This window comes from Salmo salar, chromosome ssa05 (genome assembly GCF_905237065.1).
Source record: "Salmo salar chromosome ssa05, Ssal_v3.1, whole genome shotgun sequence".
Classification (NCBI taxonomy): domain Eukaryota; kingdom Metazoa; phylum Chordata; class Actinopteri; order Salmoniformes; family Salmonidae; genus Salmo; species Salmo salar.
In genome coordinates this window covers 57,808,820-57,878,203 of record NC_059446.1, presented here as the reverse complement: position 1 = coordinate 57,878,203, position 69,384 = coordinate 57,808,820, and the positions used below count along the sequence as shown (strand labels likewise).

General features: G+C 43.7%; 1 protein-coding gene across 12 annotated transcripts; it reads right to left on the bottom strand.

Annotated features, from left to right (window-relative positions):
* Positions 1 to 15,185: 15,185 nt before the first annotated feature.
* Positions 15,186 to 69,112, bottom strand: satb1b (SATB homeobox 1b). Of its 12 annotated transcripts, none has more exons than XM_014200718.2 (14): positions 68,868 to 69,111; positions 56,174 to 56,418; positions 54,134 to 54,310; positions 53,093 to 53,219; positions 48,675 to 48,798; positions 44,494 to 44,605; positions 41,899 to 41,976; positions 39,051 to 39,550; positions 37,177 to 37,404; positions 35,127 to 35,201; positions 34,496 to 34,726; positions 19,043 to 19,252; positions 18,813 to 18,854; positions 15,186 to 17,257 (listed from the first exon to the last, which is right to left on the bottom strand). In XM_014200718.2, the coding sequence occupies exons 2-14, from the start codon at positions 56,391 to 56,393 to the stop codon at positions 16,661 to 16,663; spliced, it is 2,721 nt and encodes a 906-aa protein (XP_014056193.1). In that variant the 5' UTR covers positions 56,394 to 56,418; positions 68,868 to 69,111; the 3' UTR covers positions 15,186 to 16,660. The 12 variants fall into 12 exon arrangements, with proteins under 12 accessions (XP_014056193.1, XP_014056198.1, XP_014056199.1 ...); XM_014200723.2 differs by having other exon boundaries at positions 37,192 to 37,404; XM_014200724.2 differs by having other exon boundaries at positions 35,127 to 35,198; positions 37,192 to 37,404.
* Between the last annotated feature and the right edge of the window lie 272 nt (positions 69,113 to 69,384).

Below are 69,384 nucleotides of genomic sequence, written 5' to 3'. Positions count from 1 at the left end.
TTCTAGACGCGATAACGGTGCCCTTTTGTAACCCCAAACCATATAGACATACTGTATACGATCATCTCAATGTCCTTATCTTTCCACAAATTGTGAAACGGTCGCTATGATTGACAGCTACAGACCCACTTGCACTACTGTAAGCCACAACTTGAAATGTCAGCTAAATGACCAAATTGTACCTGTTCCACGATTCCAAATGAAAGACAGGAGCACATTTACACACAAAATCACAAAAAAGTGGCGCCCTTGCAGAAGGCAGGTGCTATGCTGTATGTGTGAGTTTAAAAGGAAAATATATGCTGGTGTTTTGTGGACATGGGAAGCTGGCTGATGGGTGCATAAATAAGGCATGTTGGAACATCTGGTCTTTGTTGTGCGTTCAGCTTTTTCATGTCTTCAAAGAGCAACTCTGACGCATCGCTGACTACCACTCCTTGCTCCCGCTTCATTTTAGCACAGAATAATAAACCATCTTCAGGGAATTGCAGCGGCTCTCCCCTCTCCCTCTTCATTTGGATACGCCACTGCCATGTTCCCCCCCCCCCCATTTACGGCAACTTTCTTTTTTACTTAGTTCATTTTAAATGTTTATACCTCAGGGAACACCAGTGTGTCACTGTAGTTGGTGGCCGTGTAGCTGCGAGCACAATTAAAATTCACACACACTTCCGTCCTCATTCCCTGTATGCTCCCGTGCTGCTACAGTGGATGGCACCAAGACGGAAAGTTGTACATTTCTGATTATATGATGAATATATTTAGTCTGGAGGGGCCCTCTCAACACAATTAAGCACCCAGAACCCATAAATTAAACACATATAGGATTTCAAATCAGAATGATAAAAAATGAATCCACTTGACCAAGAGGGCCCTGTTCAACTTGTATATTCATTATGGCTGCCTGTAGGCCTAGTTAGTGCTGTGTTAAACCAGCACTGTCTTTTCTAAAGTCAAATGAAGTAGCTACGCGACACATTAGGCTGTTTTCCATCTTGCCACAGAAAAGTTGCTCCATTGTGGCAGTGGCACTCTGCGAGATGGCGACATACACGGCAATGTGTAATGTTATTATTTTAAGAATTCATTCACTTTCACACAAGGTAATTGAAAGACGACGACAGGCCTCTATTCCCTTGGAGAATGATAATTCAGTAATGGTTCAATGGTAGGAAATGTCGAAGCACAAAAGGCCTTTTTATGGCTTTACTGAAATCAGGTTGGGGAACTAAATGCTGTGTGTGTGTGTGTGTGTGTGTGTGTGTGATGAGATCAGGTCTGTATTGTTAGACCATGTCCTGTCCAGGATGATGGCAATGCTATTTTGTGTGCAGACTATACTTTTTGGTTTGGGTTCAAGCAGAGGTGTGAATTGCCAGGATATGGCATGTCTGCAAATGTTTGCCCTCATTAGTAAAAATAAATAAATGGTCTACTGTACTTTACCTTCCGCATCTAATACTCGCAGGTTAGTGTAATTAAATGTTTACTGTTGACACTATTTTGTATAAAAGAGAGATGCAGAACAACTAGATGACTTTCATTCTCTTATTTAAAAGATTGTTCTAACTATGTATTTATCTATATACCACAATGATACAAACAAGCCCCCACTCCCTTTCTCTGTGAAGAAAACAAACAAAAAGTAGGTTTCCTTTCCACTCTCTAACCTACTGCAAAGCAAATCTCCATGGCAGACCGCAAATAACAAAGTCAAATATCCTTCAGCCAACGCAATCCCCCCAAAATATGACAAAATCAACCAATAGCTCATGAATAATAGCCCTTTCTCTGATTACTGTTGATATTGATAGACTTTTACAACCAACCTCTAATGGATTAGGTGTCACAACAAAAATATATATAACACATTTGAAAAAGAGGCATTAGAAAAACATCTAAATCACCAAAACACTGTTACAACTAATAGTATGCATCCACAACGCTTTACTAAACTATACTGCAATACTTAACTGGCCACAAGAGGCTCTGCTGCTAACTTTAAGACAACTACATTCCCTCAGTTGAGTGCAATATTGTAGGTATGGTTACAAGTCACAGATTTGACACAGGAAAATGAATTAAAGTGGAAGACACTAAATAACTATGATACTGTGCTGGTGTTACCTGGTGAGCTGATTTCAAGTCCGTGGATATGATTTGACTCGCCGATGTGAAAGGGCGAGTTAATTAGCGGTGGTGCGCGCTAATAGCGTTTCAATCAGTGACGTCACTCGCTCTGAGACCTGATGTAGGGGTTTCCCCTTGCCTTACAAGGGCCACGGCATTAGTGGCGCGATGGGTAACGATGCTTCGTGGGTGTCAGTTGTTGATGTGTGCAAGGGTCCCTGGTTCGAGCCCAGGTTGGGGCGAAGAGAGGGATGGAACCTACACTGTTACACCTCACCATGATATAATACAATATACAAATAAAACAATTTGTAATTCTCAAATACTGAAAAAGTTACCATACTTGCATAGAGTTATATAGAAAATGTAAGCAACAGGCACTAGTTCTCAACTACATCCAGACCTAATGGATATTTGATTTTTTTAACCAGGTAGGCCAGCTGAGAACAAGTTCTCATTTACAACTGCGACCTGGCCAAGATAAAGCAAAGCAGTGCGACACAAACAACAACACAGTTACACATGGAATAAACAAACGTACAGTCAATAACACAAAAGAAAATAAAAATATATGTAGTGTGTGCAAATGTAACGTTAGAAGAGTAGGGAGGTAGGCAATAAATAGGCCCTAGAGGAGAAAATAATTACAATGAAGCATTAATAGCAAATCAATACAACCCGTAATGCCTAACCAATGACAATACAATTCATTTGTTTTGTTTTACCACAGGAAAAACAGTCTTGCAAAAATTCTTAACATGCTAAGCTGCATAGTTGGCGAAATACTAAAAACAAGCGCTAGCTCCTGTTCAAAATGTAGGCTACTAGTATTATGATAAACATTCCATTAAGCTCATGTACAAATAGAAGTTTCTAAACAAACAGAATTCCATCTTGATTCACAAATTACGTTCACAAGGAACATATTAGGCCCGCGCTACTTTTAAATAGCCTAGAAACAGAACAATATTTACATACTTTTAATGTCAGAAGCAGATCAGAAAAACACACCTTCTTCCAATGTGAAAGAGGCGGGAAAATAATGTTAAATGGTGACGTAACAGTTCACGGAAGACGGACTGAACCATTCTACAATTCCTGGTCGTCATATTTTCGTATACCAGCTCTGCTCAACTCAGATGACTTGCATTTATTTTAGAAATGAATGATACACCAGCATAGTCATGGTAAAATAATAAAGCAATACCACAATAGAAGATGAATTCAGAAATGCAGTAACCCAAAGTGAACTAGCTCATTGGCCCATTCCAATCTATATAAGATCACTCTGTTGAATCAAAATAAAAGGAGCAGTCTAGGTGTCATACCTGTTCCTGTTGTTCATAATAAGTAGGCCAGGGAAACAGCATTACCACACTGGAATTAATTTTTAAAATATACACTTTGGTTATTCAGTCAAAGCAAAATCATACCCAAAACGTACCAATCAATAACACAGCACAGTTCCAGGACATAGCGTAAATGTGCTTCAAGTGGGTGAATTTATACCAAATTTTCATGGTTTTCTTTACTATCTGTTTTCCTTCTTACGTCTTCCCTACTAATTGAGGCCCCCTGAGAAACACTGACATAAACATTTGTTCCTACTACTTTAAAGTGGGGATGGAGAAATAGCGGCAGTCCTTGCACAAACCATACATTCCTTGTTCGGTGTATTGTACGTTTCTCACCAATACACATTTTAAAATGGTTATTAGCAGAGTATACATGATCCCAATTTAAATTCCAAGACGCTGGCAATTTTTTCAACCGGAAAAGTAGATTGTGCTGTTTTATTGTCACATTAAACCATATCGCACACCATAGTTTTAAAACTAAGTGGATAGTGCTAAAACAATGACATCATATCTGAATTCTGCCATATTTATGCACATTCCTTTGACTAGAACTTGCCTCACAAAAGTTACCATATAAAAGTGTCAGAGCTTTTGCCTTCAACCCTTTGGAGCAGAGACCGACAACAGAAAATGGATTGCATCATTAGCATGAGTCCAAAACCCCCGGTCTCATAGAATTGCCTTGATTTAACTTTTCTGAACATCCAACCAACATATAAAGCCTTCATACCCAACTTCATTATAGGTGTAAACTACAGATTCCCGATAACAGTAATAAAGAGGGCTATACTGTACCTGCACATTACACTTTTTCCCTTGAAATCAACCATTAATTAGCTATAAACATTTCTCCTTTATTTCTAATTGGCTCGTATTTGTCAAGATACAGTTAAAGAGAATGCTTAATTAATTAAACATGAAAGTAACACCTTCCGTGAGTGTTTGAGGATACAGATGCCCCTCTGAAATCCTGCGCTTCCATCAGATTTGTTCTCTTTATCACGTTAATTAGCACCTCACTCCTGTCCCCTTTGCAAATGAGGAGTAGGTGAGGAGGTTCGGGATTTGATGACTTAAAATGCACAGAGCTAACGAGTTGTTCATCCCCTCCACAGCTGTTAAGGCTATTTAACCGCCTCTACTCCGAAGGAGAGGAGCATAGTGCTGAAGGCCTCACAACTGTTACAGCGTCTTGGGAACCTTAGGCAGCCCGCAGGTAAGGCCAGAAATGGGCACAGTATAATATCCACCTGTAAATGATATTCATCGATACCTTACAATTCTGGAATTAGATCCAAAAATGTGTGCTTTTTTATAACTTATATGTCACTCTAGGAAAATTGTGAAAAAGCAGTAGGGTGTGAAGGCGGGTGGTAAGACCACTTACAAGCATGATTATTTTCATGAGCTCTGTTAGACCGTGGGGCATGTTTCAAAGTTGTATACCGGTGCATTGCAGCATTTCCCATCTGTCTCTGTGTAAAGATGGTCAGAGAAGAGGAGTATCACACCTTCAGACCTCCTGCTATATGGGTTGCCTGGTCCAGAGAGGAGCAGGTCAGGACACCTGGAATGGCAGATCCCTGTCTCAACGTTAGCAGTAACTTATAATAGTAATACACAGTCATTAATTGAAACCTACAGTATCTCAGGTGTGTCACATCTAGGCCTACTCTGTCCCCTATACTCTGTCACATCTAGGCCTACTCTGTCCCATACACTCTGCCACATCTAGGCCTACTCTGTCCCCTATACTCTGTCACATCTAGGCCTACTCTGTCCCATACACTCTGCCACATCTAGGCCTACCCTGTCCCCTATACTCTGTCACATCTAGGCCTACTCTGTCCCATACACTCTGCCACATCTAGGCCTACTCTGTCCCCTATACTCTGTCACATCTAGGCCTACTCTGTCCCCTATACTCTGTCACATCTAGGCCTACTCTGTCCCATACACTCTGTCACATCTAGGTCTACTCTGTCACATCTAGGCATGCTCTGTCAAATCTAGGCCTACTCTGTCACCTATACTCTGCCACATCTAGGCCTACTCTGTCCCCTATACTCTGTCATATCTAGGTCTCCTCTGTCACATCTAAGCCTACTCTCTAATCGAATTAGCATAATAAAAACATCCCCATCAAAATCCATCTGTTTAAGATAGAGATATCTGTTTTTTGCATTGGCTACATCTCAATTCACCTGATCCGCCGATGTCAGTCATTTACATCTGCGGTAGAAGGTGGCAGAGCTACAGCAGTGTTTGTCAGACCACGAGACACCCCGAAAATCGGTCTCCTACCGAAAACGTCTGTAGCTTCTGAACGGTTTGGGCTACAAACTAAATTAACCCCTCTATGGAAAGACGAGACTTTCTATGACCCCCACAAGTGTCACAGGACTCGTCTGAAGTCGATACCGTCGATGTGCCAACTTCTGTCTGTAGCGTCCGAACAGTTTGGGCTGCATACTAATATGACCCCACCATTAGAAGGTGAGACTCTCACAAACATGTTTGGCTCTACAACACTAAACTTTCTTATATCGCTCAGATATAGGACAGACACTTCAAAACATATTTCCTTTTGATACATTTTTTTGCCATGTATGAATATGTTATTCAGTATGTTCCTATGGGCTAATAGCAGTAAGGACAAATTCAATTTCGTCAACTAAGTTTTACAGGGGTCCTAAAATACAAACAGATATAGCTAAATGATCCTTAGCATGACCATCTTAAAACAATTCCATATGTTAGCTTAGTAGAAACCTGTGAACTCAATGTAAAATCCCAAAACATTTATTTATGTTAATTAAAAGTTGGGCGAAAGACGAAATGCCCATACCTTGATGATTTTTGCAAATCTTATCCATTTTTACACGTTGATTCAACGTTATCACATAGATTATTTGGGTTGAAATGACATGGAAACAACGTTGATTCAAGCAGTTTTTTCCCAGTGGGTCATCACTCTTTCCCCTGAAAAATAAAGTCCCCAGTACAACACACCATGCCAATATTGGTTTACAAAATAACCTCAACTTTGAATATATTAACTGTAATTCATTGAACAAGTGGTGACACACTACAGTTAGATAATGAAGCGATGGCGGTGAATTGTGATGTGACTTTTTGTGTAGAGTCTGTTTTGGTCACTGCCTAAGTGGAGCCATCGAAACGAGTGGTTACTGTCGAGTGGTGTTGTTCATCGATGAGTTATTGCTTTAAAATGAAAGCGGGGAGGCAGGTTTAGAAAAGGAAAATGGGTTCAATGAGTACTTCAAATAACAAGAGGCCACTTGAGCTAAATTCCTAGAATATGAACAACAGGCCACAGACTCTGTAAATAGGGAGGATTTTGTTGTTCAGTGTAATGGTCTCCCTCCCCGGGTGAACAGTAAGTACTGTGAGGTTGTTTGCCTTTAGAGAGGAGAACCACGGGTAGATTGATCCTCCCATCCCATGGTTTGTGGGTACAATACCCTGCTGACCAGAGCCTATCCTCTTAAAGAGACATGTACACAATGATGAGTGTACTGTGTAGTGGGCTGCATGTTTGCAGGGTGAGGTTTACACATACAATTGTGTATCAAGTCAACTTCCTCATGTTAATAGAAAATGTGTTGTTTATAGACGTGGCTACGGGGGGTCTTTCAGCTGTGTATTTGCTGGGGAACATTTTAATATTGACTGATTGACAAGGTGCTTGGACTTAAACAGTAGGTGCTTGGAGTTATTGTATTCAATGTATACAATACAGGCTATGGCATTGTGAGAGCTGAGGTAAGTTAGTGCAGCTAAGCTCTGGGCTTCAGTGGCCATTCAGTTATTCCACATCTGGAATGGAAGGTCTACACACTAAACTGTTGATGCGTCAGGTAAGACACTTCACTTTTACAATGATTCAGCCAAGTCTTTTTTTTAAATTTTTTTTTTTACCTTTATTTAACTAGGCAAGTCAGTTAAGAACAAATTCTTATTTTCAATGACAGCCTAGGGGCAGTGGGGTAACTGCCTTGTTCAGGAGCAGAACGACAGATTTGTACCTTGTCAGTTCGGGGATTCAAACTTGCAACCTTTCGGTTACTAGTTCAACGCTCTAACCACTAGGCTACGCTGCAGTTTTTTTGATGCTCCAGACACCTATCTGTATCACACAACAAACGTGAATTGTTAACACAGAGGTGAATAGCCTCAGTGCAGAGAAAACATGGCTATGCTGTTATGACTGCTTCACTTTTCACACAAAAGTTGTTTTGGCTGGGAGCAGAGAGGGTGATAAAGAGCGAGATGTGTCTGTCTGTCCCGACGATAAACCCCAATATTGTAACAGGGATCAGTCAAAGACAATATATAACTTGCCAATGACCTACATTTTCCCAGGGCAATGGATCAAAGGACACAATGGTAAACAACGTCCAACATGTGACCTATAACCTGTTTCCTGCAAACACTATTATATCCATAAATGTGACCTTTATGTTACCTTTTTGAATGACATTTCATTAATATGTTCAGTGTATAAACTACTCACTGAATTATACGTTTCTGTTGTCCTTGAGGAAAGACCAAATTTGAGCTCATTTTATTGGGGCATTTTTTTAGCCTAGTCGTCACTGTATACCACTGAAACTAGTCCTTCAGTGGACTTCACTAAGTTATAGCAATGCCATCTGAGTGAAAACATGTTTAGTGCATACTGAAAAGAAAATTAAAACATGATAATAAAATGTATTATGATAATATGGAGCCTTGTGCCAGTTTTTCTAAGAATACCCATGCATATTCATGTAAGTGTGATGTTGCTCAAATTAATGTGTTCAGAAAGATGCTTCAATCCCCCTGAGCTGGTCCTATGTTTAATCTGCTCTGCTAAAAACTGGAGGGCAAAGGGCAAGAGCACAGCGGAGAAAAGCAACGTGGCGATTCATGTTATTAATTCTCAAACCCTAACCTTCTGTTTCCGCTCCTTCAATTCGGGAATTCAAAAACAACATCTAAAACATTTTGGCTTCGCCAAACGATTCAGCAGGAGAGGGATAACTTCCTGATTTACACTGGGCGATTCCGCAGAGATCGCTATCATTAGAATAACTTTATTAGGCTTTCTGCTGCATTTCCTGTTTGATTTACTGCGCAGTCCCAGGGGCTGTGTGGGTAGACTGCTGAGCCAAGGAGGACTCCTCTGCACGAGGCAGACCTGGCTGCCATTGTTGTGCAGCAACCTGAGTATAACGTCCCTATTAATCTGGAGTTAAACGTTGCAGAAACATTACCAAGGCCTTAGCCGATAAATCAGCACCACCGGGCCTTTAAATACAGCACATGCATGACCTGGTGTGTAAACGGTGTGTTGATAAATGATCATCCTCCACTTAGACCCTAGTGCTCTCTTCCCTGGCTTCCCCATTACTGCCTACAACAACATATCCTCTGCTGTTTTCAAGGAACAAAAGAGCATTGATGGGTTAATGAACCGCATGATGGGTTGAATATCTACATCTTAAAATAGCCTTCAGTACATCAACAAATGATCGACAGAACAGGGCAATGCCAGACCCACATTCGGTGCAAGTGACACAAATCTCCCTCGAAAACAGGTATAAATAAGGTGACTAATATCTCTGCCTCATTCCCACAATTGTAAGGCCATAGAGGGAAAGTGGAAGAAGCCATGTTGGGAATATGTGTACTCAACGTAAAGTGTTTCCTCACAGTACTTCTATAGCCCACTAACTTCTTACATAGCCAATGGCAGTAGTCAAGGCCTGAGGTAATGACACCAATGAATCATCAGAATCGCCATTGTAATTGTGAATACATTGTGTCTACGTTTTATATCTTTATGAGGTGGCAGAGTGTTATTTAGGGGCATATTTCATCAGAGAATGTGTTAAGAGGGTATAGTGATATCTGTCAATAAAAGGCTGTGTGGGGCTTACAGGTGTAGGATCTTAATTTTAGCCAGTTTGCTAGAGCAGGAAAATAATCCTGCAGAAATAGGAAATGTGAATTATTATGTGGATTATAATGAATGGACATTTTTGCAGGGTTTTATTTATTTTTTGTTAGGGCAAATCAAGTCTGACATTTCAAAGTGGAAATACACACTTTAGAAGCCTTTGTAACCCTGAAATACACTACAAGTTAGCATTTCCTGCTTTGCAGGAAAATTCTCAGCAAACAAAAGAGTGATCAAATCAAGATCCTACATCTGTAGTTGCCTCTTCTAGTTCCCCCTCCTTCAAAGACCACCCATGATGATACTCAACATCCTTCAATGTGCTGGAGACTCCTGCCCAAATCCTCCCACTGCAAGTGGAGAAGTATTGAACTATTTGGTGACCCTATGCAAGATTTGGTTTGGGGGTTCCCCACCTCGCAGGTAAAACATTTTAGTGGTCCCCCCTTGAAGGGAATGTTTTCATTTTTAAGTTAATTTAGTGCAATTCTACACATTTTGCCATGGGGTGTAGAGAAAATGTTGTTGTTTTAAAGCACATTTTCTGCAATTCTACACATTTTGCCATGGTGCGGAGAAAGGAAATGTTGCAGTCTTAAAACTAATTTCATGCAATTCATTGTGCCATGAGGCGGACAGAACATTTAGCAGTTTTAAAGCTAATTTCCTGCAATTCCCTCCCAAAAATGCTATGGGGTGGAGAGAAAATGTTTCATGCAATTCTACACATTCTGCCATGAATTATGCCATGTTCATATGATATCTGAGTAAAAGTGATTAAACAAATCTATTTGGGCCACCTGGAGGTCATGGCCATTGGTCACGTGCCCTGCGTGCCTGGTCGATAAATTGACCATGATTACAACAAGTTTAGAAGCTGGCTAGACTAATTTACCAATCTAAAAATGTTTTGCTGACATGGACTAATTGAGTGACTGTCAGTGACTAACATAACTAGGGAAAAACTTCTGATGCACAACCAAATGTTGAAATTGCACCTTGTGTATTCTAGTACTCTAACTCGTAACAATAAGTTGAAACCTCAAGTGAGTTAGGGGTCCACCTAGCGGCTGGAGGCCCGAAGCGACCGCTTATGCCACTTATGCCTGGGGCCGGCCCTGTGTATTATACTGCCACCACAATAGAAAAAATCTAACAAACTCTGAAGCAAACAACTAGAGACAAACAACTAGAGCCCTCGGTCAACACCAGTGAGAATGGAGTTGGAGAATATGTTGGAGATAGCTTGGGACTACACAGGATAGACCCGTGTTAAGGATGTGAGGATATTAAGGCTTCTCATAGGTCAGTCAAGTCAAACAACTGTCTAAACTGTGTGTACTTGAGTAAGTGTGAGATACTCCTTCTGTCTGTCTACTATATGTACCAGGGTTGGGGTCAATTCGGAATTTCTGAATTTAATTCAATTCTAACCATTTAATTGGCCACTCCCCACAGGAAGCAGAATTTGAATTAAAGGAAGTATTATTGAATTTATAGCAATTCAAACCAATTGAGACATGAAACATGAAAGTCTCATTCATTTGACAAATCTTTAATTGAAAGGATGAGCCACTTATTATTGCAAAGAACTCATCCTTGTGCAACTGGGTCCTGGACTTCCTGTCGGGCCGACCCCATGTGATGAGGGTAGAAACCTACTCCTCCCCAACACTGGTCATCAACATGGGGCCCCCCAGGGGTGTGTGCCTAGCCCCCTCCTGTTCTCTCTGTTTACCGACGACTGCGTGGCCATGCACGACTTTAGCTCAGGGAGGAGGTTAGAGCCCTGGTGGAGTTGTGCCGGGACAATAACCTCTCCCTCAACGTCAACAAAACCATGGAACTGATCATGGACTACAGGAGACAGATCAGATAGCACGCCTCTATCCACATCGACAGGGCGGCTGTGGGAAGGGTCAAAAGCTTCAAGTTCCTCGTGGTGCACTATCGCTGAGGACCGGAAATGGTCCCATCACATCGACACCGTGGTGAAGAAGGCACAACAGCGCCTCTTCAATCTCAGGCAGATGATGAAATTCAGCAAGGCCCCTAAGACCCTCAAAAACATCTATAGATGCACCATTGAGAGCATTCTGTTGTGTTGCATCACAACCTGGTATGGCAACTGCACCCTCCTCAACCACATGGCTCTTCAGTGGGTGGAGAGGTCAGCCCAACGCACCAACGGGGGCACGCTGCCTGCCTCCAGGATATTTGCAGCACTCAGTTTCAAAGGAAGGCCTAGAAGATTACTAAGCACTTCAGTCAGGCGGGACACGGACTGTTCACTCTGTTACAGTCTGGAAGATGGTACAGGTGCATCAGAGCAGTGCCCAAGAGGCTTGGAAACAGCTTTTATCACCAGGCCATCAGACTGTTGAACAGCCATCACTAGCCGTCGACCTGCACGGTACTCTGTCCTGCACTTTTTTGCACACATACTCCCACACACACACTCACTCACATAAAACACACACACACACACCTCATACACACAGAGACTCCTGCACTCATATATACTCACACACACGCACATTCACAAACACACGCAAATACACACACACAAGGTATTTCAGTGTTTTATTTTTAATATATTTGCTAACATTTGTAAAAATCTGTTTTTGCTTTGTCATTATGGGTTATTGTGTATAGATTGATGTGGGAAAAATATTTAATCCATTTTAGAATACGGCTGTAATTTGACAATATATGTAAAAGGGGAAGGAGTCGGAATACTTCCTGAATACACTGTACATGGGACAGCAGCGTTGGCTGAGTCTCGAAATTGAGCTCAAGTGCATCCTATTTCCACTGATCATCTTTGAAATGTTTCTGCAATTGATTGGAGTCCACATGTGGTAAATCCAATTGATTGGACATGATTTGGAAAGGCACACACCTGTCAATATAAGGTTCCACAGTTGACAGTGCATGTCAGAGCAAAAACCAAGCCCATGAGGTTGAAGGAAATGTCCGTAGAGCTCAGAGACAGGATTTTGTCGAGGCACAGATCTGGGGAAGGGTACCAAAACATGTCTGCAGCATTGTAGGTCCCCAAGAACATAGTGACCTCTATCATTCTTAAATGGAAGAAGTTTGGAAACACCAAGACACTTCCTAGAGCGGGCCGGCTGGCCAAACTGAGCAATCGGGGGAGAAGGCCTTGGTCAGGGAGGTGAACAAGAACCTGATGGTCAGTCTGACAGAGTTCCTCTGTGGAGATGGGAGAACCTTCCAGAAGGACAACCATCTCTGCAGCACTCCACCAATCAGGCCTTTATGCTAGAGTGGCCACTCCTCAGTAAAAGGTACATGACAGCCCTCTTGAAGTTTGCCAAAAGGCACCTAAAGGACTCTCAGACCATGAGAAACAAGATTCTCTGGTCTGATGAAACCAAGATTGAACTATTTGGCCTGAACGCCAAGCTTCACACGTGGAGGAAACCTGGCACCATCCCTAAGATGGAGCATGGTGGTAGCAGCATCATGCTGTGGGGATGTTTTTCAGCGGCAGGGACTGGGAAGCTAGTCAGGATCGAGGCAAAGATGACTGGAGCAAAGTACAAAGAGATCCTTGATGAAAACCTGCTCCAGAGCGCTCAAGACCTCAGACTAGGGCAAAGGTTCACCTTCAATCAGGACAACAATCCTAAGCACACAGCCAAGACAATGCAGGAGTGGCTTCGGGACAAGTCTCTGAATGTCCTTGAGTGGCCCAGCCAGAAACAGACTTGAACCTGATCGAACATCTCTGGAGAGACCTGAAAATAGCTGTGCAGTGAAGCTTCCCATCAAACCTGACAGAGCCTGAGAGGATCTGCAGAGAAGAATGGGAGAAACTCCCCAAATACTGGTATGCTAAGCTTATAGTGTCATACCCAAAAAGACTCAAGGCTGTAATCGCGGCCAAAGGTGCTTCAACAAAGTATTGAGTAAAGGGTCTGAAAACGTATGTAAATGTGATATTTCAGTTGACATTTTGAATACATTTGCTAAAAACCAGTCTTTGCTTTGTCATTATGGGGTATTGTGTGTAGATTGATGAGGGAAAACAACAATTTAATCAATTTTAGAATAAGACTGTAACGTTACAAAATGTGGAAAAAGTCAAGGGGTCTAAATACTTTCCGAATGCACTGTATATAGAGACACACTTCCCATTTCTTTTCTACTGAAGTATATATACTGCTGTACATATCATCTATAGTATATATTTTCAGTTTATATACGCATAGATTGCGTTTGGATGACTGATACAGTGCTTTTTGGGTTGTTAATTGGATTCATTTTGACATTTCTTGATTTCTTGTTTTTAGTTGTTTATTATTTATGTACTTGTTTGACATTTTACTGCACTGTTAGGAGCTAGTGACACAAGCAGTTCACTGCACCTGCTATAACATCTGCTAAACTGTGTACATGACCAATAAAGTTTGACTTGATAATACACATACCATTTCAGATATTAGTTTGATTATAACAGAACAGTAACAAAACAGTATTTTTCTTTGTCATGAGATATTAGATAACGTTCCCTTCCATGCTGCAGTGTTCGATCTAATGTGTTCTGGGAAATGTATTTTTAAACATATTTTTAAACATATTTTTAAGGGAATTGTCAACATGATCTTAGAATATTTCCAGACAAGTGTATTTAAAATTGTTTTACAAGAATGAGTTTTAAAAATGAAATATTTCAACCTTATGCTACATGTTATTGGTAACCATACATTATGTCAAAATAAACATTTCTATGGTGATAAAGGAGCCATTTGAATTTAATTGAATCTTTAATTGAATCTAATTAAATTAATTTATATTTCCTTTAATTCAATTCAAATTCTGCTTCATGTGGGGTGTGGCCAATTCAAATTAAATTCAAATTCAAGATTCTAATTGAAATTAGAGCCATTTGTAACACAATTCCGATTTGATCCCAACCCTGGTATGTACACTCTTAGAAAAAAGGGTTCCAAAAGGGTTCTTCGGCTGTCCTATGTAGATAGCACCTTTTCTTCTAAGTGTACAGTGTATGTTAAACTACTGTGACCATTTCCCCTTGAATTATAAATAACCTAAAGTGCTCAAGAACTCAAATCTCCGGTGATTGAACCCCTTAGAATCAATCCCCTTATGTGAATATGTGATTCAAGCATCTGTGCATTTCTCCTCCTTTGCTTCAAACACTTGCACAATGTTACACTGTCCTTTATTTTGAAAAAGGAAAAAAAGAGCAAAACCTCGAGGGAATCCAGCCCAGACTGGCTGGCTCATATCCGAGGGTGTTAACAGGTAAAGGTCATTTCTGTGTGGAGCAGACAGACACCTGAGTTCACCTGGGGTTCAGAGAGAGGTCAGGGAACCTGTGCTGTTTTGACACGTTATCTCCCTGTAGAGGGCTTCGTTAGCACAGGAATTAACACCCCACTTGTATTTATTTTTCAGGTCTCACAGCTACTTCAGATGCTCAGGAGAGTATCAAGAGCTCATGTACAGTGGGTTTTAAAGGTATTGGATATGCACATATTGTTAAAAGTGTTAACTTTTGCATAGAAAAAAAAAAGGACAATTGTAAATTGTGATTCTTACAAGTATTACACTTTTTAGGATAAAAACGAAACTAATTTGACTGAAAAGTCGTTATATGTTGATACATACTGTTGAATATGGTAAGTGAAACCTTCTATAGGTGCAAGTAGCGTGGTCACATGAATGGCAAGAATCTGGGGTACAATACAAACAGTTTAATTGTGTAATTAACAATAAAGAACCACTCCTAGTTAGACAATTTCTGCATAAAGAAACCGAGAAACACTTATAAAACAGTCAGTTGTAACAAAATAACTGATGTTCTCATTGAAATAAACTCATAAAAAAGAAAAAAAATGTATACAGGATATTTATACAGGAATAGCTTGAATTGGATTGTTAACCAAAGGAAGACACATTGCAGACATCGATATTCACACAGATTGCATATGTTTTTCTCTCTAAGGTGTTCTATAGGTTAGTAATTTACCTATGCTTATTTGCATGATAGTAAAAATTGCATACAACATTAATTGTGAAGCTTGTAGCATGAGTTGCTTGACATACAGCACTTTTATAGGCAACCTTTAAAGCACATTTTCCATTTAAAACGTTAAGACACTTTTTGTTTTTACTGCCCATCAAAATTACATTTATAAATAGAAAAGGATCAGTGAAATAAAAAAAGCGCTATGTAACAAACTTTCCAAAAAAAGTAATTACATCAGAAACACTGCATGAACTGCAAATAAATAATGTAGAAGACAACAAAAAACAGAGTTTGTGAATCACATTTTTAAACTGTGTGGCTGATTCAAAAAGTTACAGTGACAAAGGTTTTGCAAAATAATCTAATCGGCAGTGCCATATAGTACAAGGCATTTATTGGCATAGTTTCTTTAAGACTGTATTTTTTTTTTACAGTTAATATAATGTCTATATATATATTTATATTTCTTCCTAACAAATAATATGTAACGATTGAGCTATTCTCGGCGACGCACTTGGGGTGCGTTTCGGGTTCCAGAGTTTGAGTGATTCGTAATCACGGTCATGTTTTTCGCTTTTTCAAAGAATAACTAATTTGCCAGCAGGCTTCCAGACTTAGTACCTCATCATTAAGGCCCTGTCATCCACATGTTCCTCGATTTCATATGCATTTGAAAAAATCCAGTTAACACCACATACGTAAACACCTATCAAAGTCCTATCAAACTCCATGGGGGCTTTTTATTATAATATCAGTAGCTCAAAAAGAAAGGAAATCAGTGTAAAACAACAGACATTAAGTGCAGTCAGCAAATATCCACGGCAACATACTTCAAATCATTTTTTTGTGCAGGTTATTTAAATGATGCATCAGTCTTTACAGTGAATAATACAAGTTTTACAAAATCAGAAAAAGCAATACTTATTCGTATTACTGTAGTCTGTGGAAATGGAGGGGTTTCCAGTGTGAGAATGCTAGCATTGCGTAGCCTTTCAGTCTGCATTGATATATAAACGCTAATAGTACGCATAGAGTCCAGACTCTGCATTGATAAAAACACTACTCTTTTCTCTCGCAGCGGCCGCACTGCGCTAGCCAGACCATTACCCTTTAGCATTGCATTCAGTCTCTGTGTGTATAGCAACACTACTCTTTTAGCACAGTGTTCAGACTGGGCTGCTCTCTTTACTCCTTGGCCTCGTGGTCAGATTCTGAGAGGGCCTCGGCGCGGGCCAGGTGCTCCTCGATCTTGATGGAGAAGATGGTGCTGTTGGTCTGTGTGCTCTCTTCCAGCTCCTTCAGCAGCTCGGCGCTGCCCTCCCTGAATTCCGACAGTTCCTCATCGAAGGCCGGGCTGCTGCTACTGCTGTTGCTGGGTTCCTTGGGCGGCTTGGCCGGGTGGTTGACGTAGAAGCGCTGGTTCTGGAAGAACTTGATGATGGTGAGCTTGGGTAGGTCCAGCTGGGCCGATAGGGTGTGGATGGCCTCCTCGTCTGGGTACATCCCCACGTCCTGGATGAAGCTCTGCAGAATGCCTAGGGCCTCTTGGGAGATCTTGCCCCCGCCGGAGCGGGCCTTGGTGCCCCCGCCGCCGCGGCCCTCGTCCTCTGTCTCTGCCGGGGAAGCGGTGGAGGGCTGGCGAGGGGGCAGCCGGGGGCCCATGGGTGGTTGCTGCTGCTGCTGTTGCATGGGCTGCTGGGACAGTGGAGGCTGGGAGGGGTGCTGGAGGGACATGGGGGGCTGGTGCTGTTGCTGTGGCTGGGGCGGTTGATGGGTCTGAGACTGTGGTGGGAAAAGGGGGGGGGACAAAAGACAGGATGTTATCAGTGAACACTTATTGGCGACTTAATAACGCCTTTCATTCAAATCAATTGAGTTGTGTAGAAAAATGGGCCCACTGTGCACAGAACAGGCGCTCCGCTGGAGGAATTTCCATGTAATATCTTATTGAATGTAATCAGTCCTTGAGATTTTTTTTCATGTGGAAATTGTGTCTTTCATTGTGGGGTAGAGGCACCAGTACACACACACACACACACACACACACACACACACACACACACACACACACACACACACACACACACACACACACACACACACACACACACACACACACACACACACACACACACACACACACACACACACGACACACAGACACACAAACACGTACAAAGACACTGAGACGCCGAGAATTCACACGGAAACTGTCCATTCTGGTTGGTACTGTCGAGCTTATCAGACCCCATTCAAATTATATTGCCAGACCACGATAAACAAAATCAATGTGTGTACAATTCAAAACGCGATCGCCGCCGATTGCCATGGGTGTGAGAACGCTAACGATGGCTTTGCTTTGCCGTCAGTATCCCGCTAGTGTAAACACATGACACATTACTCCTAAAATGTCTCATTGTTTGCGTGGAGAGAGGGTTGAGTGGGCAACTCGTGCTCTCTATTGAACACACAACAGTTTTTTTCCCCCTGAGTCAGACCCACTCCAATTGGAGTTTGGTAATGAAGTTTAGAAAACACAGCACTTTACAGATAGCTTACCGGCCAGCTGCACATATTCACTCAAAGATCCAATTTTACACTACAACACACACATATAGCGAGCTTTAATAAGGGAAGCTTCTCTCCACGTCTGTGAATCACTGTTTTGCAACAGGTCTCTCTTGAGAACAAGCTTTTTAATAAATAGACTGGCCTGAGTTGACAGAGGTTCAACGCCAACACCAATAAGCACTATGAATTGCAAGTGTCAGTAGTTCCTCTATGCATTACAGTACTGAGACATTTTACTGGAAGCCAAATCATTTCTATTTCATTAGTGGTTAACTTTTCTGTGAAGTATCCCAAATTGGTCATTTCTTTTCACTTTTTTAATCTGATATTAGGCTCAATGAGAAAAATCTGATTATGGTATTTCTACACTGGTGCTTTTATATGGGACTGGCCATACATTTCTGGCTAACAAAATAACTGATCAGCCATTCAGCTGCCACTATGTTTAATAGAAGTATTTATGTTTATAATTCACCATTTTTAAAGTTTAAAGTGAGTCTCAGGTTTTTGTGTTTATTTGCAAGCTGCCTTTTAAAAAGAAAACTTAGATAAGTTAAAAGTAAGAGTACATTTTCAAAGTATTTCATTAAAAACACAAACTTTGACTATTACTATGTTTGTGATTAATAGAGATCATTTGTAGAAATGTCCCCTTACTGCTGGTTATTACGAACACCAGATAATTACAATGTAAAACTAAGGGATAATATTGGTTTCTTATTTGAAATCACAACATAAATGAAAGAATACAAATTCTCTCTCTCACCTGTAGTGGGTCTGTGTGGGACATATACATCAGAGTTGGGTTCTGTGGGTACAGACATCAGAGTTGGTGTCTGTGCTTGTGTGTGTATCTCCTCTCATCTTCAATGGATGTGTATGCGTGTCCACTGCACATAGGTACGTGTATGTATGTGTGCATGTACACGTCTATGTGTATTTATCTGCTTGTGTGTGTGCATGTATGTATTAATGTGCACGTCTTTGCCTCCTCACCTGCATGGGGTCAGTGGACATGTGCATCGTGTGCGGGGGCCGGTCGGCGTGGTGCTGCTGCTGGCCGGCCGTGCTCTCCTGTTCGTAGATGGCGTCACGCTCCGCCTGGGCCAAGCTCAGGAAGCGGCGGATCATGGACAGGTTCTCCCACAGCGTACGGTTCTCCGGGCTGGGGTCCTCCTTCCAGCGCAGAAGCTCACACAGCCAGCCCTTTACCGAAAGGAAACGACAGCGAGGTTTAGCCTAACCCTCCACTTTAACGGCTGTACTCACACAGAGAGAAACCCTACCCAGGGGCGGAGAGTACACCCATAGCTTTACATTTTAGCCCATTCCTGTAACATGCCAATATAATACAATTCCAAAGGCAGCAAAAGAACACATTCTGGGACCATTAGGTATGACAACATACACATGTATGTAGTATTCATAGCATGTAGCACAAAATGAAGGACCCATTTAACAGTTTACAGGAAACATTATACTCTAGCCCAGCAGAGGGCCATGAGAGATGGGACTGTGGGCCATAGAGGACTGTAGCTACACAATATTAATTTACACAGAGCATGTATCTGAGAAGCCCCAGTCAAAGGCAGCTTGTGTGTGTGACTGTGTGGGTGCAGCTGAGCGGTACAGTACGGTAGAGACGGAGCCCATCTATGGAGCTCTGTGATGAGGTCCTGTGACTCAGTTATACAGCACTGGATGTGGAGGGAACTCAACTGGGCCGTGTGAGGGCAGGGCAGGGGGGTGATCACCATGACAGAACTGAAGCAGAGGGTGAGAGAAAATAGTGTGAGATGAAGAGTAGAGAACGAGGGAGCCAGCGAGAGAGAGAGAGAGAAAGGAAGGAGAGAGAGAGAAAGGAAGAGAGACGGAGAGAGCGAGAGAGAGAGAGCGAGAGAAAGAGACACAGAGAGAAAGGAAGGAAGAGAAACAGACAGAAAAATAGGGAATTTTAAATGACCGTGGCTAAAAGAGAGCTGTAACGGGTGAGAAGACAGGAGGGAGGGAAGGAGGGAAAGCAGCTTCGTTGAGGGAGGGCGAGAATGTGAGTGTGTGTGAGAGAGAGAGAGAAAGAGAGAGAGAGGGAGGGGAGAGGGAGTTAAAGAGGAGCGAATGGGAGAGCGATGAAGCTGTTCAGCCGGTAGTCTGTCCTGGCAGCGTGACAGAGCAGTACTGTAATCTCCCAGCCAGTGTGCGGCAGCACCTTTCATTTCCACAGGATTACACTGCGCTGGTCACACACACACACACACACAAACACACACACACAGGGGCAGAGCCACGCCACCACACTGCATGCAAGAGATAACTCAGCATTTCTGTTGTCCCCTGTTCCAGCTCCTCCCCTAAGCCACATCAAACCCAGGAGGGTTTTGGAGAAAGCCGGGAGCAACGGAGGGAGAGAGAGAGAGAAAGAGAGAGGGGGACAGAACAAGGAAGAGATAGATAGAGAGAGAGAGAGAGAGAGAGCGAGAAAGACAGGGAGAGAGAGAGTATGAGAGAAAGAAGGACAGGGAGAAAAAGAGAGAGTGAAAGAGAGAGAGAGAGAGAGAGAGAGAGAGAGAGAGAGAGAGAGAGAGAGAGAGAGGGGTAGAAGGGACCTAAAGACTGCGTGCCCACCTTGTTGTTCTGCCACGTTTATTGTTGCCTTTTTTAATTTGCATGCAGAGGGATTTGGACCGCGTTACCACTTTGATGTCTGTTGGTTTCGGCTGATTCGGTATTGAGGAACACCCCTCTTTTCACCCCCACATGCCTCCCTGCCTCTTCTGAGCCAGAACTGAACCACACTACCAAGGCCGCGATGAAGTAATCCAACTCAAACACTCACCAAACCAGCAGGATTAAACCCAAAGTGCTAAAGGCCAACATGAACCCCATAGTAATTCTGGGAAGTCCTCACATAAATGAACTAGCTAGTTAAAAATAACTACAGTAAAAACAAGAGGTAAAGTCTTAATATGTTGTCACTATGCTATTCATATTTTGCTGAAAGCTCGTTGATAGAATGTTGTACGACTAAAGTAAAGGAAGTTTGACGCAGAGAAGTTTAACATTTACACAAAAACGGGTAAAATTATCACAAAAGTGTAGCTAATGTCAAAATGGCAGCTTCCCTCAGTCGTCCCCACACAAGTGGACAGTCAGCGTTTTCCCTGGTGGTTTAAAGAGCTGAAGTCGTGTTTGTGTTTGTCTAATTGCATTGCTTCCACAGGCCTTGGCAGAAGCACTGAGGGAAGAAAGAGAGGTGGGAGAGCTGGTCAAAGGAGGTGGCACTTGGCTCTCTTGCCAGCAAACTCAGGGGGGAAAAAACTTGGTTTCGATCAAAAAAACGGGATGTGAAAACTTCATTTGGAGTGAGGATTTCTGTCTAATAATCACAATGACAATGTGACATGGTGGAGAAATCCAAAATGGTGTTCCAGCTTACTATCATATCTATGACTTAACCATTGTTTCAACTTCTATTTGAAATTGTGCAGACTTTCAAAGCTTTAGATAGACTGTGCAGAAATGTATAAGCAGCATCAATTGGTGTAATAGTTATTAGGTTGGCTGCACAATGCATGTTGTGTTACTGTGTTGAGACAGGCACTTACAACAAGAACCAAACATCTCTGTTGCTCTGTGTACTACGTCCATATTGTTCATTTCCCCCCTAACAACACTGTTTGAATACGCTGTACTTACACTGCTCACCAATTCTGAACTACCTCGAACTCTCTCAGAGTTGGTGAAGAGCTCTCTATAAATAAAAATGTATTATTCATAATGATTAGCATGGAGAATGGAGAGGTGAGGAGAGTGACCACCCTGCCTGTTTTTTCGTCCAATCTGACCGTCAGCACACGGGCTGAGGGGGTGAAGAGGTGCAGAATGACAGAGTAATATACTCTTCAGCAGCAGGCCTCACACAGCCCAGCAGAGCTCCCATTGTTTAGCACAGTATAAATAGCAACCGGGCACTCTGACTTATTTCGCTCCCAACACAATGGTGAATTCATGCGCAAGATTCACACAACTACGCAGCGGCACACCGTACCCTGTTTGTGTGTGTCTGCGGCAGTCACAAGCTGCCAATGAGAGCATAGGCCTGCTCTGTCAGGGAACAGCCCGGTATTCACGCCCACCCCTCTTCCCTTCACCTCCCTCCCTTCTCCCTCCACAACATGGACGCACACTACTGCATCAATAAACAACACTCTGCTGTGAAACCCTGCATGGAAAAAAGAGAGATGGAGAGAGAGAGAGAAATAGAGACATGAGAGAGAGAGATAGAGAGAGGCCTACCTCCACAGTCACACGGCAGGGCCAACACCTATCTCTAATCTCATTTGGTCATTATGAGCCCCATCAGTCCACCACCGAAAAATAAGCCGGCAGATGTCCATCAACTGTGATTCTCTTTTTGTTAGGTGGTGGGGGGGGGGGATTATAACACAATCAAATTGAATATGGTGCTTTATACAATAATTGTCTACACTGAAACAAAAGCACATTTGACCTTGTAGATGCAAAACATCTGTTACAGGAGGGGGAAACCAACAAAAAAACGTGTGACAGTTGGGAGAAAAAGATTGCAATCCATTGTTGTGGCTGGACTTGTGGAACTTGTCAGAGGAGGGACTGAGAGCTGCAGAGAGCCAGCCAGACTTACATCTCTGTCCGAGAGGGAGAGAGAAATAAAAAGTAGGAGAGACAAAGCATTATTGTCTTTCCCTCCTTGAACCTGGCACAGGGCCCAGCTCCACTAGCAGACAATGCTATGCAGATAAATGCAGCTGATAACACGGTATGTTCAAACCGGTTTCTCCTCTGAGCGTCACCTTAGAGCGCATTCCCCCCACACAGTTACCAGCACTGGGTTGTAAATACGGCACCATGCCCATCTGTTGATGGGAAATACCGACCTGCTTGATGTTCAGCATGTGAGAATCTCCCGCAACAATAAGCAAAAATTGACTGTGAAAAATGGACCCAATGTTTGTGTGTGTGAGGAAATCTTAATATGCAAATAAGGCAGGTCCGAGCGCCTATTCAAATAGTCTTGGCGTGGAGGGGGGGAGGGGGGGGGGGGACAAGGGAGAAATGGGGTCGAGGCCCTCAATTGAACTCAACCATTCTTCCCCGGGGGAACTGGAGGTCTAGCTACCATGTGGCCATCCTGAAAAATCCTACACTCTTAGCATGCATTCACAGTGCTGACTAGAGTTGGGATTCCTTCTACCCGTCTCACTCATTCTGTAATAAAACAATGAGTAAAGATTTTGAAGCACTTAAAAGTAGAGTAAGTAGTACAAATACGTCAAATCAAATCAAATGGTATTTGTCACATGTGCCGAGTTTAAAAATAATAATAAAATAAAATAGTAACACAAGGAATAAAATAAAATACACAAGAATGGAGCAATATACAGGAAGTAGCAGTACCAGATCAATGTGCAGAGGTACTAGGCATTTGAGGTAGATATGTACATGAAGGCAGGGTAAAGTGCCTCGGCGTCAGGATAGATAATAATAAGAGTAAAATAAAGAACAGCAGCACCATATGATGAGTATAAAAGTGTGTGTGTGTGTAATGTGTATGTATGTGTGTTTGTGTTGTGTCGGTATGCGTGTATTTGTTATGTGTGTGCGTGTGTGTGTGTGTGTGTGTGTTTGTATTTAGTGTATGTTGAATGTGCGTGGGTTTTGTGTGGGAGTGTCAATGTAGGGTGTATATATCGTCTAGTGAGCGTGCGTAGGGTCAGAGCAAGATAGAGTCCGTGCAGATAGTTCAGATACCACTCATTGACTATTTAGCAGTCTTGCTATTTAGCAGTCTTTGGCTTGGGGGTAGAAGCTGTCTCAGAACCTGTTTGCCGGACGGTCTATGGCTTCGGTGGCTGGACTCTTTGGCAGTTTTTCAGGCCTTCCTCTGACACCCCCTGATACAGAGGTCATGGATTTCAGGGAGCTCGGACCCAGTGATGAACTGGGCTGTCCGCACCACCCTCTGTAGGGCTTAGCGGTCAAGGGCGGTGCATTTGCCATTTCAGGCGGTGATGCAGCCAGTCGGTGATCATGCCTTCCACCGTCGTATTGTCAGAAAACTTGATGATGGTGTTGGAGTCGTGCGTGGCCATGCAGTCATGGGTGAACAGGGAGTACAGGAGGGGACTAAGCACATACACCTGAGGGTCCCCCCTTTGAGGGTCAGCGTGGCAGAGGTGTTGTTGCCTACCCTCATCACCTGGGGCCGGCCCGTCAGGAAGTCCAAGATCCAGTTGGAGAGGGAGGGGTTCAGTCCCAGGGTCCCAAGCTGGGAGGGGAGAATGGTGTTGAACACTGAGCTCTAGTCTATGAACAGCATTCTCACATAGTTATTAACCTCTTGTTCAGGTGGGAGAGGGCAGCGTGAAGTGCAATTGAGATTACGTCCTCTGTGGACCTTTTGGGGGGTATGCGAATTGGAGTGGGTGTAGGGTATCTGGGATGATGGTGTTGATGTATGTCATGACTAGCCTTTCAAAGCATTTCATAACTACAGATGAGTGCGACAGGACGATCGTCATTTAGGCAGGTTCCCTTGGAGCTCTTGGGAAAAGGGACAATGGTGGTCAGCTTGAAACATGTTGGGATTACAGACTGGGACAAGGAGAGATTAAAAATATCAGTGAAGACACTTGCCAGCTGGTCTGCGCATGCTTTGAGAATGTGCCCTTGTGATTGTTAACCTGTTTAAACGTTTTTCTCACATCGGCCACGGAGAGCGAGATCACACAGTCATCCGGAAAAACAGTAACTTTCACGCAAGGCACAGTATTACATTCCTCGAAGTGAGCATAAAAGTAATTTAGTTTGTTTGGGAGTTCTGCATAGCTGGGCAACTCACGGCTGCGTTTCCTTTTACCAGTCCATTATCGTCTGCAAGCCCTGCCACACACAACGAGCGTCAGAGCTGGTGTAGTAGGATTCGATCTTTGTCCCCATGTGCAGTTGCAAACCGTAGTCTGGCTTTTTTATGGCGGTTTTGGAGCAGTGGCTTCTTCCTTGCTGAGCGGCCTTTCAGGTTATGTCGATATAGGACTCTTGTTACTGTGGATATAGATACTTTTGTACCTGTTTCCTCCAGCATCTTCACAAGGTCCTTTGCTGTTGTTCTGGGATTGATTTGTACTTTTCGCACCAAAGTACGTTCATCTCTAGGAGACAGAACGCGTCTCCTTCCTGAGCGGTATGATGGCTGCGTGGTCTCATGGTGTTTATACTTGCGTACTATTGTTTGTACAGATGAACGTGGTACCTTCAGGTGTTTGGAAATTGCTCCCAAGGATGAACCAGACTTGTGGATGTCTACAATTATTTTGCTGATTTATTTAGATTTTCCAATGATGTCAAGCAAAGAGCCACTGAGTTTGAAGGTAGGCCTTGAAATACATCCACAGGTACACCTCCAATTGACTCAAATTATGTCAATTAGCCTATCAGATGCTTCTAAAGCCATGACATCTTTTTTCTGGAATTTTCCAAGCTGTTTAAAGGCACAGTCAACTTAGAATATGTAAACTTCTGACCCACTGGAATTGTGATACAATGAGTAATAAGTGAAATGATCTGTCTGTAAACAATTGTTGGAAAAATTACTTGTGTCATGCACAAAATAGATGTCTTAACCGACTTGCCAAAACTATAGTTTGTTAACGAGACATTTGTGGAGTGGTTGAAAAATGAGTTTTAATGATTCCAACCTAAGTGTATGTAAACGTCTGACTTCAACTGTGCATGGTTTTGGTTTGGATATGTTCTTATAGTAACTGTGGGGATGACATCGTCTACAGTGCTAAAGTATTCAGACCCCTTGACTTTTTACACATTTTGTTACGTTACAGCCTTATTCTAAAATGGATTAAATAAAAAATATCCTCAGCAATCTACATAAAATACCCCATAATGACAAAGCAAATACAGGTTTTTAGAATGTTTGCAAATTTATAAAAAAAATGTAAAACAGAAATACCTTACTTACATTAGTATTCAGATCCTTTGCTATGAGACTCGAAATTGAGCTCAGGTGCATCCTATTTCCATTGATCATCCTTGAGATGTTTCTACAACTTGATTGGAGTCCACCTGTGTTCAATTCAATTAATTGGACATGATTTGGAAAGGCACACACCTGTCTATATAAGGTCTCACAGTTGAGTTGAGTGCATGTCAGAGCAAAAACCAAGCCATGAGGTCGAAGGAATTGTCCGTAGAGCTCCGAGATAAGATTGTGTCGAGGCACAGATCTGGGGAAGGGTACCAAAAAAATGCTGCAGCATTGAAGGTCCACAAGAACACCCTGGCCTCCATCATTCTTAAATGGAAGAAGTTTGGAACCACTAAGACTCTTACTAGAGCTGGCCACCCGGCCAAACTTAGCCATCTGGGGAGAAGGGCCTTGGTCAAGGAGGTGACCAAGAACCTGATATTCCCTCTGACCGAGCTCTAGAGTTCCTCTGTGGAGCTGGGAGAACCTTCCAGAAGGACAACCATCTCTGCAGCCCTCCAACAATCAGGCTTTTATGTTAGAGTGGCCAGATGGAAGCCACTCCTCAGTAATAGGCACATGACAGTCCGCTTGGAGTTTGCCAAAAGGCACCTAAAGATTCTCAGACAATGAGAAACAAGATTCTCTGGCCTGAATGCCAAGCTTCAGGACACCTGGCACCATCCCTATGGTGGTGGCAGCATCATGCTGTTGGGATGTTTTTCAGCAGCAGGGACTGGGAAACTAGTCATGATCGAGGGAAAGATGAATGGAGCAAAGTACAGAGAGATCCTTGATGAAAACCTGCTCCAGAGCTCTCCGGACCTCAGACTGGGCAAAGTTTCACCTTCCAACAGGACAATGATACTAAGCACACAGCCAAGACAATGCAGGAGTAGCTTCGGGACAAGTCTCTGAATGTCCTTGAGTGGCCCAGCCAGAGCCTGGACTTGAACCCAATCGAACATCTCTGAAGAGACCTGAAAATAGCTGTGCAGCAATGCTCGCTATACAACCTGACAGAACTTAAGAGGATCTGCAGAGAAGAATGGGAGAAACTCCCCAAATACAGGTGTGCCAAGCTTGTAGTGTCATACCCAAGAAGACTCGAGGCTGTAATCGCTGCCAAAGGTGGTTCAACAAAGTACTGAGTAAAGGGTCTGAATACTTATGTAAATGTGATATTTCAGTTTTTTGTCATTCTAGTCTATTGTGTGTAGATTGATGAGGAAAAAAAACAATTTCATCAATTTCAGAATAAGGCTGTAACATGACAACATGTGGAAAAGTCAAGGGATCTGAATACTTTCCGAAGGCACTGTATGCACTTATTGACGAAGCCCGTGACTCTTGTGGCGAACTCCTCAACGTAGGTATACAGCGATTGTTTTGCATGTTTTGCAATTGTTTTCAGGATTCACCTTAAGTCAATGGTAACACAAGTAGAGTGAACCGTGAAAGAGCTCATGGAGATGTCTATGTGCACCATTACATTATTTCCACCTGGTAGAGCTCATGTCCTGGGCTTTACTCACTGATCCTGCAGGGGATTGTTCTGCACATGGTAATACATGGTAATACTCTTGACTGTTCATAACTCAACCATCTGACTCCCTGCAATAGAACTCATTGGACTGGGGCCTGACTGTCCATGAGCATTTGTGCTATAGAATGAATCTATCAATTAACACTTTTTAGAAACAACGAATGAAAAGTGATGATTTATTTTGAAGGATTTGTACACAAAACAATCCAGTCAAATTGTGAATCCTTAGTAGGAAATATATTGCTCAACAGAATATAATGTCATCTGCAATTGTAATCCCTTATTTTGGACATTTATACCGAGTTTAACCTGTAGCTACATAAAAACATGCATTAATGTCTTGTCAAAGTGGAATTCTTTCAAATCGTTTGCCAGATTGGTTACCTAACCCCGTTGCAGGAGTGTCAACAGTAGAGTATGCATACATACCCACATCTGCTCAATCTGAAACAAACAAGGCAACCTGTTTCCCTGCATTCATTTTCAAATTGCAACATGGGAAGTCTTGACCGACACATTTCAGACCCGCAGTGGAAGATATATGATGTCAAAGACACCAGCTGGGAAACGTGATATCAGCGTTTTCTGAGTGAAAGGTCATGCCCTCTCGCATCACAATGCGCCAGTTGTCAACAATAGCAGACTGGAACATCTACATTGCACATATGCTGCGGAGTGAAAGCATGATTGTGCAGGAAACGTTCTCTTTCTCAGCATTTACTCTCAGAACAATGCCAATCGGTTCATCGTCACAGAATGCCACAGTTGCAGTATGAATTCCTATAACGGGAACACTTAGAACTGGGACAGAACGACCAGAGCAGGTCAATGAAATGTCAAAATCCTCAAATACAGAACATGACACATCTGTGCTCTGCTCTGCCAGGCTATAAAATGACAAAACAAATCACTGTGTTGTATGCCGGGTCTGTCTGTCAAACATTAGGAGGCATGTTCAGTTGACTGTGGAAAAAATCAATCAAGCTATTCCGGTTTTGATAATTATTAAACACAGAGAGAGAGAGAGAGTACAGTAAAATCTTTTCAACATTATAGTATCCCTCTGTTAACATCTTCTATGGAGTATACAACAGTAATTGAGGCAGCTACAGAAACAGGAGAACAAGTAAGAGAGTGAATGAATGAACAAAGGACCACTAACTCACAAAAGAGGAAGAGAGAAGAAGGAAGTTTCAGAGCTAAACAGCATCTGAATTAGGAACACACCAATCACCTACGAGGAGTGTGATTCCATCAATTATAAGCACTTGATTGAGATTTAATTCAAAGCTGGAGTTTAATTGCTAATATCAGAGCATAATTAAGATGATAAATCATGACTGATCTTCGTGAATTATGGATTAAAATAGCAGAAAAGCTGCAAATTGTGTATGTCAGCTAAAGCCGCATCTGTAATTGGTCTACATGTTTGCTGTCAGATGGAAGGGACTGTTACATTTGTTCAAATCTCCAAATAGGGTCTCAATGAATGACATGTATGAGATGGGAGGGACGTCTTAACCCTCTGTATGAAATGAGAACCGGTGTGGAAAGTCATAGCTATACAGTATGAGAAGTCTACTTTGTGGAATCATGTGCGTAGTAAGAGAGAGGAGAGAGACAGGGTCTGAAGAGAAACAAGTAGAAGGAGAGAGAGAGAGAAAGCGAGAGAGTGAAAGAGAACGAGAGGGAGAGATCGAGAAATAGAAAGCGGGAGCACACAAGCATTCGAATAGGTCCTAATGTCTCCCCATGCAATTCCCCTCTCTCCCTCTCTCTTACTCTCTCTCCTCCTCTCTCTCTCTCTCTCTCTCTCTCTCTCTCTCTCTCTCTCACACACACACAGACTAACACATCCCCACACTGCATCTGCTGGAGCTTGTGGCTGTAGTTAAATTGAAATATTTCCCGGCGTGTGTCAGAAGCATGCAGAATGGTAATTATGACAGATCTGATTAGGCGGGCCGAGTCGGGCGGCTCCGGGCTGCAGGTGCGACCTTGTGCATTCCTGCGTGTGTAAATAAAATTAATTACAAGCGTGGGGGCGCGCGGCGCGTGACATCGGTGCGCAAGGGGGGGACTCCCACAGGGGGCACCCTAATGGAATATTTTCCCCGAGTCTAATAATACAGTTGGTATTGACTTGAGGTAATTAGGGGGATCATTAAAGCGCTTTTCCCGGCGTATTTGCCTGCCTGATCAGATTAGCCAGAATGGGCCTCAGAACAAGCCCTGTGTGGTCTGTCAGAGGAGATAGTGGGAAAGGGCTGGAGCTGGAGCGAGGCTCTCCCCACACTGTTAGCCCAGCCTGGGAAGGAGAAGCAACGGGGGCGTGGAGGGTGAGAGCAGCCTCAGACTTGGGACAGCGGAGGGCAAATGTCGGGGAGTGGAATGTGGGGATGGAGGTAGGTACAGTAGGTGTGGTGGAGGGGGGCAAAAGGGCAGAGTGGAGGAGAGAAAGAGGGTGTGAGTGTGTGAATGAGAGAGAGAGAAATAGACAGTAGAGTAGTACAGTAGAAAGGTATGTGCATGATCAGTGGGGTGGGGGGGTGGGGGGGGGTGGTTGATGAAATGAGAGGCAGTGGGTTAGATGCTGGTGGGGATTATTCTGTCCATTAAACAATAAGAAAAATGCTAATTTTAGAGGGAACAGGAGGAACTGCCTTTTGCGAGATAATTCATACACTAAATTAATTATTCAGACATCTGGGCCTCCGGTTCCAAAAATTGTCTCTTTAATATTATAGAGGATCTGCCACCGTTTCCCCGACAACCTAATAACCAAGCAACCGGATAAATAAATAAATTAATTAATAAACATTCATGGCCTTTCTTTCCCTTTTGGTGATGCTCTCTCGTTTCTAATCTGCATCAGCTTCGCAGGGAGACAATCCGGAGTCTGTAAACAAACAATGGAGATATTATGTTGGCCGTTACACCACAGAAACAGAAGTGAAACTTTGGGAGGTGATTTATAACTTCACTCTGGATCAGCCCTATAACGGCACCCCAGTCATTTTATCCATGAAGGCAAAGCACTCAAGTTATTAAAACCCTCACATTTTTTATCTCTAGGTTCATGACTCATGGTGTAGGTGGTCATGCCCAGTTTCTCCCTAGGCTCTTCCTGCTTCAGAAGATCAGATATTGTTCAATTCTGTCAAAGCAGTGAGTCTACATTCCAAATGTCATCTCCTGTAACATCTACCCCTTAGACTAAGCAGAGAGAGGAACCCAGGAGGGCTCCATGAACTGAGTATTAAGGAGGTGGTTGGGCCATATGAGTGGGATGGATGTACAGCGTTCAAGCTGTCCCAGTCAAAAACAACAACACAGATTCCACTAACCCAGGATATGAATCATTTCAGAAATTATAGGCAGGGGGGGGTTCTTGTGGACCTTCAGTAATTCCACCACCCTCCTCCTCCCCTCTGTCTCTCTCCCTCTCTCCACCTTTCCACTCCAGACCAGCGAGGCACTCAGTGTCCCTCCCCCCACCCCCTAGAGAGCTGCGTGCCAGGCGGGCGCAGGGTGACAGATGGCACACACCAGCCCCCCCCCCTGCCATCCCTGCACCAACCCCCCCCTGGTGGCGCAGTGGCGGACCAGATCAGTGCCATTCTGTCTCATTAGAGCCTGGCTAATTAGCGTAGCCTCTTCCAGGGGAGAGAGAGAGAACGAGGGACAGAGAGAGAGAGAGAGGGAGAGAGAGAGAGAACGAGGGACAGAGAGAGAGAGAGAGAGAGAGAGAGAGAGAGAGAGAGAGAGAGAGAGAGAGAGAGAGAGAGAGAGAGAGAGAGAGAGAGAGAGAGAGAGAGAGAGAGAGAGAGAGAGAGAGAGAGAGAGAGAGAGAGAGAGAGAGAGAGAGAGAGAGAGAGAGAGAGAGAGGGAGAGAGAGGTAGGCACTTGGTGGTGGCGTTTCTTTTTTGTATTCCACTGGTCACTCTGTGTGTGTGTTGGGGGGTATGAGAGCTAGCCCTGTGGCGCAGGGGCTCCCGGATCGCTTTTTGTGTGACAGCAGGGACTCTGATACAGACAATCACAGCTCCCTCTCAGGATGTGTGTCAGGCAGTTTAGACACCAAAGCCATGTTAGGGGCTCCCCACGACTAGCCTCCCACCGCTAGCCACCCATCGCTAGCTTCCGCTCCTTTAGCAGCCAACAACATACAGCTAGCTAAGCACCCTCTCTGTTAGCCTAGCCAATATGGATAGCCTCCATTTCACTAGCTAAAACAGATAGCTAGCTAGCTACCACCTCTACCGGTGCAGCTTTGTTAGCACTGACAAGGGCTTTCATCAAAATCTAGCATCCATCATTTCGAACGCTATCACTAAAGGGGCGTCTCCTAATGCTAGCTGCGGATTCTGGAGGCATTGTCTCCTGTGGCTGGCTTCAAACCAATAGGCTACATCATCAACAAAGGCTACCTCAATACTATAGTTACCCTCTAACAACCTTCTCAAACTAGTGTACAGTACATCTCCCACAGCTGAATGTTGGCTCAACTTTGAATTTGATAAGAACGAAATTTGACAAAAAATGAACTATGAAGGGTTATTGGATTCTATCTTAATGTAATGTATAGCTGTACAAACAAGTCAAAATGGGCTGTAGTCTCAAGGTATACTGTAGGCTGCATGACTGAATTTGATGTCAACCAGCAGCGGAATGGAGATTTTCAATTGTACTTACTCACTGCACCCAAAATGTTGAGGTTAAAAAGATGATTGAAATGCTACTGTGAATATGAGAGAGAAACCGACCAGTTAAAGGCTGGCAGAAAGAGAGGTCTGCTGTGGTTACAAGCCCTGAGAGGGGACGGGATGGCTGTGTTCCAAACCCCATCCCCCACGCAACACACCCATGCACACAACACACACACACACACACTGGAGTGTAAGCCAATCTCTAAACTCCTGCTTAGAGCTCTCACACTCAGGGGACCACCACTGCTCCCATCCTCTCCCACTCCACAGCCCCCTGCTCCCCTTCTCAGATCTCCTCCCCTCTTCTCCCCGCTCCTCCTTTCCCCTCCTCTCCTCGCTCTATCTATCTTTCACAGGGGCAGGGCTAGACGAGGCAAACGCACACATAGGCACACACAATAGCTGCCTGAGCCAAGCTCTCCTGTCCTCCAACCCCCCAACATTCGCCAGCTCTTCCAGGGTGGTGGGCTGCATACATGTGAGCCTGCGACCACCGAGAATTCCTGCACTGTGCCGGGATGGCAGTGGGGGCACGGCACACCAATCAGACATGCATGTGCCAGCCTCCATATCGAGACTGAGCCTCCCCCGTCCCCAAACCCCCGTTCCTCCTGCCAGTCTGCACCCCCATGGATGGACCCATCCCCCAACACCATCCACCACCACCAGCTCCTCACTCCCTCACCCTCCAACCCCAGCACCAGCAGCCCCCACTGTGCTAAAGTGCAGAGCCTGGGCCTGGGTCTCTGGTTCTGAGTCTGGGCCTGGTGCAGAGTGGAGCCGCCACTGCCCCTGGTGGTGATGTGGGCCAGGAGGGGCACCAGCTGCCCGGGGAGCGCCCATTACGAGATGGAGCCAGAGATAAGTGCTCTCCCAGGCCCCCTTTCACAGGCATAATTAGCACACTTCTTATCTGCTGCTCAATTCACATTCACACCCTCCGCCTCCATCACCATGAATGGTGGAGCAGGGAGACAGGGAGGAGAGAGGGAAGAGAGAGAAGATAGAGAGAGGGAAGAGAGCGAGAGAGAGAGAGAGAGAGAGAGAGAGAGAGTGAGAAAGAGGGAGAGAAAGAGAGGGGGGAGGGAGGGAGGAAACAGTGGAAACCTGTTCACTCACAAACGATCATCTGAGAAGAGATATTTTTTCTCCCCCTCTTCTCTCTTCTCTTCCAAAAAGTCTTTGAACTCCTGAACAAAAACAATGGTTTGTGCATCAAACTGCAATTTGGTAAAACAAAGATATCTGGCCCTATAATCATGCCAATCAGCGAAAAAAATATAAAAAAATCCACAGATCATTCCAGATAATTTGGCCACTGTTTAATCTATTTTCTTTTTCTTCATCAAGTAACAATTGTGGAAACATTTTCAACTGTGCTCCACCAATATATCAAACCTTTAATAATAACGGCTTGCTCCGCATTTCTTTAATTAGTTTTAATAAAAGTTAAACTGATGGTAATTCTGCTCACACAAACCGGTATTCAACGAGTGGGTTGTTCCCTGGGCGAGATAACAGGCTCCGCTTTAGCTGAGAGTCATTCAGAGCACAGCTAATATAAACAGGTTTGTTTTGTGTTGAAACACTGTCTGCTGTTCGCTAAACCCACAATAAAGGAGACATGTCATTATGGCGATAAATCACCAGTCGGAGGAGAGAGGAGAGTTGCACAATGTGGCGCTTCAGTTTTTGAACCCCCTAACTGGTGAATGTCTCCAGATCTGGTTTTATATCGTGTTTTATTGTTTTGTTTTCTAATGTTTCATCAACCACACTGGAAAGGAGCCAAAATGTCTCCACGACAAGTTCAGGCATGAAATGAAAATATTAGCTCTAAATATTGATGTGTGCATTATATTTCAAGCTGTAAAATCCACAGAACTGTAACTAATAGTTTAATAACATACGTTCCCAGTAATATAGCCAGAGACATTCTTTTCTTCAACATTTTCTTAAAATTTTTTGTGCCAATTTCTCCCAAAATGATACCAGTTTCTTTGCTAACCCTCTTCTACTGCGTGGCAAAGCGGAAAATAATACTTATTGCGTGTGGTGTTGTTCTGCAGGTCTGTGTGTCTGTATCAAATAGTGCCTTTAGTGGTCTGTGGCCTAGAACTGTATGTTGTGTGTACAAAAACGGCAACCAGAGTCTAAGTCAACGTTTGGGTCTGTACCTGACTCTTGGAGGCGGCCACCTTGGCAAACAGAGCCTGGGACACCTTGGCTCTCTTCATCTCCTGCTGGATCTCGTCATAGATGGAGGAGTTGATGTTGAGGATGCAGCTCTCTGTCTTGCCGTTCCACTCGCTGGGGAGCGGAGAGGCCTTCACCTGGGCAGGGTAAGGAGTGTCAGCAAAAGGGTTGGAAAACAAGGTGATGCTGCCGTGTTTTCTGGATTCGGGGATCTGTCCAGATAGGTAAACGAAGGAAAGAGAACTAGGTTTAAAACATGGGAGACAATTTCACATTAAATGGTTTCATACATTTCATCATTTGTCTAATTAACTTCACTTAACAAATATAAGATAACATATTGGTAACGCTTTATAATAACTTTGACGAATAAGCATTAATAAACAATTGATGAACTATTAATAAATACATTTTTATTAATTGAATTACTTATTAAAATGTGTTTCTACTAAAATTCTAAATTCTAAAACTGTTATGAGCAAATCATGCTACAATATACATAAAATGCCATAACATACATTATTACGATAACCATTAATAACAATGTTATTGATACAGTACAGTAACGGTGAAAGTGTTACAAAGAGATGGTTCATTGTTGTGTTTGCTTACAGGAGAGATGCCCACAGGGATTCTGGGGTTCCAGTCCTCAGGTCTGACGTTGTTACAGTCTTCTCTCCTGGGCTGCTGGGGCAACAGAGACATGTTTGTTTAGTCCCACCCTCAGAAAGGGGATTTAACAACACACGAACACACATTAGCACAGACAAACGCGCACGCACACGCACACACACACAAACGCAACAAAAACTGGTTAAGCCGTATCAACACAAAGGTAGTATACTTCATGTGCAATGACAACTTTAGTACACTGCAGTCTCATTGATGAAGCTAAACTGATCAGAAATCAAAGTGCAGAGAGATACATGGAATTGAATCAACATCATTCTGGAGGAAACCATTTTAAAACTTGTGTGAATACTGCATTTTTTTAATATTTTTTTTTTTTTTACGTGTAGGCAATAATTAAATTACTCAAGTATTAATCTTATCAGTTACAAACTTGCCCGAAACAATCTGTAAAAATCACAAATAAATGTTTAATGTATATGTCTAGACACCTAACGGGCGAGCCGTTATGAAAAGATAATGGACCCCAAATTTGTGGTAAACCGGAATGTTTTAAGATTCCTGGGCATCTTTTTAACTGTTTATGACTCAGTAGGCGAGGGGTGTCAGTGTGTGTACTGACTACCAACAATTTCCTCAGTAGCTCTAATTCTTAAGCCTGGGACATGCAGAGACTGGTGAGGGCACTGAAGCCACCCATGGGCACACATGAGAAACATACCTCCGCATAATTTTTTAGGAGGCCTATAAAAGCCTCCCTGTCTGCTCAATTGCTACCCTGACTGATTTATGTGGCTAAATCTCCCAACGCATTACTTTATACTTTATAGGAGCTGTCAGTGGGAGTCTGGCATATGTCCAGGCCAAGGCATACTATGATACAGTAGGACTCAGTCATAGGTGAAGGGAAGAATAGAAAAATGCATATTAGGGCTAATGATCATATGCTTCTATGTTTCATGTTCAGCAAGAAGTAAATAACTGTATAGTAAATGGTGGGAATTTAGAAGTGGCCTATCGAGAATAAGCTGGTTCTAATGACGCGAAAAGGTCTGTGTGTCCTGTACTGCCCCATAAAATGATGCATTTAGTATACAAGCCCACCTCTATTACTATAAAAACTGAAATCCCAGCCCTGGAATTTGACTAACACAATTATTCAATCGAGAAAGGTGTGTGCACCTCCTGATCCACACGTTTGAAATGGACGACACTGAAGTAAAAGAATTAGGGCCTGAACAGAGGTACGTCTGATAGCAGAAACATGGTCGAGTCTGGTCAATGTGTCGTTGTACGAGGGACAGCTCTCTCTCGCTCACTCTCTCGCTTTCTCTCTCTCTCACTCTGTCTCCCTCTCTGTGTCTGTCTCTCTCTCTTCCTCTCTCTATTGGCTCTCTCTCCCTTTTTCCATGTCCAGCTTTCACAGCCAACTGACTGTTGAGGAAGACCTGTGAACTGCAAAGTGGCCTTTTCCTAGTTTAAAACCACTGGTTCAGAGTATGATTCTTCCCTTTACTTCCAGTTTTGTAAGGACGGCCACTGCGATCTGGCCATGCAGTCGAAGGGGCCTCCCTGTTTGGCCAATGGGTGGCACAGGGACATTCTCTCTCTCCCAAATAAAAGGCAGTCTTCAGTCCGAGGCTGAACAGAGCAGGCCTTTGTCTGGCCCTCTCCACCCCAGACACACTCGACCGCACTCAAAATGTGCTTAAGTGGAAAAGTTGCCACATACCTGTCCAATAAAGGACTTTGATTGTGGGAGAGACAGTGGAGAGCTGGTGGTCAGGCAGTTGAATGAGGAACTGACTGACTGAGAGACTGGGGGAGATTCGCTCCTCCACAGAACTTGTCATCGTTGAGTTGCTTCCTATTTTAAGAGTGGGGTGGGTAGCGGCACTTGCTGTACAATTTAAGGTCAAAATAAATGTGTTTGTGTGTGTGTGTGTGTGTGTGTGTGTGTGTGTGTGTGTGTGTGTGTGTGTGTGTGTGTGTGTGTGTGTGTGCACGCTGCTCTGTCTGTGTGCATGCTTGCCTGTTCGTTCCATACCTGCACTGGCCGGGTGGGCGGGGTGCTGATGAGTGGCGCAGGCCCCATGGCCGAGGCAGCCGTCAGGCTCCTTTCCCTCTCGTCCTGGTAGATACGGTCTCGCTCGGCCTCGGGCAGCTGCAGGAAGTTCTGCATGGCCCGCAGGTTGACCAGCAGAGACTGGCTGGCCGTCTTAGGATCCTCCTCTTTACGCAGGATCTCAGACAACAGGCCCTGGGAGGAAGAGTGGGAGAGGGAGGGAGAGAGAGAGAGGGAGGGAGAGAGAGATGCCCTATTTGTAAGCCCTGAGAAGACTCATACATTGACATCACTACAGGAACTTCATGTCCGTTGTGAACATTCTATTTCTACTCGTAAACTCTCCCAGACCCAGAGGATGATGTAACTATTACAGCACATCGACTCAGTGAGCATCAGTGTAGCAATCAGTGTATCCGCTGTTCCTTTTCAATAGCTATGAATCCTGTCATTACGGGAATCACTGTACTATCAGGACTGTGTGATCGAGGCTTTTCATCCGCCGTTGGACACACACTGAGTGATCCATTTTTAGCTTCTCTTCTTCAATAGGTGTGTGATTTGGAAATAAACAAAATGATTTTGTAATCAACAACTTGACGTCAGTTCTGTTGATAGTTAGACCAACTACCGGAGATAGAACTAGTGGCTCCGCTGTTTAACTAATGGTATGGTTGTTTAGGAAAACACACTGTGCTTGCGACTTAATGAAACACTGAAGGACATTGGAATAGATGAACGGAGCCAAGAATGTATAACTAGATACAGGTATCAACTCTGAACGGGGAGACAAGCTTTCATACTGACATTGAGTGCATGTCACGGGTATCCTGAAGATTGTGCGAGAATATGTGTGTGTGTGTGTGCGCGTGTGTGTGTGTTATGTGTTTGCGTATACGCGTGTGTGTGTGTGTGTGTGTGTGTGTGTGTGTGTGTGTGTGTGTGTGTGTGTGTGTGTGTGTGTGTGTGCAATTGTGTTTGTGTATGCTTGCATGTTTATTACGCCCGGCCATGTCCCCAGTCATTCGGCCGCTTCTACAAAAAAGGGACGGCGAGCCCCGGTGCGTCCGCCCCGCCCACCCGCCCCGCCCGCCCGCCCCGCGTCGACACCACACGCAGCCTTATTAACACCCTCGGCAGAAACAGGAAGAGAAAAACATTAACACACAATAAATAATACAAGAGGAGGCTCTCAAAAGGCACATTCCTATTTCTTCATACCGGCGAGATAAGGCTGAAAGGAGAGAGGCTTGTCAATATGCACAAAAACACCACTGTCTGCTTGCTATCCACTGAACTGTTTTTGTGGAGAGAGCGTCGGTACGCACTGATTCCAATAGATTCTTATCAAGAGGTTTCGCACACAACTTCAAAGTGGCGGAGGAGTAATGAGGTTTGCTGCCACCTCCCCCCAAAAATATGCAGAACATCTTAAGACATTATCTCTGTCAGGACCCTGCTGCGCTGCCTGCCTGTAGAGTGAAATCACATGTTTTAGCAGAGGGAGCGCAAGCCGTGACCGCGCCTGGTGCTCTGACGTTGCGGCTTGCCAGGTGTACTATAGCTTTTCAGTTGTTGTTGTTGTGGTGCTAGGTTGTTGTAAGCGGTTATAAGATGAACTGTTTGTCGACAAGAATGCAGAGTTTGACTTTGCGCCACTACAACTCAAAACAATTCTGTCCTTGTGACAGATGTGTCGGAGTGCTTTGGGGAAAGGCAAGAGTTGAGTATTTTTTAATTTCCAGTCCTATTAGCACATCATTCTATCTTGAGATGTTGCGATCTTTCCCCAAATCTCCTATTGGCATCAAAAGTCAGTGTTAAATTCTGCCCCTCCTCACCTGGGTCCTGTTGAAAGCCACGCGGGCGAACACGGCTTGGGAGATGCCGGCCCTCTTCAGCTCGTCCCTCACCCACTGGTATATCTCCATGGACACCTCGGTGTTGCTGGCTACCTGGGGCTCCAGGGGCTTGGTCAGGGCGTTTCGGTTGACCGGCGGGTGGTTGAGGTACTGCTGCGACAGCGACTGCTGTGCCAGGAGCCGGTTGACGGCATACTGCTGGTTGAGAATCTGGGCCATGACCAGCTGCTGGTTCACCAGCTGGGGGCTAATGGGGGTGGACACCAGGCCTGGGTGATGCAGGCCAGGGGGGAGCTGAGCCGGGCGGCCAGGGGTCTGGCCCCCACTGTGGGACGGAGGGGGCAGGGGGGGCACCGGGGAGGAGGGGGGCTGCTCGGCCGTGCTGCCCGGGATGGGCTGCTGGGAGAAGGTCAGATGGTTGTGGTTGTGGTTGTGGTTGGGGCCCGGAGGGGAGTGGTCAGACAGGCCGTCCATGTCTGCTAGAGGAGGGGAAAGAGAGGGGAGGGAGGGGGAGAGGAGAGGAGAGAGAGGGTCAATTTAAACACTTTGAATACTGGCTGAAGAGTACAGCAGAAAATGCCCAGACAGAATGCACCAATGCACACTGTCCAACCCACTCAGATGAGTAAAACAGACTTTGAAATTGAAAACAGTGCATCAGGCCAAATCTCTGAGCAACAAAACTTTACAGTCTCTGAACAAACCTGTGTCTCTGTGACAAGACATAGCTGTTCAGACACTTGCCTGTCTAAAAAGCCCCACCCTAGATTCAGGCCCCAGATAAAGGGCCTCAGTGTGCGACCTGCAGACAGCCCCCAGAGCCTTGGCAGCTCCCGGAATTAGTTGATAAAGTTAGTTTATATGGCCCAATCATGTGAGTAATAAAAACAAGTGTGTGTGTGTGTGTGTATGTATGTTTGTGTGTGTGTATGTCTGCGCATACTGGGAAACAGATAATCCCTGAATCGCTCTTTATGTACCTAATTCTAAAACAAGGTATGGAAGCTAGCCAATATGATATTTTTGGGGACGGCCTAAATATAACCCCAGGGATGGGACAGAGAGAGAGAGAGAGAGAGAGAGAGAGAGAGAGAGAGAGAGAGAGAGAGAGAGAGAGAGAGAGAGAGAGAGAGAGAGAGAGAGAGAGAGAGAGAGAGAGGGAGAGGATCTCTACTGTGTAAGGAGCATCCTAGACATGACCTCTTCCTCGGGCCTAAGGAAAAATGAATGTACTATTTATGGTGTCTCTCATTTTGGGAATATTTAAGTCCATAATGGCAGCTTGTGAGTATTTTTGAGCTCTGTCTAAATTACACGTCTGTGGATGAAAATAATAATTTAAAAAATCTAAGAGGATATCAAAGTGACTATGAGTAAATGTGAGGTTTCGTCAGACTGGATCTGCTTGAATCTGCTGAGGTTTTCTATCTAAAGAATTCATATAGATTGAATCATTTACATGCACTGAACAGAATAGTAGCTCTTAAATTAGCCATACCATTTACACTTAGATGTGTGCAACTGCCAGCATGGGGCCAAAAAATCATATTCAATCATAGAAATCATATTTCAGAGAAGCACAAATTGGTGTTAGGAGGAGAAAATCTTCCACAAACTCAATATTTCAGCGAGAGATAAAAGATTGAGTGCCTGGAAGAGTTCCAAAAATCCACACAATAATCACAAGTATAGCAGCATGTTTTCTTAACTGTCAGGAAACACAACAACCGGCCAAAACTGTTCTTTTCAGTATTTGTCAAAACAAATTATTAAGGAAAAAAAGGGGGTAATAATTACATCTCTCCCCTAATCCTCGGCATTCCCTGGCTGTGATGCTTCGCTCTTGTCTCTCTACTCTGTGCTCACACACATTGCTGGGGGGCATGCTCACAAATACACACACACACACACACACACACACACACACACACACACACACACACACACACACACACACACACACACACACACACACACACACACACACACACACACACACACACACACACACACACACACACAAACATACAAACATACACACACATACTGAACGCACACACACACACACACACAGCATTTCCATGAAAAAACAAAATAAAAAGGGGTGGCAGAAAAGCACGGCAGGCCCTGGAGAAAAGGCAGCCACAGACGCGGGAGTCCTTGTGTGGAATCCAGCCACAAAAGAGTCCCGGATTAAACACACAATGGGAATGGGATGTGGGTTGAGAGAGGGATGGAGAGAGAGAGAGGGAGGGGAAGAGAGAGAAAGAGAGCGAGGGAGAGAGAACGAGAGAGAGAGAGAGAGAGAGAGAGAGAGAGAGAGAGAAAGAAAGGGGGGGTCCAAACCCCATGGAACTCTTTCTCCTGCTGGATAGGGGGTCTGCCCTGAACTGCTATCACACTTCAACAGAGTAGAGACCACTTTGCCGGGTCCCATAGAGGCAGCTCTGACAGCAGAGACTGTCGACCAGGGCCCTTCAATGTGTTTAACCAGACGCATTTTCAATTACAGACAGTGTCTCGATGTAAGGCAATATAACTACACTGCCCATGGTGGTAGACTAAGTAAGTGTATGTTTATGAAACTACAGCGGCACTGAAGCACAAAGGAGAGGCTAACATGCTCCCTTTCAACAGTGCCCTCTATGCCATCGCTGCCACTCAACGGGCACGCATAGTAGGCATCCTTTCATGAATATTAAGGTTGAGAGTGTCGCCGCGGGCGACAAACAGCCACCTGAGGGGTGCCAGCTTTCGCAGGGACTGGGCAGGGACACAGTGCAGTGTGTGTGCCCACAGACGGTGTGTGTGTGGCCACGTGACGTACCTAGTGTGTTGGCACGGGGGCTGTCGTGGAGGACACACGTCCCCAGGTAGCCCTCCAGCTGCGAGGGTTGGCGCATGCCTGCACAGACGTGTGGGCAACACCGCAAACACACACACACACACATAGAGAGGACAAGACACACAGTGCACAGGTGAAGAGAGAGAAAGAGAGGGTTAACACCCCATACAATCTACATGATACATGACCAGGGGAAGAAAGGGTTAATGTGGACATAAGGGATGCCACAGCGTTGATACCTACTATGCTTCACCTCATATCCCATGTACACATTAAATATCACATTCTAAATACACACAGGACTTGTCTAAATGTGTAGTTTCAACATCGCTGCTACTTGAGATCCTACATTCTTTATGTACTCTTCCATAAACCATAAAGAATGTTAGGTAAAATGTGTGTGTACACAAGAGGATGGGTAAGGGGCCAGTGGTGTTATGTGTTCATGTTGTGGTGTTATGTATCCAGACAAATGGAGTATGATATGATCAGAACAGTGTTCACAGGAAAAACCATGAAAACATTCTGGTCTTATATCTTGACCAGTGAATATTCCTCAGGAGGAAGGGGAGGACCACACTACTCAGTGAATTTCATAAAAATGTAAATAGTGAAACATTTAAAAACTTAATAGATTAACATCACCAAATAACGGATTAAAATACACTGTTTTGTAATGAAGGTTTACAGCAGCCTCAACAGCACTCTGTAGGGTAGCACCATGGTGTAGTCGGAGGACAGCTAGCTTCCGTCTTCCTCTGGGTACATTGACTTCAATACAAAACTAAGGAGGCTCATGGTTCTCATCCCCTTCCATAGACTTACACAGTAATTATGACGACTTCCGGAGAATGTACCTATCAGAGCTCTTGCAGCATTAACTGACATGTTGTCCACCTAATCAAAGGATCAGAGATTGAATCTAGTACTGAAGCATAAGCCACAGCTCACTAGCAGTGTAGTGCATAAAATGGGGTAGTTTACTCGAGAGAAAGAAAATAGTTGAACAAATTTGAACAAATTCATTTCAAATATTTAAGAGAAGCAGAGAGAGAGAGAGAGATAGCTATATTTTGTTGTATTTTTTCCACTTTCACTTTAACTTACTTTGCTAGCTAGTGCAGCTAGCTAATTTAGCCTACTTAAACACTTGCCTCAAACAGAGGTCAGCCAGTGTAACTGCTAAATTGCTTGCTGTAAACAGTACTCCGTTATTGTAGCAGGTTCACTAACATGTTAGTTCTAGTGGATATGTTGACTATGACGTTAGATAAAATGGTGACAACGATGTAGGCTGTGTGTAGCAGCTAGCGGTTCTGGTATGAAGGTTTGGCTTGGAAAGGTTTTTATCGCCTGGTACCAGACAGCTGATGTGTTGTGCACTGAAGTCCACAAGCAAAGGGAAAAGGTGAGAGGAGGAGAGCGCGTAGATGCGAGAAGGAATTATACAACGAACAAAGTGATGATGCTGTTTGTATGTGGCTGCTATGTAAGTGAAATGTGTGTGCGGGTAGTCAGGGGTGTATTCATTCCGCCGATTCTGTTGAAAAAAACGTTTCTTAAACAGAAGCAAATGGAACAAAACGGGGACAAATCTACCTGAATTTGGAACTGTTTGAACTAATGATTACACCCTAGATCAGATAGATGCAAGCAAGAGTGTGCAAGAAGGTATTGAATGTGTCACTGTCTTTCATCTTGATTACTTCCATTTATCTCTCGACCAGTTCCCCCAAGTTATAAACGTTTATTCGTAGGCTAGGTTGTAGCAAACTCATGATGGGTACAGGGGAAATTAAAGTATCACGTAGTTGCCTAAACCTGTTGATGTTACATTGAGCTGGGTTAATGGAATATGAATGACAGTCATACAATACGCTGTAATAGAAATAATGCCACGCTCATAAAAAAAATGTATCATCCTCCTTAATCTTAAACAGCACCAACCGCCGCTAATCTTGAATGTAATCAACATGAGCACTAGCTTGTATAGGAAGGTGGATTTCTACACAGTAGGTTGAAACCAATACTCTAAATGACTGTATATTAAACTCTATTAATATGACTGGTATAGTATTTCATGACCAAAACACATCAAATAGACAGTATCTGAGTTATGTGACCTAATTTCCAAACAGGGACAAGGAGGACTAACTGAGTTATCTAAAATACAAAGCCAGCCGTGTTCTACTTTGACAAGGAAAAACAGATCGATTTCAAACCAGATGATAGCCAGGAAAATCATCCTTACTGTATATCATTTGTAGGTAACTGAAACAGTATTCATAAACAAAGGTCGCAGACCTCAATTTAGTCTGTGATTTGACAGCCATGACTGAATACTAAACTAGATCTGATAAGCAATAATAGATTAATCTGAATGGATTCAGGAAAAACAGTGAAAACATTGTGCACCTGAGCAGTGTACAGGGAAATATCGGAGAAGAGCCATCATTGATGATGTGATTAAAAGGTGTTTAATGTACCGGGCAGCGGGGGGGGGGACCATGGGGCAGACATATTGGAATGGTGATTGGGGGGTCTGATAAGACAGTGTTAGTGTAACATTTTGCTTACCCATCATATCTTTTGTCTTCTTGAAATGTTTATACCAGCGCCCAAATTCCTGACACTTTGCCGCCGACACATTTGCATAGTAAGTGCTGTTCACAATGGAGGAGATCATACTCTGAAAGAGAGAGATTGGTAAAGAGAGAGAAAACCTTCAGGATCCGCAATGTGCGGCATGAGGACATATATTAACGCTGGTGTGACATGCACTGATACTGTGTTTTCTTGTCAAAATGAATAAAACATTTCGGTGCACAAACAACAATATTCTAGCAAAGACCATTTTTTTATCAGTCATGCACAAATCTTGGTCTTGTCTTTCCAAATGTAAAACAAATCAAAATGAAATATAAGAGGTGTGTCCCTTTATAGCAAATGCCACGGAGTTTGAGAGAACCTTTCTGGGAGGAAGGCAAATAGTGAGCTTCACTGAATTAGCAGCCTTGTTGATATGCAGGGTGAAGTACTACAGTAAAGAGCAGTTTGCTTTCAGAAAGTAAAATAACAAACAGACTATTAAAAGTTAGCATCTGGAAATCAGGCAATGTAAACAGATGAATCTTTTCTTTTTTTCTCTGGCTCTCCACAATATGTTAAAAAACATCTTCAAGAGACATAAGGCTTTTATATCTGTGCCCTCTCGCCTTCTCCACAATTGACTCTACTCTTCCTTATTTATTTCTCGAACGCATTCCTCGCAAACAAGGCGCAGTCTTCTTTTCATTAAATGTTTTAACACCTTCCTGGCCTGCGGGTGAATAGCAGGAGAAATTGTTTTGATTGTTATAAATATTCAAAAGATGAAACCATCTGTTTTCAAATTACAGGTATGCCATCTTTATCATATCTTTAATATGAGCACTTGGGGACGGCAGGGAACCTTCTGGCACAACAGCACTTCAGTGAACAATGCAGCAGAGCCGCAGCCACATCTCCCACTCCTTCTCACCGGAGATGGAAGACGAGGGAGGATTGAGTCTGCTGCTGTGGATCACTATGGACCTGATGCTGAACTCCTGACCTCAACACCACTACACAACCGGCATACATTACAATCCCAGTGAATTGCGGAATGATCATTGAGGATGAGTTATTGAGGATCTGACAATTGGTATCTTCAGTAGTGTTAACAGAAAAATGGCACATACAGTACAGTAAATCAGCTGAACCAAGTCCATATGAATGCACTATTTTGGTGAGTACAGTGTAGTCAGTATTGTGGCATAATGGGAACTATTCCTTGGGCGTAGCATGCTATATTTACAGTATCTGGGCGAGGCAGAGCCAGCTATAGCAGGGCCCACCCAAGACACACTTCCTGTGTTCATCTTTGACACAGATGTTCTAATAAACAGTCCTCATTAATCAGGCATCTCTCTCCATACATCACGCCTCTCACTGGGGCTCAAACACACACACACACACACACACACACACACACACACACACACACACACACACACACACACACACACACACACACACAGGCACAGACACAGTACACACACTTGCCAAGCTGTGCAGATAACCACCGCCACCTCGTGCCCACGAAGCCTCTGCCAGCCAGCAGCCATCAACAGGTAGTGGTGGGTACTGTGTGGCACCAGGATGCTGCTGTCTGCCTGCCCTGGGCCCTTTAAGTGATAGCCATCTACAGCACAGGCGCTTATCAGTGTCCCCAGGAAGTCGCACAGGGCCGTTATCTGCTTCAACTATCTACTCCACTTTCCATCATGGGAGAGAGACGCATGAAAAAGAAAAGTTTGGTAAAAACATACAATGGCCTACAAGCATATTACACACACACACACACACACACACACACACACACACACACACACACACACACACACACACACACACACACACACACACACACACACACACACATAAACTAACTAAGACCCTACACACACCCTTTTCTTGTTCCCTAGCTCTGATTGTGGCTAATATCTTGCTTCTCCCCCTCAAACATCTAAAACTAATTACACTCAATTCCACACCAATTGGGTTAAGCGTCCCCACCCCTCCCCACACACACGCACACATGTCCGCACGCCTGCACACACACGCACACACCAATAGGGCCTACCGCTACCTCAGCCGCTGGCAGCCTCAGAGCAGAGCCCAGGCTCACAAAGATGGCATTTGATGGTTATTTGCTGCTATGCAACAGGACAGCTGCTCTGTCAGGGCCGCCCGGTGGGGGGAAAAGGGGGGGCAGAGAGGCGAGGGGGGCCTATTTTGTTGCCGTAGTTTCAGAGGAGCCTGGGGGTTAAGTTCGCTCCCAGTCACTGAGCCGGCACTCTCAGAGAGGGTGGTGATGAGGAGAAGGGGGTGGACGGGAGTCAAACTTTTTAGTGAGACCCCATCTACTTTTCCTCTACTGGGGGCATTACACTCAAACTCCATCTGAGCGCAGTCAAATGATATTCCACTGGGAACAATATCAATAGTCACAGTGGTGAATAAAGTCTCTTTTCTCTCAGGCACCCCTCCCCTCTCTTGGAGCCGGAGTCTCTTCAGGGCATTTGTAGGCCAAACACACAAAGCATGACTCCCCGCCACAAAAGAATGAACTAAATGTTTGACAAGACCCAGAACAAAGGCGCCGTTTTTTCAAGATGCCCCCCCCCCCTTCTTTCTCTCTTTGAGCCCTGTTCTGAGGTAGGGTTCATTCTCTCCCCCAAATTCTCTGTTTGTTAACCTTTCTCTCCCCAGGATTACCCTCCTGAATATCAAGGAGACACTAATCCTATAAAAGCTGCCAATCATCCCTGCCTCCGAACACGCCCTTTCCTCTCCCCGGGCGCTGTTGGCTTCCCAGAAGCCTTAGGTGCGCCTCGGCCTCTGTGGCTTCTCACCTGCCGCCCATCACATCCCCCTCAGGCACTATCATCAGAGACCCTGAGTCTGAGTTTAATACTGATAGGAAACAACAGTAGCCACGCAGGTCTAATACTGGGCTCAATGGCCCAAATGAGCGTTGAGACTTATAGAGAGACCTATGAAAAGCAACACCTCTCTGTGGGTATAGCAATGCAGAACCCACAGTGTAACAGATGTCAGATATTTTCATGTCGGGCCATCTGTGAACCCCTACAATGCAAGTAAAAGGATAGCTGCTTAGAGTATATCATATGTGATATTTGGGATTAACAATGCACATCTCAACTATCATTTCATATTTCCGGTAGCCTGTAAAACAGACCCTCTTACCGACACAGAGCGTCTTACAATGAGTAAATAACAATGGCTGAACAACGGAGTAAAATCGAGCAGCGATGCTGTCCTCTGAGCCTGCGCGGTTGGACCGCACCACAGAGAGTGGTTCACATACGGACCGTAAACAGGGTGATTACCGGGCTGAGGGAGAGAGGGAGGGAGCGGCGGCACGGCTCAGCCTGAACACCACCGGGGGACTCTTTACATCATCGCCACGCTCTGCCCGGCTAAACACAAACACACACAGACACACACACACACACCACACACACATCACCTCTGGGTGACCATACGGCAGCCTTGGTGAGGGGAGAGTCCACTCCATACCGCACACCATAACATACACACTCCATACCGTAAGCGCTCACACACACACTCTATATCGTAAGAGCACACACACACACACACACACACACACACACACACACACACACACACACACACACACACACACACACACACACACACACACACACACACACACACACACACACACACACACACACACACTAAGACGGCTCCTGTGATAGATATACTGCCGTTTCTTTCCTGCAGAACAGCTTCTGTTATGAGCTATGATATACGATGAAAGCTGTAATTCTATAGAGTCAAGCTACTTGAATACAGAGTGAGTGTATTACATAATGGTCAGAGAAAAAAACCTCCAAAAACATACATATTTCTAGCCTGACGTATAAAGAGGAAAATCAAGATTATTCTGGGTTGGTCCATTGTTTACCCAACAATAACCCTGCATTCAATCAACAGTACTGCTTCTGCAAATGAGGGAGGAAGAGAAGAAGGGGGGGCGTGCATCTATATGGACGACAATGGGTATTGATTTGGATTGTCTATGGAATTCTCCATCGTGTTCCACTCTATCAAACTCTGGGCATTTGAAAAAGGGACACTGGCAGTCTTTGGCAAATGGAATAGTGGGGGTTTGTGGACGGCTCCAGCACCTGTGATAAGGGACATTCTTTTGCCAGAGAGCTCTGGTTCATGTCTTTGAGTAACTCCTTGAGGGCATTTCTTACTGTAGAGTGGGTCCACTGCTCTGGCGGCAGGTCCTCCAGTTTAGGACAACTGTGAGACGAGATAGGAGGTAGGAAGGAGAGATAGAGGGGGAGAGAGAAAGAGAAAGGAATGAGGGTGGGGGAGAGGACGGAGAACAGGGAGATTGAGACAGGGGAGGGGGAAATAGAGAGAAGGAGAGAAAAGAGAACAGAGAACAAGGAGAGAACAGGAGGAGAAAGAGAGAGAGAGCGAGATGAGCACAGGGCCTTGCTTTCCTGCTGCAAGCGCCCCTCCAAGACAGACAGATTTCATTTGGCGCATCAAGCAGATGCATCTGGAGATTGCTCGCTCTCCCTCCCTCCCTCCCTCCCTTCTCCCTCGCTCTCTCTCTTTCCCTCTCTCTCTCCTGATTGTTCTGATTAGTTAATTACTTTATACAACACATCTGCTGTATTGATGCATGAATTATACATCAGCTGCATGTGGCAACTATTATTTCATGTTACTTCTACCTTCCTGGCTCGATGTGCTCGGCGAAACAATTTAAGGTGTTACCGGCTAGATTTCTGCAGCGGGGGGAAAGGAAATAACAACATGCCGCACGTAAAAACACACATTTTTGATAAAAAGACAAATAATGTATGGGTCTATGCGATATACCGATGAATGTACTCTATTTACAGACAAGTGGACCCCCTTTCAAACCAGATCATTTTAATGAGGGGGAATTCGAAAGTGAACAAGCAGGTCTCCAGTGAGAGAGCCCTGTTCGCTTCAGATAAGGATCTCTTCATTTGATCAAGCACGCGCCACGCAGACGTCACGTGTGTGGGACATATGGCCGTGTTCGCATTGCATGCATTCCTGAATTATGGCAACGACAAGAGAAACACGTGAACCGCACACTGTCTATTGAGTTGATGTGTGTGTGGTGGGGGAGACGGGTTGCTATTGTCTTCGAGGTTATCAAAATGTTGTAGGTACTTTGATGTTTAATGCATATATAATAAACAGAAGGTAGATAGGTAGAAGTTTGAGGATTCAAAGATAGAGGGCGAACACACACACACACACACAACACACATGGCTCTGGTTGAGGCTTTGCCAGAACACCTTAAACGGCTGTAGCAGCTAGAGCGCCTCTGGGGAAAGCAAAGGAACAGAGGGGAGGAAAAGAGAGGAGGGTGAGTGGTGGAGACAGACAGCTATCCATGCAGGCACACAAGCTTGCTGGAAATAAACACAACCTTCTGTGTCCTGGCTGGTGTGTGTGCAGAGGAGGGGAGGAAAGAGAGGGAGGGAGAGCAACCTGTGTGTGTATGTGAGTGTGTGTGCGTGTGTGAGTGTGTGTGCGTGTGTGCGCGTGCGTGTGAACAGCCCCCCAGAGGGTTGCATTAGCAGTGAACTAGTGAGGGTAGGGCTGAGTGTGTGCAGCTGGCACAGGCCTCTACACCAGCAGTACCAATCTCAGTGTGTGTGTGTGTGTGTAGTCTGTGGGTGCTATGTGGTCTGTAAACAGTATGTGTGGGCTGTGCGGCCAGACTGGTCATTAGAAATAGACGGCGATTTTGGATGTTTGAAAACGTCCTGAGAACGTCGATATATGCCTTCCTCGGCTCTCACAACAGCAACAAATATATAAATATTGCCCAGCACTGGGCGAGAACCGATGATGATCAGAGCTGGGGCATGCTGCTTAGACCACTGTGCTACTGAGGTTCACAATGCTCTAGCAAGCTTTGTGAATACTGATGATACCTGATGGTAATATTGCATGGTTTTCTATTATTTTGTTGTAGCCCTTTCCTGCAGTCAAATGAACTAGTGGCCTTATAAGTGGAATGTTATAAATATATTTCATAATTACATCATTAATAAACATACTTATTTTTTTTTACGCCGAAAATCTGTGTTTCTATGTCAAACGGTTTTGGTATATTTCCGCCTTCTGTGATGTATATAAAGTGTAATATTGGGACACAAACTCAAAGTACATTTGTTTAAGGCTACCAAGAAACACTCTGTGTGACCCTGATTTAGCCCACTGCGGTAAAAGGTTAAGCCTTCCCCAAACCATAGCCCTAACCTTAACTATTAATGCCCAAACTGTTAACCTTTGAGTGTTTTCTGTTTTAATCCTGTAACCATGTGGAATTAACCCTGTGACCACGCGTAATGAAAGCGTTCAAAATAGGCGTTCACCCATAATACGTTGAATTTTGAAGGGAAACTATGAGATGTTGTTGGTGTGGCTACTGACTGTGGTCAATGTATTTCATTTGTTGATTTATTTCACCTTTATTTAACCAGGTAGGCCAGCTGAGAACAAGTTCTCATTTACAACTGCGACCTGGCCAAGATAAAGCAAAGCAGTGCCACACAAACAACAACACAGAGTTACACATGGAATAAACAAACGTACAGTCAATAATACAATAGAAAAAGTCTATATACAGTGTGTGCAAATGAGGTAGGATGAGGGAGGTAAGGCAATAAATAGGCCGTAGTGGCGAAATAATTACAATACAGCAATTAAACACTGGAGTGATAGATGTGCAGAAGATGAGTGTGCAAGTAGAGATACTGGGGTGCAAAGGAGCAAAATAAATTAAATAAATAACAGTATGGGGGTGAGGTAGTTGGATGGGCTATTTACAGATGGGCTATGTACAGGTGCAGTGATCTGTGAGATGCTCTCACAGCTGGTGCTTAAAGCTAGTGAGGGAGATATGAGTCTCCAGCTTCAGTGATTTTTGCAGTTCGTTCCAGTCATTGGCAGCAGAGAACTGGAAGGAAAAGCGGCCGAAGGAGGAATTGGCTTTGGGGGTGACCAGCGAAATATACCTGCTGGAGCGCATGCTACGGGTGGGTGCTGCTATGGTGACCAGTGTTCTGAGATAAGGTGAGCTTTATCTAGCAAAGACTTATAGATGACCTGGAGCCAGTGGGTTTGGAGACGAATATGAAGCGAAGGGCCAGCCAACGAGAGCATACAGGTCGCAGTGGTGGGTAGTATATGGGGCTTTGGTGACAAAACGGATGGCACTGTGATAGACTGCATTTAATTTGCTGAGTAGAATGTTGGAGACTATTTTGTAAATTACATCGCTGAAGTCAAGGATCAGTAGGATAGTCAGTTTTACGAGGGTATGTTTGGCAGAATGATTGAAGGATGCTTTGTTGCGAAATAGGAAGCCGATTCTAGATTAAATTCTGGATTGGAGATGCTTAATGTGAGTCTGGAAGGAGAGTTTACAGTCTAACCAGACACCTAGGTATTTGTAGTTGTCCACATATTCTAAGTCAGAACCATCCAGAGTAGTGATGCTGGACGGGCGGGCAGGTGTGGGCAGCGATCGGTTGAAGAGCATGCATTTAGTTTTACTAGCATTTAAGAGCAGTTGGAGGCCATGGAAGGAGAGTTGTATGGCATTGAAGCTCGTGTGGAGGTTGGTTAACACAGTGTCCAAAGAAGGGCCAGAAGTATACAGAATGGTGTCGTCTGCGTAGAGGTGGATCAGAGAATCACCAGCAGCAAGAGCGACATCATTGATGTATACGGAGAAAAGAGTCGGCCCGAGGATTGAACCCTGTGGCACCCCCATAGAGACTGCCAGAGGTCTTGACAACAGGCCCTCCGATTTGACACACTGAACTCTATCTGAGAAGTAGTTGGTGAACCAGGCGAGGGAGTCATTTGAGAAACCAAGGCTGTTGAGTCTGCCGATAAGAATGCGGTGATTGACAGAGTCGAAAGCCTTGGCCAGGCCGATGAATACAGCTGCACAGTATTGTCTCTTATCGATGGTGGTTATGACATCGTTTAGGACCTTGAGTGTGGCTGAGGTGCACCCATGACCAGCTCGGAAACCAGATTGCATAGCGGAGAAGGTACGGTGGGATTCAAAATGGTCGGTGATCTGTTTGTTAACTTGGCTTTGGAAGACCTTAGAAAGGCAGGGCAGGATAGATATGATAGATAACGTAAATGGTGTGTACAGTTCTACAGTAGGTGCTATGAGCAAACCCGACTGCCATGCATGGTTTTGTATGGACTGGATAGCTACCATTGCTATGTCCAGTCCATCCATGACTATGGGGTGTATGGCTGGATTCCAGTTATGTCTTTGCAGTTATGGCTGCTGCAAGGTCTATGGCTATGTTGCTAATTTGAGTTAGGGTGTAAGCATGGAAAGGAATGGTATGCCTATGTGTTGGGTGTTTAACCCAAGTTAACTAGGTACGCATGCTACACTAGACTGGCATAGCTGGGTGGTGGGGTCAGGAGGGTGATGTGGTTGGGTACTTCACAGGACTTGCATTGGGTGGGTGGTTGATTGGGCAACAGGGCGTGGAGACTGACCTGTGCAGCTGAATTTTCAGCGTGACCACATGGTACACGTCCTGCAGCATGTCTGCCACGGTGGCGTCCGGCGCGTCCGTCACGTAGGACAGTGGGACCGGGTTCCACTTGCCCACCTGAATGAGACCTGCAATGGAAAGAGAAACACAAACACAATCAATGGTAAATGTTATGTTTCTCACAGTTAGACGCATACAGATAAACATTTACAATCATTGATTGATTCTATATTTTCCCCCAGCAAGGCCACATTAAGATTGACATCTCTTTTCCCAGTGAGCCTCGCCCAGGTCTGTGTGTTAGAGTCCCACCTTCACTCCCACTGAGTGTTCTAGCTAGAGGTTTACAGAGCAGAGAGGCCCTGGGAACTCCTGAGAGACATGTAGTTGTATCCACTGTCTGGGATCAATGTCAGCCTACGTTACTGAGCCTTCAGATCAGCTGGGAAACTAGCAGAGGCCTGGACAGCTAAGGCGGTGTGTGTGTGTGTGTGTGTGGGGAGAGTGGGGGAGGGGGAAGTGTGTGTGTGTGTGTGTGTGTGTGTGTGTGTGTGTGTGTGTGTGTGTGTGTGTGTGTGTGGGTGGGTGGGTGGATGGAAGGGGGGAGTGTGTGTGTGTGTGTGGGGGGGAGAGTGGGGGAGGGGGACGTGTGTGTGTGTGTGTGGGGGGGAGGGGGTTGGATGGATGGATGGATGGATGGATGGATAGGGGGGAGTGTGTGTGTGTGTGTGTGTGTGTGTGTGTGTGTGTGTGTGTGTGTGTGTGTGTGTGTGTGTGTGTGTGTGTGGGTGGGTGGGTGGGTGGATGGATGGATGGATGGATGGAAGGGGGGAGTGTGTGTGGGGTAAGCTGTGGGAGAAGCCAAATCATAGCAGGGCCAGTTCTATAGTTCGTGGAGCGGGCCTGTGCGTGTGCGGTTGTGTGTGCGTGCATGCCTGAGTTTGTACGTGTGTGTATATGTGTATATGTTTGTATGTGTGTATGTGTGTGTATGTGTGTGTGAGTGGGACATCAATAGAGTGGGGGCTTGTGCCAGTCCTACCTTTCGCCTGTGCCGCCGAGCTGTGCGAGTAGCCCAGTGACAGAAGGGCCATCTCGATGAGCTGGTTGAACAGCATGTCTTTCCTGACCAGCACAAACTCGGCGTGCTCCTCCTTGCTGTCAAACTCGATGGGGCTCTCGTAATGCTCCACCACGCAGAACACAGGGAGCATGTTGCCTGGATAGACACAGACAACACAGCGAGGGCTCAGACATGACAAATGGTGACCTTCAATGGGGGGATTAATATTACATTTAGACACAGCTGATAGAGTCAGACTACCTCTATTCATGAATGAATGAATGCCAGTGCCATTAGTATTATCAGTGACAGCACAATGATAAATATTGCATTGTTTTTTTTATTAAGATTTCCATATTAGTAGTAGTGGTAGCGGTAGTAGATGTGGTGGTACTGTGATTTTAGTTATTCAATCATGATCAGTGACGTCATGATTAAAGTAATGATTTCAATGTTCTTAGCCATTATTAATGACATCATTATTCAATTTGAACTAAAGTCTAAATAAATTGAATGCTTTTCAGATGAATCTTGGCCTATCTCAGCTTTCAACCACTTTTTGGCTGAGATCTGTTGATTCATTGTCAAGGAGCTCAGATCACATTAGACTGTTTCTGCCTCTGCTGTCAACCCCATATCACCTTCCCATGACGCACCGCTCCAAATCCCAACACTGGTGCGCCCTGAGGTTTACTAGTCTGTGTAAACACTGCACTGCTATTAGGTAGAAAACGAGGAATCCTTGTCCAAAGACATTGAGTGTTCGGGGTGCACTGTGCAAATTTTACATTATACCATTTGGATTAAAAACTGCTTTTGATATTTCGGTGACTTAAGTTTCGGGGCATCATAACTTTTTGGGTTAAAATGTTCCTCTATAGCCTTCAGTGGTGATGATATGCCACACATTATTCATGGAGTTTGAGCAGTTGCAATGAACCATATTTCTAATGGCCGGCATCCTGAAGATGCAAACATCTCTGACAAACAATCAATAAACGGGGTAATCACCAGCAGGTGCCAGGGAATGTGCTGAAACGCTGCTTCTCTCCCTGATTTTAATAGATAGAGATCTAACAATAAAGACTGCTGTGTAGGTTCATTTGGGGATCAATACAGCCTTTGTTTTCATGGAGCGGAGAAAAGCCCATGGTAAATATTATTCAGCTCAAACAATGCCCACTGTGGCCATGCAAAACTTCAGCAACAGACGCTTCTATAAATTTCACAATTTCCTCTCGAAAAAGGCCAAAAATATGCTGGAACGTTCTGAAAAATGGGAGGACAGAGTGATGCATGGCTTTCTCAGCTGGTGTTTTATCGACAAATGAGAGAGGAACCAACTAAGAGCAACAGCGCATCAAGACACTCAACGCAACATTCTATGGTTCCAAAGTCCCCACAAACACCAGCAAACAAACAGACGAGACATAACGGACAACCGTTAATAAACTCATGAAAATCTGCAGGTCTGATGGCTCGTATCTAGCCCCAAAAATTCATAAAAGAGTGACATTATTCATGTGATGACCAGGCCAGTAGTTATATAAAAAAGCTATGTCATCATGAAGGCCCCTTAAGCGGCAAAGGCTCTTAAATGACATTCTCTTCAATAAACAACAGGAGAGAAACAGTGATGCAGCGCTATGCAGAATAACACAGTAATAATTCTTAAACGGCCTCGGTACAAACAATAGGTTTTCGTAGATAGGCCTAAGTGTGGGTGTGTGCACTAAGATGACTAAGGGAAATTTAAATCGGGTTTGCGCAGGAAGATGGAAACAAAACCATGACAACATGACACTTGTGAACCATGAAGACATGACAATTGTAAACACAGACAGCACATACACACACACTTACGACATTCCACCTCTCTCCCATCTTGCCAAACACACACAGGCCATAATTTGGGCCTACTTGTACTGAGGGTCCTTTTGAAGTGTCTGAGGGTTTATATTTTGCTATCTCACACACCTACACACATAAACACACACCACCCTGACCAGTGTCACTCACCCCTCTTGTGGCAGTTCTTGAGGAGGTGTCCCGAGGGTTTGTAGGGTACCCCGGCCAGCTTGGCCCCCGTGCTGCCCAGGCGGGCCCTGCCCACGGGGCTGCCGTTCTGTTCCAGCCGGGCCAACTTGGCTGGGGGTGCCTTGGAGTCACGGTCGCCCATGCTGTTGACCAGATCACAGTTCTCCTTCCCCAGGCACGCCTCGCTGAGATGGTCCATCATTCTCAGCACCTCTGCTCACTATCACCTGGGAGGAGATAAGACAGGGACACAGTCTGGGTGTTCACTAGCTGGCAGAACATTAGGGGGGGGGGGGGGGGTTCATGGACAGGTAAGGCCTTCACACAGTAAGCACATCATATTCAATTGCATGATATGAAGTATGCCAAATAATATTTTTAGGGTTGATTGTTTTGACATTGAAAATGTTACAACAAAGAGGGTGATAACTTGTAAACATGAACATCTATCTATGGGAAAAAGCACATAACAAAAACATAACAGTTACAACAATAACTGCCAATTTTGTGCTTTCATTACTTGGCACTCACATTGTTTCGTGCCATCGTAATGTTCCCATTTTTCAGAGCATGTATTATTTATGTCTGTCCCACTACGGATTCCCATACGGTGGGCAAACAAGCCCATTTTTTTGCAAACACATTAATTTGCAGAGAGATTCCACTCCGATGATTACTGCAGTTCACAGCACAAGCCCACAAGCCCACAAGCCTTGCAACAGTGAAGTGAAGGCTGAGATAGTAGAGCTAACATATTCAGCTTGAGTCACTTTCAGCACTCCAAAGAACAAAAAATTACCAGACAGGCTTTTGGGAAAAAAGCATAAAAAGGCAAAGTGGTATCACATGTGCCTAAACAGGAAGAACAATTGTGTGGGATGTTTCTTTAAATTGCTCTTTCAATTTCAGAGAAGACATTACAAAATGTGAGGTAAAACTGAATGAAAGCAGTACCATTGAAAAGATGGTGACTTTTTATACCTTTGAGCCTATCAGAAATTAAAAGTGCAATCAGAAAAAATAATGATGTGTGAGCCTGACATGCCAGGCTTCCACACATTTTATTTAACCAGGCAAGTCAGTTAAGAACAAATTCTTATCTACAATGATAGCCTACCAGGGAACAGTTCGGGGCAGAATGCCAGATTTTTACCTTGTCAGCGCGGGGATTCGATCCAGCAACCTTTCGGTTACTGGCCCAGCGCTCTAACCACAAGGCTACCTGCCGCCCACACACACAGCCACTGACTGCAGGAAGCACACAATCAACACCTTGACAGGCTCTCCATGACTAAAAGACATGGTTAAACACCTAATACACACCATTTGCTTTAGCAACATTTGAATAATTATCTGTTATGGTGTTTCATTATTTTTGGTAAAAAATAAGGCTCAATTCAGATGGGTTATTATACAGTGTTTACATTGTGCAATAGAAAGAGTTGTTAAATATTTAAACAAAAACTGAACAGGTCAAAATAATGTATCCCCACCTTCCCACCAGCACACAAATTATCATGAACTATCTCATTCATGATATGCAACGAAGCAACTAATTATTTAAATAGGGGGGCAACAGAATCCAGACCCGGATATTGTGGTAGTCCAGGGCAGGATTTCTGAATGACCTTTAAAAAAGACAAGCAAGAGTGCAAAACACAAGTTAAGTTAGAATTAGGGGAAACCAACCTGAAACTCAGCACTTCAAAACTCGAAAGCATATAATGCAGTCTTGGTGAACGTTGCCTTCTTCAAGTTTTGTCAAGGGAAAGAAAACTTCAATGTCTGATGCTTTCTAGTTTTAAATGATAGGTCCTCTACAGAAATGTGTTCTTATTTTGAGAGATGAAAGGTTGATATACATAAGAGCAACCCAAATCTATATAAAAGAAGACGTCGAGACAGACTGGGATACGATAACATTGGTAAGGAATTAAGTCTGTACAGTATAGCCTAAATAAATCGAATTATTTGCTCACTGGAAAAATAGTCATTCTTACGTCTTATTAGAAGTAGCGGAGGAAAATAACACCTGATACAATAAACTGGCTAACTGTCTCGAGCATAGTCAATCGGTTACAAGTGCAACGACTTAACACAACGTATCCACCACGATTATCAGTCAGTCGTTCGTGAATAGAACATCGGATAGTGGTAAGCGGTGCTGAAATCTGTTATTTCTACCAGTCGCGAACAATCCTGATGTATAAACGCATACAAAAATATCGTGTATTAAATAAATTCGGCTTCTCTAGAAAAAAAAAATCGGCAATGATCTGCTATCTCATGTAGAGACGATGGCGCAACGATATGCACACCCATGTTAAAAAGTGCGATTTACTTTCCAATGTCGAGTTAAGGCTTGCTATGGATGCATGACATCTGCTTGCGATATGTGTTCTTTCTGCTGGTTTGATTAACGTCCGGACGGGAGCTCTTCTTTCTTTCTCGCTTTCCCCCTCTGTGTCCCCATTAAATTATGAGTTGTATTGACTCATCACTCCCCTTGCTGGTGCTGCCTGTGCTTTCCCTTTCTCCTCCTCATTTCAAAAGAAAATACCCCCAAAACAAAACGATTTAACCCGCATGTCGAGTGTTGAAGGCAGCCACCCGCGACAGCCGATGTCCTGGCGGAGTGGAGAACCTAAAATAAAGTAAAAAGTGGAAAGAAAACAGAGGATGGTGCGATTTCCGGCTGTGCGCGCAGGAATTTTTAATCAGCTTGATTAGAGTGAGGCGGTTCTGCATTTATTACTGAATAACACACATGCACATACACAGAGGCGCGCATAGGCTAAACATATTCGAGATGCTACGCGAATGGACATTATATAGGCTACAGGAGGACCATGTGTGAAATTGTTCAAATAAGCCGATATAAACCGCGCATCACTGAAACGCTATCCGAGACAGCACAATAGATTAACTCCCATGCCATTTTGGCTATTGATCTACGTCAGTCCTGAGTAGCCTGCTCGACCCGTAAGCTATTCTTATTGTACAAACAAACACATCAACAAACAAACAAAATTGGTATCCCGAATTATAATAGGCTGTTTGTTTATTACATGGTTACTATTATTTTCCTGAACTTTTCCCATAATAAGATGAATAATAGCCTACAATAATAATGCCAGAATCCGATATTATGATTATTGAAGACAGATCAAATCTGTTGGGGTGTGAACAAAAGCCTGTTAACTGTGTTTGCATATCACTTAGAGGTGCCTCACTGGCTGAATATGTCTTATTGCTACAGCACACATCATAGAAGTAGAGGGTGGTGAGCAAAAGCTGTTGTGGTGCCTTTCTAAATAGCTTATGTACACAGTGCATTCATTGCACACACGCTACGAGCAGACCTACACACCGGGTGACAACACAATAGAGAGCATAGCCAATCCTCTACTACTAAAAAGATTGGATTACGATACTGACTTTCCCTGACCACAAATATGGCACTGTCCTAACCTCGCACAGGAGAGAGGGGGGACTGGGAGAGAGTGAGTGTGACCTTCCCAAGACCCTAGAGGCGCACCTCAAGGACATCACTGTCAAGGCAAGTGCCTTACAACTTCTGTTATAGACAAAGTATTGTCTATAATGGAAAGCAATGTAGCTGTCTATTACTATATACACCACGATACAATTATTCTTGCTCAACTGGGAATGTGCACAGCACAGCACTGCTATAAAACATATGTTTGCACAAACAACGTAGAGAGACCAGCAATTGTCACACAGAATTAAAGAATGCAAATCATTACAGTTATCCTGCATACCCTGAGATAAAACACTATTCTACACGAAAAGGTTGTCAGCAGGGGACAATAAACAAAAACAAATGTAGGTGTAAATACTTGCAGAGACAGACCAAGATATTAGGTACAGTATATCAGGCATGTTGTCAACACAACATGAAAACAAGGCAGTCCAGATTCAGAAAAAAAAGCTAAAAAGGAAACCAACCAAAACAGGACGCATTAATACCTGGCAAACCATAAACACAAACTCTATATGTGCAGTGATTGCCTACCTCTTTGGTCAAACACAGAGGAAATGCTCCGTATAGAAACAAAATGTTGCATATATTGTAGTATTTAATCATAAACCCTGGTAAGGCCTATAGCTCCCAGAAATGTTAAGCCAAATCATAAATCTCCTCCCACACAACAACAACAAAAAAAAAAGTGGTTGTTTTGTCAATAACGCACAGAGGCGAGCAGTAGGAAATATGTGAGGGGAAAAGATTGTGATAAAAAGTCCAACTCTTCAAAAGTGGGTTTCTCTTAAATTCCTGAGAGATGGTTCCTAGAGATGAGACATATTGAGCTCAGGGAAACTCTTGGTTCATACCTGTTTAAGGAGTTTTAAGCCAAGAAGGTCATACTTTATGGTGTTCAAGCTTTATAAGGATTGACCCAGCAGATGACCTCATTATCATATAAAAATGTGAGTGTTTTATGTTTTTTGATAGAAAGAGCACCTGAGTCACTGTATTCCCAATGATTGTATTGCTGAAAAACGTTTGAGCCAGAAGTAAACAGAGCAAGGTAAGATTCGGCGGTAGGGTCAAAGTTTTATTTAACACATTGGGAAAATTCAATGCTAAATACATACATCAAATGTTTTTTTATCAAAATAGTTTTTGAGAGACTACACATGACGCTTGCTGTACATTTGGTTAGGTGTACATTTTCATATCTGTCAGAGTGGGCATGGACATAGAAATAACAGCGAATGCGAGCTGTAGTCGGGCAAATTGTTATCTGCCGTGACGCAAGCAGCCGCTGTCATTTCCACTGTGATTGTGGGAGACCATCAGAGAGCATTGATAACCCTGCCAGCCAGGTTCTGGCACTGCCAACAGGTGCTGCCACTGCCAGCGATGTTGGCACAAACATGGCTGTGAAAACCCTCTGACATCCAGAAGGGCACAGATTTGCACTGACTGCACCACTGAATCAACAGTACTGATTATCAATTAACATATAGGTTTTTTGTATCAGAGAGAAAAAAATATATTTTTCACACTGAAAGGCCTCTATCAATACCAGCTGATTACAAACACACTATTGTGATAGATTTACCAGGGCCAAGGCGTATGTGTTATTACATGTTTGTAAGAGATGGGTGATGTTACAGCTGAGCTCTTTATTATGAAGCAGTGGTTTGACATGCACATCTTCAATAAAATAAACGATGTAAACATAATGGATGTCTTTAAAGATGTATCTCTGTTAAATAGTGTAATACTTGAGCCGTGTGATTTAGTTACAATACAAAGCTAGTAACAAGATTCATGGCCATAAACAGTAGGCAAATCACATGCACGTGGCCTTTATAAGTAAGATAAGAGGTCGAAAATGGCAATCATAAATCGATTTCACTATCATTTCACAACACCTACTCATGATCCCTTCTATTGTGCTGTCACCTTTGCCATTTTTTGCACCACCATATTATATAACTTTACAAATATTTTTGCCATATTGTAGCCCCTTCTTTGACCCTCACTATACCATCACATAAAACGATCATGAAGTCCCTTGTTAAATAATGGAGAGAAAATAAGTACGGGGTCAGTTTTAACAACCAGTTTATAATCTACTCTTTAACATGTCAAGATCCTGCAAAAGAAAGCGGCATGAGCGAACGCAGAAATGTTGGCGTGGCGTCTCTGACGATGTGGCTTCATTGTTGTCCCAGACGCCGGACGCGTCATCACATACAGTATGTAGGTGGTGTGATGTCTTCATGCTCACTACTTTAATGGGCATTAATACGATTATTTGGATTATCTAATACAAATGAGCCTGTCTGCATCTTAGCAGCGTGTGAATACTAACAACATGGGGTAGTGCTGTCAGTGCAGATCTCAGCTTGCTGTGTAGAATCTGGGATATATGAAAGGACACAAAAAAAGAATACACTAATAAGCCAATGAGGAATTCTATAATATGTGTATTATTAATATTGGTGTGCTGATGTCAAAACATTATTATAGTACATGCACAAATTCCCTCTCCACTAATGAGTTATTGTTTATACAGTAGTAGGTATTTGCAAGTGTGTTTGCATTGAGAGTGTGTATACAGCAAACCAATTACCAAAGTCACATGAAAACTTGAAGAGGATAGTGTCCGGTGCAAATTGTTTTAGTTGAAGGGACATTTCCAGCAGTATTGCATGGTGTGCCACATATAAAAATGAACTATTACTAAAACGACATCAGTGAGAAACTGAGAGATCCTATGAGTACTCAGTCGTTAAGCAATGAACCTGAATATGAAATATATTCCATAGCAGCAATGGATAGTGTTCTTTAAACTGAATAAGTTGTAGGCTCTCTATTAGGCCCTCATAGTCAGTATGGTTTTGAATTAAAAGTGAAAGAAAGTCAATCGTGTTTTTAAAATTCTGATTTGGCAGTGTTGTGTCGTCGTCAGAGAAAGAGCGTGCGATTCAAATGAACATCTTAAAGTTTCCTAAGTGCTTAATTATTTTTATAATCACATGAATGTCCAAAGTAGAACCGGACGACGTCCCCGCCCACTTACTGGAAGACCTTTTCACTTTTCTCTGAACAGGCCTCACAGTATGCGTCAAGTCGTAGATGCCGGCATCAAAGAGTAACAGAAATGAGACGGTGACGATTTTGAGAAGCCGCATGCTCTTACAAAATATACTATTTGCCTCACAGAACGGAACTCTGACGCCCACCGCTAGTACGATGTGTGGTGTGCACTGTACAACTCCCCCCACACACGGAAACACAGGTTTCTCGGTATCCGAGATTGAGCTGGTGTCAGCTCTGTGTCTGTCTGGACCTATATGCATCATAAGGTCAAGACCGCTGTCCCGTGCCACAGCAGCCGAAGCGACAGTGGAGCCACGACGACGACCGGGCCATGATTAACACAGGGCCAGAGCTGGCCTCATATCAATCTGCCCACAGGAATCTTTATTAATGATTCAAAACAAATTATTGTGTCCCCGAGGCTGGTGAAAGGACCCTGTATCGGCTTGTTTATCCCCCTTCGCTTTTATCGAATTATAAAACAAATTACTCATAGAACAATTAACTAGCATCAGTTTCAGGGCCTTGGAATGACTTTTCTGTCACTGGTTGCAGGGCCAGTGCTCATCACATGACTGAATAATTACAACTCTAATTTCTGCCTCGTGGATTGCAACATATCAACAATTAATAGCTAGAGAGACAGGGTTGTGTGTTTCGGGAAAGCGACACTGAAGATGGCTTTGTCCACACTTTGATGTTAAGCTACACAACGAAAGGGGGAGGCTAAAGATGGTGCAAAGGATGCCATATACTCTGCTGTGGAGGACACTTGAAAGGACAAAACTACGGTTGGTGCAGGAGAACTCTTAAGAGTGTTAAGTGAATGTGGGCAGGTGAAACAAATGTTTACTATGCCCAGTACACAGAGAGGCTACTGAGCCAACCATTCCATAGGCCTGGGTGGGAGCATTGGATAAGGAGTGCCAACATGTCAATGCAGTTGCATCTACATATTTTCCTCTGCACATTTAATCTGCAGTCAAAGGATTCATCCACCACTGTACAAAACATTTGACAAGGGAATGGTTGAGGTTGTGTTTGTGTGTACAAGAGAATACAGTATCGGTTGAAATTGTTTCATCGGAGTATGTGGGTGGGTATTAACAACCTGATCTTAGCAGGATGCAAATTCCACCAAAGCACTCGGTTCCTTTTTTGTTGCATTATCTGAACAAAGGATTCAGGAAAACCTACACAGATCGGATAATGACAAGCATAAAAATAAAACACAATCACATTTTTTCAAGAAATCAAAACACATGTTGGGCCTGAAATAAGGTGATTTGAATTTTAAAAAGTTCAAGGTATCAGTCAACATGTATTTCAAATTGTGTTTGTTATTGTGCAGTGAAGCATGCAAACAATTGCTATTCAATTTTTTACAGAAATGTCATTTTGCCAAACCGTGACAGAATCGACATGACAGACTTTGGTTATTTATCTCTGTGGAAAGACAGGCTCCCCATTCAACCAAACAGTGCTGATTGTGAGGACCAGAAACAATGCAAGCTTTTATCGTTAAGCCAAGGAATCTGGATCAACAGTATGCAAAGCATATGCCAAAATAAATTGTTTTCAACATGCTGGGGCAACATATCCCCCTTTTAAAGGAGTCTCAGATCATGGCAAAATGTGCTGTAACTCTGCAGTTGCATACAAGCGCGCATCCAGGGTGGTATGTCTGTAATTGTCAGGCTTTTTTACATTTTTGACACTGAGCCCTGGAATGTGCAAACAATCCCTATTAAGACACAGACCTTTTACCCCAACTGGTTGCAGCATGTCATCAAAAAGTCTCAGATTCACTGTTACCTTTGTTCTCTATTAGCAATCATAACAGACCTATTTCAGAGGAGGTGGAATCCCCAAAGAGTCGCACATCAAAAAACGAGACAGGCCTCTTATTTACTGGCGACAGTCTAATAAATGCATTTGCTGGCAGCTAAACAGGTATTTACTCTGCTCCCTACCACAGGTATAATTTCACTGTTTGCTGAGCTGTTATTTCTACAGTGCTAATTATCGAGGGTGGTAAAGACGATTAATGGTTTTACCCTAGATATCAGTCTCAGCCCAGCGAGACACAACCCAACTCTAGACTCTCCAAGTACTTTGCTGTATGAATTTTTTTAATAGCGTAGAGATCTTCGTAGGAGGTATTTTGAAGAAGCCCCAAACTCTTTTAGCTACACCCTAACCTGAAGCCATCGTTTAGCCACAAAAGTCTGGAGGTTCTACCATTTAGCGTCCACATCATTTTTTTCTTCTTCTTCAAAAACAAGCTACCACTGCAAGGAGCTTGAGTGAATAATTCAGCTTCAAACGTCAGTGTTGTTGAGTGTCATTGAGCCATCATTGTGTGTTTTATGAGGAGAAGTTCCACATCAGTAGCAAAGAGGAAAGCTCTATGATGTACTGTACTGCCTAATTGGTCTCTTAGGGTCAGGACGTGAACTGAAGACGTTGTTTCCTCTCGCCCACCTATTATGTACGTTAGTATCTATTACTATGTACTTCCAACCCTACATCCTTTATCACAACTGCTGTTCAACTGCTGTGGGGACCTCATCTGAAAGAGTACTATAAGTTGCACACCGTACTCCTGTCTTCTGTACTGTATGTTAAGAGCAGCAGCCAACGTTCAGCTGAGCCTGCAATGCCTCCGCTCCTTCAGAATCTTCTGCTCCCGTATGCTAGAGTGACCTGACAAATGAAGTGGCAATTATTGGAGATGTGAGGCAAAAGTGCCACCAGGATGACTAAGGTGGAGAGGAGAGGGAGAGATCCCCTAGGTGTGTTTCTAACAGTTCTCAAACAGTAGGTTGATTTCCTGCTATTACAGAGCAGTCAATAACAAAGGCGGGCACTACTTTCACTTTGGTGCCTTGACAAATATAACCATACTTTTGATAACCTCAAAAACATCTATAGGCAAAGACAGACAGCTAAATGTCTTGGTATTTCTTCTGCTTTTTTTCTTGATAATTGATCCCCTTATGGTCATTATTACATGTCGAAGGAATTTGCAAAAGGGTATGTGAACATTAAACAATTATGGCACAATGATAGGCTTCTTCAGAGCATCACTATTGGATCTGTGTCCTGTTAGCTATCTGGACTGTTAGCACTGTCCTTGCCATCTGACTTGTGTCGTTCCTGTCAAATAAGGTTAAGTAACAGATTTGTGTAAAAGATCAAGGAGGTGTGTGTGTGTGTGTGTGTGTGTGTGTGTGTGTGTGTGTGTGTGTGTGTGTGTGTGTGTGTGTGTGCCACTTTCACAACGGCTAGCTAAGTGTTAAGACTGGTTTTAGTAAGCAGAAAGTGAGACTGAGAGGGCTAACAGCAGCGCTCAACGTTCAGTCTTTCATCTTAAGCAGGATTTACAAGAAGCGACACGGTCGCTAAAACAGGAAAAGGGCTGTGACATTGTTCTGTGAAATAGTGACCAGATTAACTACAACAGCTCCTCAAACTGTGAGAGATTTCACAAGATACAATCACCTCTATTAAAACCATACCCTGGTTTTCTCCAGCTTGTGCATGAGCACTACTAATGGCATGATTATCAGACTCTCAGCATACAGGACTATCACACTCTCAGCATACATGACTATCACACTCTCAGCATACATGACTATCACACTCTCAGCATACAGGACTATCAGACTCTCAGCATACAGGACTATCAGACTCTCAGCATACAGGACTATCACACTCTCAGCATACAGGACTATCAGACTCTCAGCATACAGGACTATCACACTCTCAGCATACAGGACTATCACACTCTCAGCATACAGGACTATCAGACTCTCAGCATACAGGACTATCACACTCTCAGCATACAGGACTATCACACTCTCAGCATACAGGACTATCACACTCTCAGCATACAGGACTATCACACTCTCAGCATATAGGACTATTACACTCTCAGCATACAGGACTATCACACTCTCAGCATACAGGACTATCACACACTCAGCATACAGGACTATCAGACTCTCAGCATACAGGACTATCACACTCTCAGCATACAGGACTATCACACTCTCAGCATACAGGACTATCACACACTCAGCATACAGGACTATCACACTCTCAGCATACAGGAGTATCACACTCTCAGCATACAGGAATATCACACTCTCAGCATACAGGACTATCACACTCTCAGCATACAGGACTATCACACTCTCAGCATACAGGACTATCACACTCTCAGCATACAGGACTATCACACTCTCAGCATACAGGTCTACACTCTCAGCATATAGGACTATCACACTCTCAGCATACAGGACTATCACACTCTCAGCATACAGTCAGCAGTGGAGAGAAAAATGTTTACGCACTAGATTTGTCGAATCAACTTATTCTATAACATATTGCATAGGCATATTAGGCTAGTTAGAAATATTAGACATACAAACTTTTGCTCCTGTGAAAGAATACTTAAAACTTAACTATAAGATTACTTAAAACGTAACTATGGTAAATGCAATTCTCCATATCATGCTGATTTTACCTGATGTCCCTGTGGAATAATTGTTTTAATAAATACATATTTTCCGTGTTGAATTATTTTACTAATATTAGCTGATATAAAGATACCATGACATTTTTCAGGGCTGAGACAATAGACAGCTTGTTTACCTATCTGTGATCAGTGAATCAGATCAGATTAATCTAAGTCAGCAGCAATGCTAGTGATTATGGCATGTCAAGAATCCAAGCAGTACTGAGATATATGAAAGAGACTGTCGTGAACCTGAACAAAACCACAACACACCTATGCCCACACAATCTCACAATGGCACACTACAACTTCCCATAACATGCCCTTACACACACACTCATCTGGGTCTTTCTGAAAACACCGTATCAGCACAACTACAAAAACCTCAATTAGACAAAAAACTCAAGGCCATCATTACTACTTTTACCCAATATGCTCACTATCATGTTGTCAACGCAACCACTGCAAAAGGGGATATTCATTATGTTCGCAATGCACTTTATTTCTTCATTTACTATTTGAGTTCCATTAGGCTACAATGCGTTTGATTATGAAGCAATTATTCATGAAGTGCAGCGTTAGATAGTACGGTATAATAACTATGTTCTCTGACTATTAAAGATCACCTATTGTTTAAATCATGGAAAATGTAAAGTTATCTGGATAACTATCTTAAACTATATGGATCAGTTGGAATGTGCGAGTTCTGTCTTAAGATAAGCATAGACTCAAATTTGAACGATTATCACTCTTCATAAAACACCCATTGGCAAATTAAAAAGGGGGGGTATCATGGCCTGTTGGTATAGGCTAATAGACTACTTAGCCTACTTGTTATTAACACGTGATACAAACTGTCACGTTCTGAAAGTATATAACTCATCTAACAGTAAACAATTGCCGCGACAAAAAAACTAATGTTGTCAAAGACACTGTTATCTATGCCTATATACAGTTGTATAACAATAAAGGTGGCTAATGTTTTTCTATTACGGTTATTCCAAGACATCACTCAAAACAAATACTGGTCATGTAATGCATTTTTCTAGCCAAGTTTGCAGGTAGCCTAGGCTACATCACGGAACTGAAAAGATAAGGAAGCACAGAGTTGGTGCGTTCCCTCAAGATGCGCAATATACATGAATCGGTTTAACCTCATTCAAGAGTCCCTATTAAGTCTGGAATATGCCGAGTTATTATTTACAACTGAACTAAACGCGACACAAAAGTATAGATATTTATATATTATAGCCTATTTCATCTATCGTCTATCATAAATCATGCACTCAGAACGTAGAGATTGTCTTCTCTAAATAGAAGACATAATGTGCAAATACTTAGATGCATTTTGGCCTTCAGTCGGTTATCGTGAAGTGTCTGAAAACTGTTGGTCAACTGACCTAAATGCTTGCTGTCAAAGACTACTTCCGTTCATTCAAGGATCACACCTACATTTTTTAAATAGGTGGACATTCCAGTCTTTCGGTAGCCTACAACATAGCAAATAGCAAAAATAAGCAGGTTCTGTTGAATTGAAAGAGAAAAAATGAATTCTGGAGAAAATGTAATAATACCTTCAAAGTTAGCAGTTACCGTGAAGCCTCTTGTTTTCCATCAAAAGTTCAGAATTCTAATAGAGTCTGCTCCACCTTGACGGATCCAAAACTGCTCGGACAATTCCGGTCGAGAAAGACACACGAGCTGTCAAAACTGCATTCGCAAAGACTGCGCAAAGCTGAACTTCGGAGAGCCAGAACTGAGCGCAAATGCAAGCAACGTGTGCTGCGGGAGTGTGCTAGATTTGAGTAGCGGCATGAGAGGAGGGTTTCTTTGAAAGGGTGGCAGGTAAACGAACCGCCCCTCCCCGTTTCTGATGCTCAAATCGATGATTTGCCAGCTGTGGCGCAGCTTGTCTCGTGCCCCACTTTAGTTTTTACAGCGCTCTTCTCCCGGCGCGCTCTCCAGGGTCTCCAGGGAGCTCTTCGCGGGAATAGCAGATAGGAGCCGACTGCCAGGAGAGCGTTCACACTCATTCATTTTCATATCTACACGCCACATGTTTGGGTGTCAAGAAAAACGACTGATAATATA

Excerpts from the sequence above, each read along its gene's own strand:
- satb1b (XM_014200718.2), bottom strand. The coding sequence starts at position 56,393 with ATGATGGACCATCTCAGCGAGGCGTGCCTGGGGAAGGAGAACTGTGAT. Across the intron at positions 48,799-53,092 it reads CTGAAAATTCAGCTGCACAG|TTGTCCTAAACTGGAGGACC; the intron begins GTCAGTCTCCAC and ends CTCGTCTCACAG. Across the intron at positions 35,202-37,176 it reads TGCAGGTATGGAACGAACAG|CAGCCCAGGAGAGAAGACTG; the intron begins GCAAGCATGCAC and ends CTGTTGCCCCAG.